The sequence below is a fragment of the Amblyomma mixtum genome, chromosome 3 (genome assembly GCF_055824585.1).
Source record: "Amblyomma mixtum isolate Tamu chromosome 3, ASM5582458v1, whole genome shotgun sequence".
NCBI lineage: Eukaryota > Metazoa > Arthropoda > Arachnida > Ixodida > Ixodidae > Amblyomma > Amblyomma mixtum.
In genome coordinates, this window is record NC_143014.1 from 309435480 (window position 1) to 309507568 (window position 72089).

The 72089-nt window shown below is 46.8% G+C and overlaps 1 protein-coding gene and 1 pseudogene across 2 annotated transcripts; one reads left to right on the forward strand and one right to left on the reverse strand.

Moving 5' to 3' along the window:
* Positions 1-25929: 25929 nt before the first annotated feature.
* LOC149355563 (uncharacterized) lies at positions 25930-28264 on the forward strand. Its single transcript, XM_089576136.1, has 4 exons — positions 25930-26694; positions 26785-27014; positions 27083-27331; positions 27906-28264. The coding sequence occupies exons 1-4, from the start codon at positions 26459-26461 to the stop codon at positions 28262-28264; spliced, it is 1074 nt and encodes a 357-aa protein (XP_089432262.1). The 5' UTR covers positions 25930-26458.
* A 572-nt stretch (positions 28265-28836) lies between these two features.
* Positions 28837-31493, reverse strand: LOC149355564 (uncharacterized; annotated as a pseudogene). The gene is made up of 3 exons (XR_016289725.1): positions 30869-31493; positions 29701-29910; positions 28837-29281 (listed from the first exon to the last, which is right to left on the reverse strand). The product of XR_016289725.1 is annotated as an uncharacterized LOC149355564 (transcript).
* Between the last annotated feature and the right edge of the window lie 40596 nt (positions 31494-72089).

The window sequence follows — 72089 nt, forward strand, 5'->3', positions numbered from 1 at the left end:
CAAGGGTACAACGTCAGGATATCCTACGTCATTAAACACTCTAAACGCTTAAGCATTTTATGCGTGGAAAATTCAAGTGATGCCATTCAATCAATGCGCAACGTAGGAAAGCCAAGTCAACGAACCTCAAAAAGTATTTTTCGCGATCGATATCTCGAACCATAGTCACGATTTCGAAATTTTCGAAAACTGGGCTCGCCTTTGATGCTGACGGCCTTCCTATCTGCGACATAACCTTTCACCCTAAGACCTAAATATATACATAACTAGTTATTGTAGTTAAAAAAATTTTTAATCACACTTATGTAAATAATACTCGCCTTGCCGTACTATCCACATGTACCGCACCTAGGTAGTTTTCACAGCTCTTGAAAACAAAAAACCTGTAACGAATAGTTTGAAACATCTGGTATACTCTTTGATGCCTAGTGAAAATTTGGGTGCAAAAGGGGTGACTTATCTGTATTACACGTCGTCAGAAAATACTTCGGACTTGTATCGCCACCTGGTATGCTTTAAGTACAGGGAGAGCTCAACATGAAAGCGTTTCTTCACTTCGACAGCCTTAAAATGCAGCCGCTGCTGACAGGAACTGAACCATCAACTCGTGTTCGCCAGGAGAACGCCTCTGCCGCCGTGCCATCGTATCAGATATGGACAGGAATAGGTGATCTATGTTTGGAAGTGAACCGCAGTACAAGTTTCTGCTGTCGTTGCATAGGCCTGGTATCCGGTTTTGGACATATGCTAATTCATGTGGTATCAACATCGCCTCAGTGAATTCTGCTCGTATCTCAGAAGTTGCCCGTATTACAGCTTGCATGCTGTCATTGTCGAAAGTGCAAAGCTGCGTGCATATGACTCTGGCACACCTTCTTCAGCATGCAGTAGCTTGCAGGATCACTTTTTTTTGCACCGCTACAAAAGTACTCAGCTTACGCGAACCGAAAGCAAGGCAGGAAATTTAGCTAAGGAGCCAAACGCGCGTGTCTACAACTAAGAATGACACAATTTCTACGCTCCATAACCGTGGAAACACGCGGTGACGTTCGCGGAGCGTTGCATTGGATGTAGTTGTTCCTCCGTTCGCAGCCATGGCTCCTCCTTCGCACGTGCACACCGGACCTGCCGCCGTCCCTTCCAGCGCTTTGCACAAAGCGTCCCTATTCGTTTGCACTCACGTAATGGGCACAGCAAGAGCTGTTACTCCTAAACGACGAGCAATAAAAAAAAACTGCAAATCTGGTTATCCTGACTTCCTCAGCTAATTTTGAAATTGTTGTAAGTCGGAAGTTAAGAGGCTATTTGATAATAATCTTGAAGACGGGCTCAAATAATGTTGAAAAGGTTCATTTAAAAGGTGTTGAATAGCCAATCCAATAAGTACAATTACGGTAAGGGCAAATCACATGCATCACGACCAACCACATAATGCCACTAAGCAGTACATCTCTCGAGCGCTGCACCCTTCTTTGGCACGAGAAGATTCAAGCGGCGCGAAAAGCGTACCACTTCTCATCAACACAGCAACTGCAGAAATGGTATTGTAGCTTCAATCATCATTTGAATACAAAGTCAAACAAGAAGCCAGACCACCCAAGTGTACCATTCAGAAAATTGTTTTATTCTCCGATCAGTAAAGAGGTAACCGTGAAATTATGCACTGAAGGAACTACAAGTTTCTGTGCCTTTTGTGCACTTGAAACAATATTCGATTTTTGTTGTTTGTTGCGCCAGTCAAAGTTAAAAAAATACATACACTCGCTACGAACATGAACCACACTGGGACCATTTGTTAAATACTATTACAAAAAAGACTGCAGCCATCTACAGACCACAGTAGTAATGACACTCTAATATCAGCTTTGACTGGGTTGACGGCAGAAGCTGTTTATGAAGAAAAAAAACATTGCTTGAGTAGCTCTCTCAGAAATATCATGTCAGTTGTCTGCACTGAAATGCCGTTGGGATAAGTTTGTGGGTGGTGTTGTCATCAAATTTGCCTTGGGCAACATGAGCGCTCAGCAATTCTTGGAGACGAAAGGAAAGAAGCCTTCAGCAAAGAAAAGAAATGTGTGTCATAAGACTTACGTAATCGCTACCTGACTCGGCTAAGCACAAAACATCGCTGAATTTCAATAGCAGGGCTATATCGACCCCGCTGAATACGTAAGCATCTACGAATCTATGCGTTGAGTGCACACCATCGTCTTCTTTCAACAACTAACTCTTACTTTTTGAGGATGTTTGGTATAAAAACTTGCGCACCCTTTAGCAACATGTAGGATTTTTTTTTGGAAAAGTGCCCCATTCCTGCCCATCGCAGCACATTTTCCAGCCATAGTTGGGCCAGAAAGTTACCGTTGCACATGGACTGCAGAGACTGCAAGATGTCCCTTAGCTTGAGCAAGGGATTAACAAAGCATATATACGTGCTAAAATATCAGTGCATAACCTTGAGCGAAACGGATTTAAAACAATCCGTACGCGCCTATTCGCAAGGTAGCAGGTACTTTCCATTTCAGGTATAAATATCCGACAGAGTGGCGGCCCCCAAAGCAGGCCATGTTGCATCGCTGTTTCTGTTGTGACAGTGGAGATGCATGCCACTTCGCATACGACGGCTTGATCACAGCCGGCACCACTGGAGTGCTACGCTCATCCCTAGTGCCTAGTGCTTTTGCAAGAGCAACAATTCAAGCGATCTTGAAATTATAAACAGGTGAAAAACCACAGCCTCCTAAAGACAGCATGTTAGAGTTCAAATCAGGAACTGTCTAGGAAGACACTTCCGAATAATTGCAGTTTCCCTTGCAGGGCCCGTGAAGCACCTCAAGTATTCAATGCAAGCAGGTACGCCTACTTGCTCTAGACAGCCTCTGGGCAACGCTAGCGATAGCTGCATTGATCTTTGTTGTTCAAACTTTCTTCTTTCTCTCAGGGTAGTTAGCTTGTGGAAGCTACGAAGGCAACGCCAATAACCTCACGCACCACCGTCATTACATCACGAGCAACTCATCGTTGCCACTGGGGCCAACCACATGCATTCTCATGCTCAGTTCGTAACCTCGTTTTATTTGGCATGAACATGAAAAAAAAGTGCCTGCCATGGGTTGGTTCGAGGAATTTTTGACTACAGATCTCCACAAAACGCGGTCACCTGCCCACTGAGCATGAACATTCACAGGCGTTTTGGTCAAGGCAAAGTTGTGAAATACCCGTTAATAATGTATTGAGCTGAGCCTACCGTTTATGAAAGACGTGGTCCCGTATACTTTCTAACGTGCATCGGTAGGGTCTCTACATTCTGTAAGCATCGACGGGAGTAAGCAGTAGTCACCGCAGTGCCTTGTGCATGTGTCAGATATCGAAGCACTTCTTTGAAGCTGCCAGCATGATTAAAAAGGAATGTCATAAAACAGCTGTGGCATTCTCTCACAGGCGGCTGTACCAGCTTCTGCAGCCTACCGCGCAGAGCGCTTGGTTATATGGCTCCGACGAACACACAGCATATAACTCAATCGCATTTCTGAACATTTGAATTTGTTATTAATACGATAGCATTTACGTTGTCGCCTTGCAAAAACCATCCCGTTTCGCCGTAGCAAAATTTCCTGTGCTGTCGAGAGGTCGTGACGTCATTAGTAGCGCCAAATCTGAAAATCTGAGGACTAAGAAGTTTAAGTAGTACGTTCCATTAGATTCTCATATGAGATATTAACCGAAACTCTCTTCCACCTTAATCCATCCACTAATCCATCTTAATTCATTTTCTGCGGTGGGACTACTTCCAAAATTTGTGGAGTCCTTTGGAATATCTGTAGTTGAGCCAACTTCCAAATGCTGTCGCATTTTTTTTCTTTAAGAATGTGGTTAAGAAGGACTCACGTTTTTTATGTGTAGCTGCCTAATCTCATTTATCGTGAAAAGGCGCCCTTCAAATTTCCCGCATATTTCGTAGCGCTAAGAAAGGAAGGAACTCGTGAAAAGAAAAGCAATGGACAGCCACTTCGGCTTGCAATTGCGCGGAGGACACAACCGCGGTGCTCGGCTGGACGTTTTTCATTTCACTGTCTTCATCACTGACAACAAAAAGAAAAAAAACGTCTTCTAGCGAACAAGATAACCTACACGCGCTGTCGTTGCATTAGAACAAATCGGCACGGTAACAATGGAATCTTCGCGCTCTATATTTGATCACAAATTTAACGTAATTGCCAACGCCCTGCCCTGAAAGAAAATTAAGTACTGTGAGTCAGCTGGGAGGGTTGTCAGATGTGGATTGCTGTAAAAGCAGGAGGTACCGTAAGACTTACACGTGTCAATATTATCCTGTTCTCTTTCGAAAGCCACGGGATCGACGGCTGCTGTTTTTCTGTATATAGCTTCACGGAAGAGGAGGAAAGCTAGCGCGAGTGATGTCAGCAACAGCGCTCCAAGAGCCTGCTCTCATCCGTTCGGCGGTAAGAGGGACAACTGCTTCTGTGCCGCAATGTTTTTCTTGCCCACGACTTAGCGTCAGGACAACCAGCCTAGCCTGATCGGCGCGCCTTTGTTGCATAAAGAGAGCAAGTAAAGGCCGGTAAAACCCATCTGGAAACATGCCGACTTCTCTGAATGAATTTCACACAAGGTGCGGCCACATGACAGCTGTGCAACATTAGGAAACGAAAATAATTGACAAAAACAGAGACCCCTATGTCACGAGCGTCGTTTTTTTCGCGCGTCTGTCTGCTGCACTCAGAGCTAAACGCGCTGTAACCTACCATGCCCGTTAACGCGAAGCAATAACGGCGTGTCTGCTTTTCATTTAACCTGAGGGAATGCAAAGCGCCGGGCCAGGTAAATGCTTGTACCCATTTAAACACCGGTCAGTGCCCGGTTGCTCTGGGTATCGAACACAGCACCAACCTTAACACGCGATGGATGCAAAGGAGATTTCATGTCTCGCAAAATGAGGCACGAAAAATATTAATGCGTACTGGACCGACTACCCCGTCGTACTCTACTGCGACTCCGCGCTGTATCAGCCACCAAACTACAGAAGACGTTGCAAATCATTTATTGCGTTCATGTGGAGTTGCTTCACTGCTGTTGCTCGTTGCTCGTGCTTGTTGCCGCGTCTTGGGGGTACTGCAGGCTCGGAAGCACGCGGGAAACCGTCAGGCGCATCTGGGCTTCGAACAGAGTACTTGAGAACGTAGTTCGGTGTCAGGGTTGTGACTAATGCAACACAGAGCGCTTCCATCTGCGGAACCACTACAGTCAGCGGGTTTTGGGTCACTCGGTACTCATGGCCAGATAGAGGTGGCAAGCAGGGCCACTTTCTGAGCCACAGTTCCGGCCACACATTCTCATTAACTAAAGCTGTGATCAACAACACCCGCGCTTGTCACAAGACGCCACTCTGTCACAGCATCTCTTCGCTCTAAGGTATTTGTTTGGGCTAGTCGGTACATTGTTAAAACTGGAGGCACAGCGCACGAAAGACAGGACTAAGGTAGGGACAAACACAGCTCGTTTACCTCGCTCGCTTACCATCGCTCGTTTATCGCTCGTTAGCAACGCTGGTAAGTTAAACAAGACTCGCGGTGATAACGCCTGGAAGCTAATTAACAAATAGAAAGAGAAGTCTCCTTTTGGATCTTGCCTGAAGGTCTGTTTCCTTTTCAATCGCATTATTTTTATGAAGACCTCCTTTCCTCAAGCGCAGTTTGTATGCCACGCTGGTGCTAGCGTACGCAGTGAGGAAATTGTTGTTGTTGCCTAAATGACATGGCACATACCCACGAAGTTACAAGAATGCATCGAATAGTGGCGGTGGAAATGATAATCATCAGCCTGACTATGCCCAGTGCAGGGCAAATGCCTCTCCAGTATCTCTCCATTATCTGTGTCCCGTTCTACCCCCGGCAACCAATCTCCCATCCGCATAGCCCTCCCCTACCCCCTACTTCCCAGGGGAGATCAGGGGACTGTCCCCGAGCCCGTTCCCCGGGCTGTAGGTCGCTACAGTAGCTCGTCCCTACTGATTTCTTTCCACCTTCGGGTGGAAAAACCGCGGTTGCTTTCGAGCCTCATCTCTTAAATTACAGTTTGGATTATAACCGCCAGACTGTTTTTCTTATTCATTTAAAATGCTTCAAACTACAATCTAACCTGCGCCAGCTGCGACACCTTATCCCAGCAAACTAGCTCATCTCATCCGCCCACCAAACTTTCTGCCGCCCCATGCTACGCTTGGCTTCTCTTGGTATCCAATCCGTTACCCTTACCGATCGCCAGTTGTCTTGCTTTTGCATTACATGCCCTGCCCAAGCCCATTTCTTCTTGATTTCGACTAGGACGTCATTAACCCCGTTTGTTCCCTGACCCACTCTGCCCCCTTCCTGTCCCTTAATGTTAAACCTATCATTTTCCTTTCCATAGCTCACTGCACTGTTCTCAATTTGAGTTGAACCCTTTTCGTTAGCCTCCACGTTTCTACCCCATAGACGAGTACCGGTAAGACACAGCTGTTATATACTCTTCTCCTGAGGGATATTGGTAAACTGCCATTCATTATCTGAGAAAGCCTGCCAAATGAGCTCAACCTCATTCTCATTTTTTTAGTTATTTCACTTTCGTGATCCGGATTTGCGCTCACTATCTGCCCCAAGTAGACGTATTGCCTTACCATTTCCTGTGCCTCGCACCAATCGCAAACAACAGTACCCTTCCTAGAATGTTAAACATTACTTTGGTTTTATGCACATTATTAGAGCCACTGTTCTGTTTTGCCTGTATAAGTAATTGATCATGCTTTGCAGTTTATTCCCTGAGTGACTTATAAAGGCAGAGTCATCAGCAAATCGCAGATTACTAAGGTATCCTTCATCAGCCCTTATCCCCAATTGTTTCCAATCCAGGCATGAGAACACCTCCTGTAAACAGGCGGTGAATACCATTAGCGACATCGTGTCTCCCTGCCTGACATCCTTCCTTATTGAAATTTTATTGCTGGCTTTATGGAGGGCCATGGTAGCTGTGCACATGCTGTAGATATATTCCGGTATTTTTACATGAGGCTCCTATACATCCTAATTTCGTAATGCCTACATAACTGCTGAGGTTCCGACTGAGACAAACGTTTTCTCGTAATTTATGGACGCTATATATAGGGGTTGGTTATATTCTGCGAATTTCTCTATTACCTGATTGATAGCGTGCATATGGTCTAATACCGAGTAGCCTTTGCGAAAGCCTGATCATCTCGTTGCTTGAAGTCTAAGGCTGCGCTGACTCTATTAGCGATTACCTTAGTCAATACTTTGCAGGCAACGGACAATAAGCTAATCAGCCTCTAAGTTTTCAAGTCCTTGACGTCCCTTTTCTAATGGATAAAGATGTTTCAAGTGATAATCAATGAGCTACGTTTACAAAACACTCCGGGGAGAATCGACCGAAATTGTAGGTAAAACGCCAGCTTTCCAATGCTACGCACTTATTAACGCAAATCAGTATTTTCAGTGAAATCTACTACGCTCCTTGTATTTTACGCTATTTCACTGTCAGATTGCCTACTAGTGCGAATATTGGGGCCAAACTTTCAGAACTTAGTAAATTTCCATACAGACGCATGCGTCCTCGAATTATGGCAGTCTTTATCAGGAACATCGGGTGCTGTCACTGGAGGCCATGCTTAATTACAGATTATGTATATTTGTAAACTGCATTGTCACTAGTACTTCTCTACTATTCAGTCTCTTTCTGTGGTCATCCCGTGACGCGATACCAGCACTAAATGACAATTTTAACCCGCATGCCTGTCAGTGTATACGGGGAAGACATGGTTCAATTTTGCGGAGCTACAGTTTAGAATTCATTGCCATTCAAAATGACATGGAGCCGAATTGTAAGTTTTTGGTCATTCGCAGCAAGGAAGCGCCGTGAACCCTGGTCACCTTTTTTTTTTACTCGCTTTGTTTACTTTGTATTAAGTTTTATTCGGTACTTTTCCTTATCAATTTTTTTATTACTGGGCTAGGAATTGTTTATTGACATATGTATGTTTTTTTCGACCAGTTTTTGTCAGTGGCTTTTCCTCTTTACGGCTGCTTGATTAAATATATTTTGAATTGAACCGTTCACTAGCCGCATGGATATTGGCCAAAATATTTTGCATGTCTTGCCTTGAACTTTCAAAAAAAAAGTTGCTTTTCACTTTATTTTAATGGATGGACGTTTTCATTAAATATAATGAGAGATGGACAGCGGAAAATAAATGTGGCAAGCCCAGTTGGAACCCTTTGCACATGAGCGATTCGACTAATGACATTTGGACGATCGTTTTTAAATCAAAAATTCAGAAGAGCTTGCGACATGATTGCAAGGCATACTTAAGCGCTGTAATTTGAAAGCTGTCTCGATAGACGTTGACCATATCGATGTACCTCAGGAAATTCTCGGACCATAGCTGACAAATCTGGTTACGTAAATGAGGTTAGCAGCGACAACGTTATAACGCTTCTAGGGTTTTTCCAGGTTTACATACAATCGGCGATTACAAATTTTACTGATCAGAATTACGTTCAAATATACTGAATATGTATTTGGTTTTCGATAGGTCTTGTAATGTGCAGCGTATTTTTATCGGCAGTCGACCAGCATGTTACAGGTTCATTCCTATTTTTTTTCTTTCACGTGCTGTTGTTTTAATAAGGGAATAACTACTCATTAGAATCCACCTTCCACTCCACTTTGGGGGTATTCCCTAAGCATTTGACCAGCATGCTGTCGTTTTCCGTGTCTGCGCTGCTAACGTGAATTTATACAAACTATCCCAATTCCTTACATTAAGCGGATGATGCCTGTGAACTAGGATAGAAAGAAGCAGCGATGCAGGCTCTCATCCCGCATGTGCATAGGAACAGCCGTTACAACTGGTCTGCATATCTCTGCGTGTCAGCTAATTCCTGCATGCTTGATATTACAGCGGAGAAGACGCGGACAAGGAGCACGAGCCAGCGTCTTGTTTATGCTCAACACACGTGACTTAGGTGTGTCCCGCATGAGAGAAATAGCGTTTACGTTGAAAGTTCGGCCATTTTTTTATAAAAGTTATGTCATTCTCACGCTTCATTCTTGGCTCAGGCAAAACCACGCCCTCGTATCAGCGGCATTAGCTATTCAAGATATATGGACGATGACAACGGCGTACAATCAGATTCCGAAACATGTTGTAGTTTGCAGGCCCTGAAATTCAGTGCATGCTTTAGCACCACGGCATAAAAATCATCATCATCAGCCTAAGTTCACCCATTGCAGGGCTAAGACCTCTCCCATATTCCTTCAATTACCCTGTCCTTTGCCAGCTGCGTGTAACCTATCCCCGCTAACTTCCTAATCTCATCCGCACACTTGACTCTCTGATGCCCCATAAATAAAAAAGGTGTTTAAAGCAACTATACACGAGTGTTCCAAGAGAAGAGTTCGTGGAGAACGATAAGATCAATCTTAATTTTCGTGGGTACAGGCACGTATCGGAAACAAAACAGATGAGAATGAATATACATAAAAGGACACATCGCTATACAGCAAATTTCAAGCGACCGTAGTGGCAGAACTTTCTGAGCTTGCTTGCGGAACAAAACGACGGCTGCAAGGTCTTGCTCGCCCACATCGTTACAGTTACACAGCGACTTCATCGTCGATGGCGTTCACTGGCGATTTCCTCCAAAGCTCTCGTCTATCATCACTGCCACTCTTCCACTGCGGAAGTTAGCAAACGCGAACATAATGTACCTCGCGTCTCACCCGATCACTTTCTTGCATGTACAAAACAATTTCTTTGGCAGAGGATGAGGTAAACATGGGTAACACAAAGAAAACCACTCGTACAGTAGTAGGAAGCATAATCTACCTTGGTCAATCCCAGAAGCCACTCTTTTCTTCCGCAATCTTACTGGTTCGAAGCAGGCGACCCTCCAGAGATCATGAAAATCGCCAGCACTGAGTTCTTCCTTCAACCGCGATGCCAAAGAAAGCGAAGACGGACAGCGTGGTTAGGTTCCAGAGGTGTTATGTGGGGCGTCCCTTCTCGACCTTCCATGGCCTTTTCTTTGAAGAGGCGACGGTGCGCTCTTGTAGCCAATCTTTACAAGACGCTTTTCCCGGTTGTGACTGGCTCTGCCAGCCTGGAAAACTACGTGTCTTGTATATGACGCCATTATATCGCTGCTTGTTCCCCGTTCTTGGCCAAAAGCTCCAATGTTGTCCAGGCGTATATTTACAACTCAACACTGTGCACGCCAGCTACTGAGGATACTTGTGACAGGTGTACTTGTCCCTCGGCTGTTTCTGGCGGCGGTGTCCTAATGGACGCTGCACTTATCAGTTCCGCTCATGGCCCGGGCGCAAAACATGGCACTATTTTTCCAGGTCGCACAGTGACGGTAGTAATAACGGAGCAGTCAAAGCTGGCAGCGGCCAAAACAAAGAAGCTTAGCCTTACGTTATCCTGAGGGCTCGGTACGTACGCCATAAAAAACGTGTCCAAGAATGGATCAACTTGTTGAAACCCGAGCGACACGTACAGAGCTCACTTGTTCAAGAAGTCAAATTATTGAACTCAACCCTTGTACCAAGCCGATACCTATGAAAAACTTAAGTTTGGGAACTGCGGCCGCCGCTGTTGTGGATATCCAGTGATATTGAAAATACCGAAGCAAAAATGGAAATTGCTCATTCAGTTTCGCTTGAGAAATAATGCTGCAGCGACGGCTGGAGTTAACTTGTCAAAAGTACGCTCTTTGGCCTTTCACTAGTGGAGAAATTATCTCAAATCGTGAAAATATTTCTGACACCATCAAAATTATTTTCATTGTGCGTTTTCCCCATCTGATGAAAACCAGCAACGTTACATTTCTTCTTAGCCCATCATAAGTCTTATATCGCCAGAAGCTGTTCTGTCTTTATTGCTAAACATAGAACTCCGCTCCTCACGAAGGTCTAACCCCATGTCAAAATGGTTTTACCTTCCATATGCAGAACTGGTATGTAATATTTCAGTCATTTTTTTGGCTCATATCTGAAGTTTGCCTGCCGATTGGAGCGTAGTTTGCATAGTTGCAGTGCACAGAGAAGGCGATTGTGTATTTATAGAGCGTTAGAACCTAATTTCTCTCAGCTGAACTCATTGCACCATAGCAGGCAACATAATAGCCTATTTGATCACCGATTTACTTTCAGAAAACATCCTACTTTCAGATTCTGAGCTCGCCTTACTAAAGGGATCACCTGAGAAAGGTCATTACGTTGCACAAACATTGGATCTTGGCTGCGCTTTACTTTAGTAATTTTAGTAAGACGTGCTATCGTTCCTACTGCAGGTTAAACTTCAATACTTTGGTGTACATGCATTCATCAACGCCGGATAGGATCTTGAATCTTATAGCACAATAAAGGACATGGGGCAAGCTCGAAGAACCACGATAAGCACAGAGCGAACACAGTTTGTCGATGGCGACACTTCAAGATCGCTTACTATAACATCTGCAGTGCCACAGGGAAATTTTCTGGGTCCTTTTGTGTTTTAAACATATATATCTCATGCGACAAACGTCATCGAATGCGGTCTTTACTTTGGACTGTCTGCAGATAATTGTCCATTGTATGCGTGTAATTTATTACACGTAATAAGTGCATTCTTGTTTAGCATCAGTAACTGAGTAGTGCGAATGGTAGTCGATGCAATTCACCGCGAAAAAAAAAATTACTTCTACGGGTCAGGAAAAAAATACCGGCCAGTGGTGTTGCCCTACTCTATAACTGATACTTCGGTCACTGAAGCGAATATTTACAAATATTTAAGGATTGCCATGTCAAAGCGGGCGGGCACTATTTTTGAATCAGCAACACGGAAACTTGCTTCCCTGAATCTTAAGGCCCGTTTCAGATGCTGCGAACACCGTCGGCCTGTGACAGGAGAGAGCGTCGGTCTAGCCGTAGACGGCTTGCGACTGCTTTCCATCCGGTTGGAACTCTCTGCGAACTGACCACTAGATGAGCGCTGTGACGTCGTGTGACGTGAGGTCACGTGGGGGTTACCGGTGGAAGCAGCGGAGGGGCAGGCTCGAGGAGTGCGCAAGAAACTCCGACCGAATTCGTTGGCGTGTGAAAGCCCTCATGCGAAAATCGCACAGAGACGTCAGCGACTGTGCCGAATTTTTAATTTTAGGTGGATCATGTTATATGATGCGTAACGATTGACCGACCCGCCGTCCAGTATTACGCGAGACTGCGAAATTCTCACGTTGCACCAAATAGGTAAAGTTGCAAAGTTGAAGCTTTTGTGTTCTTCTTACAGTAAATTTTAATGATCAGCGGAAAGCATTATGTGAACGCGTCCCGATGGGGTCAACCTGAAAGCTTGTTCCCGTATTCAGCTCGCCGAAACAGTTTTGAAAATTATTAATTTCGACAAATGAGAAACGAAAGAAGTGCCTTACCTAGTATCAAGTTCAAAAAATGGTTCGGCACTCAAGTTCAGTGATATGCTGCAATTCTTTTTTCGGGCGCAGAAACTTCCTTCGTGCTAAGGGCTGTTAAAATGTTAAAACTAAAATGTTAGCCTACAATGCAATAGTGAGATCGAAGTTAGAATATGCTTCCGAACTCTGGGACCCGCATACCATGAAAGACACCAAAGAACTTGAGCGAGTACAGAGAAAAGCAGTGAGATTTATATACGGGAAATATTCCAGGAAGGATTCGCCGTCCTCAATAATGTTACAAAATAGAATACAGACACTTGAAATACGCAGAAAAATTAATCGTCTTGTACTACTACATAACACTCTTTCTGGAAAAAATAACATGACGCAACCAGCTTCCGTATGTCGGCCTTCTACGAGAACACAACACAGTCATGAGTATTTCCTTGCACCGATCTTCGCGAAAACAAACGCTTACAAGTACAGTTTTTTCCCTCGAACGGTAAACGATTGGAATTCACTTCCCATTAGTGTATTTCAGTCAAACGATTTCATGGCTGCATTGCAAAATCATATTTGTGCAAATTAGCGATGTTGACGTTCTCATTTGTGCTTCTTTTTGTGCATTATGTTCATTTCATGTTGCATTGTATACGCTTTTCTGTGCTTTCTTGTTTGTGATATGCCCCTCCTGCTTGGGCCAAAGTATTGGCCTGCAGTATTACTAAATAAAGCTCCGCCAGATACACTCCTTGGGAGGCAGTGCTCTCATCTTAAAATGTTTATGCAATGCTTGTTTCTGTGCGCTTAGGGAAACATGCTGATTTTATTGGAGCTGTGGAACAGAAAACGATTTTTTTTCTAAATTTAGTTTTTTAGTCTCTTTTCTTTTGCATGGACTAAATTCTACATTAGTGCTGATACTCGTCACGTTGAAACTTCTTGGTGCAACCTGCTTTTCTATGATTATATGTAAATATAAAAAAATGTTACAAATCTCATTAAGGAGAATTGCCTTACCAGTCAGATGAAACAAAAATTTCATTGTTAATTGAGCACCTCAATCCGACTTTGTCGCCTAGTAGCGAGTACCTACGATATTTTCACATATCTCCCTTTTGTAGGTAGTCTCTTCGACCAAATGTTTTCACCCTGCTGGACTTGTGGAAACGTGCGAGTTGCAATAACGAGATGCAGGTAGAACCCTTGCGTGTACCTCACGAGGCGGCATTAGGGAGCAAGTGCATCGGGTCTTGTCGGCTTTAGACGGTAGGGAAGCCAATGCAAGGGGCACAAGAAATTGATTTCACTCGTGCGAATTTTCTGCCTACTAACCTTGCATCAAACAATGCGGCCTCAGATCCAAAGAAGAACTGACTCTAAATGTGGACGACGAAGGCACTGGCGACTCTCGCTCTGCCTACTAAGTACCTTGAGCAAGAAACGGCCTACGCGTGCTTGCGCAGGAGGACGGTGGGGCGCGGTAAAGTTGTCCAACTGGGACATTGTCTTTAAATGACGCACCAAATGATGTGTTGATCAATGACCTCCGCATTTCATCATGAAAGAAATAGTGTGCGGAAGCGGGGCAAAAGCAAACAGAGAGCTGAGCGTATATGAACGAACCAGATGTTCTGGCTACATGGTCGCGGATCTTCATAAAAGAAATACTGCGCGCAAAAATGAGTAAGATGCAGAGCCAGACAAACACAGCACCGATAAAAACAACGATGTTAAGCCTACGCCTAGTGAAACATTTTTACGCACAAGAATATAAGGCTCCTTCAGTTCTTAGAGGCCGTCTTCAACCCTTTTTTTTAAAGCACTTTACATAATCTAAATAAAGGAGACATTCAAGTTGTACCTACCGCTCTTTCCTGGTCATTATCGTGGCCCTACGATTCATTGTAGACCAGCTTCGCTACACAAGACCCCCGGTCGCAGCAACGTTATCAGCAACGACGTAATCACATCGGCCTGCTGCGACATCAGCGTCGGGGGCCTGGTACCTTGTGCCCGGACTGTGGAGGACGGCCACATTGTGTTCTCGGGAAGCTTGGCTGGCAGCCGGGCGGTGCGAGGGTTGAGGGGCCCTATGAAGTCATGCCACCTCTGTGGATAGCGATCGGTATGAATAGGGTGGTGACTGTTAGAAAATGTGGGAATATCGTGGGGCCCTAACTAGACTCGGAGAGAAAGCCGTATCTCGGTCTTGCTCGCATCAACAGAATATGTCCTGCAAGCACGTTCATGCCTTTTCAGCGCTTACTTCTTCCACTGGAAGCCTAGGTGAGGAGGTTTTCATGCCGAATATGAGTATCACGTTTAAACCTGTCATGATGCAGTCATCGCCAGTGAACGTGGCATTATTTTAAAGCTCTTGGACAGAAAAGAAAAATACTGTCCCACACTGCAGTTTATAAAAAGTGAGCGATATGCAGTTGGGACCAAAGAAAATCGCGGCAGCGCTTTGGTCTCTATCGGGGCCGGTGCGTTCGTAAAGCAGGGTAAGGTGCCGTGACTCTTACTCCTTCAGGCGTACGACCAGCCCGAGACCGCGCGTGGTACTCACGGCAATATTGCAAGCAGGTGGTGCCCTCATAAACAGTGCAGCAATGCATTCTGCCTCCCATTTGCGTGGCGAACTCAATTTTGCTGGAGGGACATTTGAATGTAGTCTTTCTGAACGCTTGATGGAGGGTGCACTCCGCAGGGAAATGCAGCTAGGCGTCAGCATGGATGTACTGCCGCTACTGTGAAATACAAAGCGCAATCACGCTAGCGATGACCTGCAGGATGATAATAACCTTACATAATACGTACAATCTTCGCCAAAAGTAACTAGGCAAGACGGTTTGTTTGTTAGTCGTATGGTGAAGCACTTACGACACCCCTTGCATTCTAAATTGTGTACACTCTAAGCACGGATACACCTATGTGGGTGTAAGAAAAGGAGCAAGTTGTCCTCTAGCACACTCCTTTTTAAGGACAGGGTATGCTACTCAAGTTGCGGAGCAGATTTCGATCACTAAATATACGGAATGATTTCTCTTGGCGATGGAGGTACGCCAGGGACAGGGCAGCATACCCTGTCCCTAAAAGGGAGGACAGCTTATTCCCTTTTTGCTCCTTTCGTGTTTAGAGTGTAAGGTAAGCAGAATCGTTGTCCTCACCTTTCGAGGCCATTCGGTCTTCTGGGGTGCCACGAGGACTCCACCATACGGCTGAGAAGCAAACCCCGTTCTCTGGTTACTTTTCGCAAAGACGGTGTGTCTAATTATGCGTGTATTAAAACACTTTCCGCACAAATGAAAGAACATAGCGCTGTTGTGTTCCAAAATGCGTTAGTGACTTGGATTCCTCTGTCATAACATTCTGCCGCTGCGGCGGTGCAGAAGCTATTTCTGTGTTACACCGCGCAGAGAGACCGCCACGTGTTTGGTTCGTGTTAAGAGCGGCCTGTTTTGGACCAAGGCGAATTCAAATGATTTTATGCCTAATTCATCATAATCAACAACCCAACTACATTTACTGTATGACTAAGGCCTCTCCCACGTACCTCCAGATAACACTGTCCTGCGTCAGGTGTGGCCACCCTGTCCGCGCAATCTTTCTTATCTTGTCCGCCCACATTCCTTTCTGTATCCACTTGCTGCTTCCGCTTTCCCATGGAATATCCCAACCCGAAGCGACGATCAGTTTTGTGCCTTGCCCGATCTCGTTTTCCCTTAATTAGATGGCTAATAATATGCGCCGAAACTTTCCCTGCACTGTTTACAGGCTCCAAAACCGCAATCTGGGTGCATGGTTATTCAAATCTTAAGTTATGAAGTTATCGTTCGCAGCTGTTTACACTAATTCGTTCATCAAATATGTGATTAACGACGTTTTTGTTTTCGTGTTATTCTTGCTGCAACTAAACAAGTATTCCCATTTACATGTTTAAAGTTCGTTTTCAATTCCGTAAGAACGTTTATGACTCCTTAGGCGCGAAACGGGCCGTGTGTAAAAAGGAGAGTTAAACTTTCGTAATGCCTATAATCATGCTTTATCTGTATAGAAAAATACGTACAAGAAAACGGGAAACGGTGGTTTATGCAAAGCGAAAGCGTTATCGTATCCTGTGTAGTTCATGAGTCGCAGTGGTTGTCGAATTGCAGAAAATTAGCGATAAAAGATTCGGCCATCTATGAAATATTAGCCGCAGCGCATTCTCATTTCGCTTGCACTGGTACATAAATGGACACCTCTATAAAGGCAAGCAACCCGGGTGCACTGAAATCTAAGCTATTATCTCGCTAACTTTACAAAGTCACTTCAAGGCTACGCCCTCATTCCTTTCCTCTCCCAATCAATCATTTGAATGCATGGCCTTCAACGCAGTGATGTACTGCAGTCAAATGTTGTCGACATATAAGGGCACTTCTTTGAACAGCACAGCATGTCGCGTTTGAGGAGTCAGTATCGCGAACACGACGTCCAGAACCACGCTCGAAAGCGGGATGATCAGTGTGTCATGATTGTGCATCGTATTTTCTCGTCTTCCTGCGGAGCACATTAAGTTCTCCCCAGACCCGTTATACTTCACATCGTCGGAGTATTTTTCTACAGCGCGCACATAGCTTCGCCGACAAGCACATGATGAGCTCAACGAAGGCCGCTGGAAATTTGCTTGAAAATAGAGAACTTGGAGGCACGCGGAAGTGGCGGTTCTCCGAATCATGTTATCCTCAAGCACACATGAGCGATGTTGTCCGCCGAATGCCAACCTGAGTACGACCCAACATTTTATGATCTATTTTTACAATCTTGAGGCAGTCAGCCATATAACCAAAGGAGCCAATAAAGGGCTCTTCAGAAGTGGCGACCTTCCAGTGCGTCTATACCATTACACTGCGCGTCTTCATAGCTGAACGTTAATGAAAAGTTGCAATTCTTGATGGCGATAAGATATCGCGCAGTAGAATGTGCGCAGTAGTCATACGTTTATAAGAAACCTTCGGATCTATATCAGTGGGCATCCTGAGCAGTTCGATGTCAAGCAATTTGAAGAAGGCAATGACTCCAGGAGAGCAGTGATCACAGGAGCTGTCACGTCGCACATGGACGGCGAAGCAGGCGAGATGTTTGTACGGATATTGCCATTGGCTTGAGGCGCTTTCACTGCATAGTGACGAACGTGTGCTTAAATCGTAGCCAACGGCAGCAAAGAAACGCTTGAAGGTACGCTTGCCTGCCATCATGAGCACTCTTGCACATGACGAGCACTTATTGTACTTAGGTTGGCTGCTCCAGAAGAACGAGTGAGAACAAGTACCAAGTGGAGGTAACCACTCGCTACTCATCTGTCGTCTGTTGACGTCCCAGCAACTTTAGGTACTTGCAGCTGCTCTTGCACACCATTGGCAAAGTCGATGCGGGTTTCTCAACAGTGAACAGTGGATAGAAAGCCCCTGAAAACTCGATCTAAACGCAGCCAAGAGGTAAAGAGCATGTAGGTGTAGACCTAACAGAGACCTGGGCTACGTCTTGATGAAGCTCGATGTCGCCTGGTCAGCCGGGAGACCGTCGCGGTAGATGCACGCAACCGAAACACTCCTGCCACGGGGCTCCATGGCGGTTGCCGCTCCCGAAAAGTGGGGCAGGCGACCATTGGCGAGGCTCTTCCGGCGCCCGCCGATGCGCTTCGTGAACGCCGCAATGTCTGCAGACTTGGAGAAGGCAAAACAGATGGCGAAGCAGGGCGTCAGCAAGGCCACGACACCGAAGACGGTCAGGCAGAGGCCCTTGATCGTGTCCACGTAGAAGACGAGCAGGATTCCGCCGGAGACACTGGCGGCGCCCACGACCAGGAAGCAGCAGATGGTTCCCCGGCCGTCCCCGGCTACGGAAGCGACGGTTACGCCGCCGGCCGGCATGGCGTCCGGGCGCTGCGTCCTGCGCGCACAAGAGAGCGCGTTATACTTCCTCCAGAAAGGTCACTTGGCAATGCACTGGCTCGCGCTAGGGTGCGGGTATCGCCTGCCAACGGTCATAGCGGAAAGAAGCGGTAACACGAGCACTAACTTCAAACAAAGCTCTATTCGTCGTACGAAGGACTGAAGGAGGGAGGAGGCGACCCGGCTTAATCGCTAGCTTTGATGCAAAACCTGATCCTGGTCGGTCAAACCTCCATAGCGCACATCAAAACCAGGTTATAAAAATTAACATGGTAAACATAACACCCCTCGTAGGCAACAATTTCGCACTGCACCCGGACATTGCAACAAAGCCGTAGGAATTGCGCTACGTTGCAGTGTCACACAAGGACATCACGGAGGAAGAGCAAGCGCAGCAAAAGCACCTTTCGCTGAGAAGCAAGTAACATGTAAACAAGCTACAGCCACAGGCGGTGGGGATTGGATCGCGTAAAAATATGCCAGTGGGAGCAAGCCGAAACTAATACTGGATCCCATATTACATTTGCATACTTTGATGCTGATCTGAACATGCTCTTGCACGCCTGAAGTTGGCCATCTGGTGCAGCCTGTCTCGGCTTTCATTTCATTGCGCTGATCCACACATACCATCAACGAGTTCAGGCAAAATGTGTAGTTTTCACGCCTAACCCATTTCATTCTACTACACTTTTGGATTCCATTGTCGTTAGCGCTATGGGAAAATTCTGAAGGCGATCTCATATTTCTAAGGCTCATTTCGACGGATTAGCATGTCTAATTTCGGGCAACAGTTATACAAAGTTGAGACCGATTTTACACTGATCGCTAAGATTTGTTACATGACAATGCAAAAGATAATCATCCGCAAACAATAGAACTCCATGAGGCTCTATACCTTATGTAATAATGTAAACATAAACCAGAAACACTGCAAGACGAAAATCAGATTATTCAAGAACATTATACGATGCATTCTACGTATATGAAGCCTCACCAGCAGCTTCAACAAAAAGCTACACAGTTTTCTTCCACACTTCCTGATCCTAATCCGGGAAGCGGGGAGTGGGAGAGGGATTCGTCGTGATCCGGGGACCAATTTTTCTTCAACAGCATAGTTTCTGAGAAAGATGTATAGTTTTCTTTTGAGCCCTATGACAGAGTTGATTTGGATGTCATTGAGTAATTGCTCCCTGAATGAAATATTATTCACTTTGGGCTTGGGGGTCTCCGCTCAGCACATTGGGTTTGAGGGTCTCCGCTCAGCACACTGGACTAATCTCCGTACATTTTTTCAAGGAGTTCTTCGTGACTTACTTTACCAAATGCTTTCGACAAATCTAATGCCATCACATCTATTTGTTTTATTTGTTTATTTTTATTACAGATACCTCAAGGGCCCTCGGGGGAGGGCTTTACATGAGGGGGTGATGACTGCAGCGAAAATATGAAGGGTTTCAAAAAGCTGCATGATCTTCGACAAATGACACAAAAATCGTGTTACTTTTGATAAAAAATGCAATTATTTGCGATAAATTTCACTGGGTATTCGGCTATTATATGTTCTGGTACTTTGCGCACTACAGTATAATAGATTTAAGGCAGCATTTTTTTTGTAACCATCTTATCTGATTTATAGGTAGGCGTAACACTAGTCAGCTGCCAACACACACTGAACAGAGCATCCAAGCGTCCAAGCAAAATAACTGTTCTGAGACCAGATAGCAATAACGCCTCAAAAACTCATTTGGTTTGAGTTCGGGACTCGAAGACTTCTTTGGGATTATATCTTCAAGAACAAAGACAACCTCCTTTGTTTTGGGATAAGAATCATTTTGTCGTTATTGCCATTATTGGAAGCGTTCTATAGCCGGCGATATATTTAGCTAGCGTGCGTGACGTCCGCTTTTTTACTGCTCCTGCACCTTATGATGGGCCAAACTTTCGAAAACATCAAATCTAAGCACAGACTCACCAAGCCCGTGCTTAATATTTAGCTTTCCGCAAGTTTGCTTCGTCGTAAAGCGGAGGAGCGCAGAAAAGGGGGCCGTCACGCACGCTAACTAAAGATTTGGCCGGCTGTACATTGTTCAGTTGAACTATTATTGTACTTAGAATAAAAATGTAACTGAAAAGGTTTTAAACGCATGAGCGATTGGCGCTTGAGCACTGCATGTATATTTACTTTTACAATAACACTATTTTAATTCAGATTTAGGGTTGTATAGATATCTCCAGAACTTGCAAAAAATTTTGCAGGTATGCTTGTAATGCCATTGAAAAGTACAAGTCTAATGTTTTCGATTCCCATAAACCTGCTGCTTCTTACTTGTTAATGATAGCAATATGCATTGTTTCTAGGAAATTCTTGCCGTGCGCTCCGCAATTTTTGCTTTGTACGAATGGCATTATGTGCTATCCGTGGATTGGGCTTTTCTACTGGCCTAAATTTAGGTACAAATAAAGTATACAGTCGCCAACCAGATATTTAAAGTCTCTATATTAACATTGTATTGATAAATTTCTCTGTTAAAAAGAAAATCCAGTATTACGCCACTTACCGCTGTTTGCGGGTAGAATGGTTAACTACATGGACAAGGCAATGTTTTGCCGATATTTTTAACATATAATCAGCGTGCAATTTTCCTACTGGCCCTAGAATTCGTGATTCACAATCCACACGTACCTCAATGCTTAAAATCCCGCTACAGATTATGCGCATTTTGTGTGGTATTCTATAAAGTAACTTCCGCCATACACTTCCCTGGTCATCGACATGAGGAAGATCGTCGTGTTGCAACGTTTTTCCAGGTGGCGGTCCCACTCTGACGGTGAGCGGGAACCATTTTTGGTGATATTTGTACGTCGACTGTACCTCGCTCGTTCGCTTCATAAATATGGTTCAGATATCTCCGAAAAGCTACTCTTCTCTGCTTTCAAAAGATGCATTTTGTTTAACGATAGCTGCAAATTTGTTTCAACTGTAAAAGAAAACGCAAAGATGAAAACTGGCAGTTGAGCTCAACTTGTCTCAGGAAATGCAAAATTGTGAAAAACCTCTTGTACCTAGAGAAATATCTTTCGAGATACTGTGAGATCGCATGCTAATGAACATATTTAAGCATTTAGAAGTACGTGTATAGATTAGTTTATTAGCCACGCATGTTTGAAAAGCATAGAAAACAGAACAATGTAATCTGCAATAACTTTTGGGATATGCATTGCACTGCGGCGCCTTTTTGTACAGTTTGAGATCGTCTAATCGCCCTTCCATTCTGAAAATTTCATCCGTCTGCCTTGTTTAGTTTAAAAGTTATTCCTGATCAAAGCGTTTTTTCGAAATAGTTAAAAACGGAATGCAATACTGTTCAGGTAACCAGCGCGTGGCAGTTTTGAGATTTTGCGTGAAGAAACTTAATACTTCGTTCTACGCGGCTAAGCATTGCCTTTACTCTACGGCTTTTGGGGAATGCGCAATGTCTAGTTGATTTTAGCTACCTTTTTTGTTCTCGTCATGAAGGACACAAGCTCTTGAAACGTTCCGCGGCTTCTTTTTTTCTGGCAAATATACTCTTAAAATGTCGGCCTCTCATTCTTTTAATCAACTTGTAACAATTGCCACGAACAAAGTCCACAGAATACAAACAATAATAGCAATAACGCAGCGACATGCGATAAATGTACATAAATGTAGTAAGTAGCGCCATCTGCACACATGCACGTGTACTAAATAATCACAGTTCAAAAAAATAACGAGTGTGGTGCTGCTAAACATTTACAATCAGGAGGTGTTCACGAGAGGGAACGATACCTCTACGATGTTTGCACGTTTCCCTCGATTTTGCCCTATGTAGTGTGTGTCGAACTTCCAAGCAGATTTCCGCCATATTGCTTTGCTGGATTGTTTTGTAGCGTAAAGCTAGTAAAGCCACACTACGCGGGTCACAGCCTAGTTTTGCGCCAGTGTGGGCCGCCTGTTATGCGCTTGTGCGAGAACCGCGTGACGTCACGAGAGGCGCAGGTCCGCAGGTGCGTCGCCTCCTCGCCACAGCCGGTGCGAGCTCCTCGCTGCCGGCGCCGCCGGCGTGCGCTCCTCTCCGACGCGTGACCTCGTGTTTACGACAGTTGCGCCGCGCGCTACTGCGCATGCGCGATGAGGGTGCGCGGAGAAATGACGGTCGCGCTCAACATGTAAGCTCTGGTAAGCTAAGGAGAGTCGAGCCGCTGCCAAACGGCGCAGAAGACTGGAAAATGTAAATTCTTCCGATCCCGAGGTTGTCGCCTGGCAGTTCGCCGTCGAGCAGCCAAGGCGAAACGTGCGGCCGAAACACCGGAGCACTTTACGCTACGTATATCCAGGCATAGCAGAGCTAAGCCACTGCCAATTTTTTTCACCTGACGCTACGAAACGCATTCTGGGCGTCGTATTATTTTTCGAGGACAGGCATTGCTAAAGCGACAGGAAAAGGAAGAGACAGGCTTTCGCTTCGTGCTGCCGGTTGCTCGTTGTTCCGGCTAGCGCTGTGGAGGGGAAGTTGGAGAGCGCTCGATTCCCCTGCACTCAATGCACCAGTTCGGCAAAGTTCTGCGGCAGCGGCGGTGCGGCGGGTGTGTTCCGGCACTTTGAGCGCAGTTTGGCACTGTCTGCTTCCAAAACGGATGGTCGAGTGCAGGCCTGGTCGTCGCTAGCCTTTGCGATGCCAATGAATTGCAGCCAGCTGTTTACAGCCTACATCAGCGGCAGCCAACCTCTCGTATCTCATGAAGAAATGTGCAAACAGCTTATCACAATAACATGTTGCCATGAACCAGCCTCGATCCGTTTCTTTGGAGAACTCGAGCAGCGTTCTAGCTTGTCGACGAGTGAAAGTTACTTGAGTCTCCGCCGTTTATCACAACCCGCAAACCATCATCTGCTTCCATGGCGGCTGCAGCTGCACTATTTCAGCACTAACCATGGAGCAGGTGCAGCTTTCCTGAACTAGACTCGCACTTCTTTCAAACGAATGCCGTGGTTCAGAGGGCGCCATGTTCCACCGCTGAAATGAATCCATGTGGTATATAAGTCGGGTACAACTCAAGAACGAAGCAGCACATGCCCATCAAAGGAGACCGCCCAGCCAAGCGCGTCGACCGAACGGTTTTCTGTTCGGTCTCCACAGGTGCGCCGCGGCAGCAGTGGAGACTGAAGCTGCCACGACCGTCTGTTGCCGAATATGACCTCACCTGTAACATTCAGCGCTTTTGCGAAAAAGACGCTCTCGCGCGGATCTGTGCAAGAGGTGAGCAGCCCAGCCCTCTCCCCCCCCTCCCCCTTTAGTGGCCAGTGCAGCTAGAGACAATAAATGGGGGGCACCACACCTACCAGTACATTCGCCTTTCTCCCTGTCTTTTCCCCTGCTCCAGCTCAGATGCTCCTAGAGACGATGGCGGATGCCGGGGCAGCAAAATCTTTTCCTTTCTTTTTGCGTTATTATTCTTTTAGCCTTATCCCGAACAAAGGACATCCACTCTCGGCTACACGGGGACAAAACGCCGTCTCCTTCCTTCTCTTTCGCTGGCTTGGCTGCATGCACAGCCACAAAAATCGACGTGACTGGCTGGAGGGCTCCCTCTGAGTTGCATGTGCCGCTTCGTTCTTTAGTTGTAACCGACTATAGTGCTGTGAGGTCCCCTCTTCCGGAACTGGCACAAAGGACCGCCCCCTCCCCTTGCTGCGCGCCCCTCCTGCAGGCGGGGTAGACTAGCGCCGCAGGAAAAGGAATTCTCGGAAAATGATTACAAGCACGTTATAAGCGGTGTTTACATGACGGGTTGAGTGGAGGATTTGAGCTGAAAACCGGTTACTGGGTTCACGTAAAGGAGTCGGATCCGGGAGTCGAGGGAGCGAGTCCAGTCAACTCCGCTGCAGGGGGTGGGTTGACTCACTCGACCCCAACAGCAGATAGCACGTAAACCGGTCTGAGTCGGGTTAGTGGAAGGAGAGGTGATAAATGCGAACCTGTTATTCGCTTGCGCCGTAGCGCCTGCGAGGCAGCCGTGCATGCCGCAATCTTCCCGGCTGCCACTGCCCTTTCCCGCTGCGCCGTTCGACGCTTGGTGCCGCTGCTGTTGAACCGGTCGCGACTCGCTAAAATCGAGTTCATGTAAACATGCAGCCAAGTTGGGCTGACCTTGCTCAACTCGATCTCCTGGCTCGACCCGCCGAAGTCGGGTTCATGTAAACGAGGCTACAGTTTCCTGACAATAGACGGTGTGAAAATAGCAGCTGTTCCTACAGTTTCCAGGTACGCGCGCGTGGACACGCACGCGTACATACACACATACGCGGGCGCACTTTTTCAATCTTTGATCCAACCACATCGACGCAAATCGACGCAAGGCAAGAAAGATATACATTTCAGCACGCAAAATTCTGGAGGGAATAAGCAACCTAATGATGCAAACTGATACAAGAAAGACGTACGTCTAAAATGAATAAGAGCACGCAGTTGAGGGTCCAAACGAGAGAGGGGAGGGGGTCGCCCTAAGTGCCTACAGAACTATCGCTTTGTAGCCGACCCCTTTTTTTTGGCAGCATTCCTGCATACCTCGCCCCCCCCCCCCCGTTCTTCTTCGTACAATGTCTATAAAAAAGTCTCGAGTCCGCCTCGTGAATGGTATGCATCTGTATACTGCATTTTTGTGAGCCTTGGCAAAATTCCGTCGAAGTTGATCGGAATTGGTTGCAAGGTGCCGCCGCATGTACGACGAATATTTGCTTCTGAGGTAAACACATTCCGACACCCTGCGGTGCTAACCCTCTCAATAGCAATTTCTCGTCTCTTGCGCAATGTCGATTCATCTCAAGGGTAAACAGAAATTGACAATTGCCCACTTCTCTCTGCCTTTTTCTTTACCAACCATAGTTTATAAGGTTGGACAGGCATACGCTGAGCGTTGACTAAATTGTATAGCTGTCTTTGTTATAGTTTTCTTATCATAGATGCAATATCATTTGATAAAAAATATATTTTTTTTCAGCGCTATAGTTAGCAGGTTACACTGTAGACCAGGAGTGTTCCGACTACTACTAATATTACTATGCATCAACAGTGACGAAGTGATTGAACGCGCAAAAGACGAGGGCAGAAGGAAGGACACAAGAAAGGCACCGATTTCAACTATAAGGTTCATTGAAAAAAAAAACGCTAGAAATATATACATGGGACATAAACATAATTAATTTTCTTTATTTCACACCTTCCTTATTTTTGGCGTCCGCTTCCTCTTTTCGCTTACTTACTAATTTGCTCTGTGCAATTATGTCGACAATTATCACTAACTCTCCGAAGTTTCCACTGTGTCGACGTTGTGCCTTTTGCGATGCGGGCTGGGCAGCATTATTTTTCTCTTTTTCTTTGCTCCCACTAATATGTGTCACGACATTGAAAACAGGAAAGTCTGTAGTCGGGTAAAACTCAGGAACGAAACGGCACATTCCCTCAAAGGAGGCCCTCCAGATAGTAGACAGTTTTAGTTTCACGTACGTAGAGGCTTCACGTACGTAGAGCGCTTACGGGTCACCAGTGCGCATGCGCAGAACGTGAAGCGTTTGCGTGGGTCTCACGGACGCACGTGAGATTCGGATCTTTGCGTTGCGGTCTTTGCGTTGCTTGCGTACGTAGCGTTGCCAAACATGGCGGCGCCCTGCCTGCCCGCTTCACAGCGATAACAGCTTCGCCGCTAACCTCTCGATGGGATATCGTGTTCAAAACTGTTGTATTCGCCTTCAATTTGGCCATTCTAACACTCGCATAAAGTTTCAAGCGACAAATAACTTTTGTTTTTCAGATAGAAAGGCGAATTTTAAGCTGTTAAGCCTGACGAAGTAGCGTTGGTCGTCGTCATAGCAATGGTCTCGCGAGATCACGCGAAGCTCAGAACCCTGCGGGATCTCGCGAGATCTGGAACTGAGAGAGCCCCAAACAAGCCAAACATAGCCAAGCCTAGCTGCATGGTCAAACCGCGGCGCCAAAACACAAATCGGCAGCCAAAACGTGGGCAGAGATGAGTGGGGCAGCTCCGCGCCTTCGTTTTTCTAAAAGCGATGACTTGGATCTGTTGCGCGATGTGAGAGAGTGCAACCCCTTCGAGGACGGCATGCGATATGCAGGGCGATGGAATGAGATCGCTCTGCGCCTGTCACAGGCGAGAAATAAAGTTTTCACCGCCCGCACTGTGCGGGACCGCACGGACCTGCTGCTTGCGCAGTATGGAGAAATGGACCGACGAAGCCTCCGCAGGTAAGTTACTTTGTCATTTCGCTTTAGTGCACAGGGCTATATAACGACAGGAAATGCCAGTACAAACGTTTCTTTTCATTCACATCTTAGGTCCGGAACCGAGGAGGAATACTCTGAACAGGACCAGCTCCTCGAGGAAATCCTCACAATCGCCAGAGAGAACGGCTACAAGATCAGAGTGCATAAAAAAGCGATAGTAAGCTCTGGGGGCCGAAGCGCATCCACGGGCACGAAACGTTCAGCGGCATCTGCGAGGAATTCAGCAGCGGAGGCGCACACAGCAGGAAGCGTCCTCAGCACTGCCGGCTTGCGCGCCGAATGTAAGTCTGTCATTTTTCCCTCGACGTTTTTGCGTTAAACGCGCCTGCTTTTATTGGTACCACTGCAGCTGCTGGCGGAACCACGGCGTCCCAGGTGTTTGCCGAAATCATAAGTGGAAATAACGATCAGGACTCCGTCCCGGAGGCACCTCAGCAGTCACTGCTCGGAGCGGACTACGTTCTAGCTGAGCTCGACGTGGACGACGGTTTGCCCGCGTCCAGCCCAACGCCTTCGCCGGGAAGCATTGCTCGTCAGGCAGTGGAGGACGATTTGAACACGTCGCGGTCAGCTAGGAGCGAGCCCATACGCAAAACCAGTAAGTCTCTTTCCCGGGTAGCCGGCAATTTTCTCAAAGGCAAACATGAGGGCAACTTGTGAATTGGTCTAGTTTAACATAACAGCGCATTATGAAGTAATAGTCATTAAGCACCTCAAATGCTATGTATTTTTGGTAATCGAAGATGGCATGTGTAGTCAACCATGACTTTCAACCTTGTGCACAGCTATCCACCACCAACGTAACTTAGGGCATCTAACTTATGTTTGTGTTCAGAGACCACATTTTCAATAAATTATGCTTAAGTATAGAATGTGCCTAATTTCATTCTACATTGCTCTTACCTTACTGAAAGCAGAAATGTATGTAACAAGCAGTTTATTATGCTTGTGCAGCATTAATGTTTGTGTCAACCAATGCACACACATTTAATGCTATGTGCTCTCATTTGTTTTTCACTGCATGTATGGGAAACTAAGCAACAGTACTTGTGTTTAACTAAGAAATGAATACAGCTGGCAGAAATTCACCTTAAGGAAATCCAATCTGTGCAGTGAATTTTGTGCCTCATAACTAAGCCTGTGGCTTTTTCTAACACTGCTGCACCTTACAGGGAAAAGGACTGAAGCTGCACAGCAAGAGCAGACAGATTATGAATTCATAGAAAAAAGAATGCGACATGATGAATTCATTAAAGAAAGGCACTTCCTGATAGAATCTAGGCGTATTGCACTAGAAGAAGACCGTCTCGCCTGGGAGAAGGAGAAAACCCTAAAAGAACTGGAACTCAAGGAAAACGAAATGAAGCTGAACGCCCAAGACAAGGCAGAAGAAAGGCGGCTACGTGCAGAAGAGCGTGCCGAGGAAAGGCGTGAGAGGGCAGAAGAGCGTCGCATGGCTGCAGCCCAACAGGCAACTTTTTTCGGCCTGATGGAAAATCTGCTGAACAAGATGGGCACACTGAAAATATGATGAAAAAGGATAGATAAAAAGGCTGAGGGTCATGTTTTTAACACGAATTAATGCTGTCTTCAAAGACTGATGCAGGTTAAGGTCCAAGCACAGCCTTTAGAGAGACTGTAACACTTCCAAGCCCTTCAAATTAGTTACAGGAACATGACTATTTGCATTACTGTAGTCTAAAGTATACACAGTGCAACTGTAAGTTTGGTTATTAATGTTAAGTAGTGGAGCAAAAGTATAATGTAGTAAGTTTTGCGTATTTCAATATTACAACACACTTTATAATCGGTAATTATATCACTTGTTGTACTAAGCTGGTTATTGCAAGCAAAATTACATTTTTCAGTGCTCTCTGATGAACAGAGTAATGGGAAATGAGAGTACAATAGCACCTACCATGGAAAATTAATGAACTGCAGAAAATCAACAAAGTTCAGGTGCATCAAAATAACATATAAAAAAAATGCGATTCAGACCACTACGTCATTATATTATACAACAGCAAACAGCCAGATACATTAACAAGAAGTTCGGTTTGACCCACATGTCATGGTAAAATAACTTGCACAAACAAGCACTAGTTGTCAAGTGCTACAAATGCAAAAATTTATTCCAAGGAAAATTATGCGCGTGGCACAGAATGTGGCCTGAGGTAAGCAATCAGGCTAGGGGGATCAACTCCGAAGTACTGCGACACCTGACTGCCATACATGCATGTATGGCAGTTTGTGAGGATAGTGGCAGCCTTGTACATTTGGGCAACTTGTTGGCGAAGAAGCTTTTGATTTTTTTTAAAGTCCAAAAATGCAAATTCAGCCACCACCTTTCCAAAGCCCCATTCAACACACTGGCGAACACGGCTCATGCTGAAGTTGAATGCCAGCTGTGTGGCTGTCAAGGAGGAGCCGCCATAGGGCTTCATTAGGAGTCTCTTCAACGGGTATGCAGGATCGCCATATATGACAAAGTCATGTTGTCCCACCAGCCTCTCCAATTTTGCATACAGGACACTGCTCTCGAGTATGCCTGCAATAAAAAAAGAGAATTAAGTTGAGTCACGTAATGACAAAGCTACGCCAGCTGTGTTAACATTAGTGCATCAGTAGTGTTGTGTACATTTAATGTAAGTCACTTTTCTGCAAGTGCTCAATGAATCTGTTTAAAAGTATGTTCAGTTGTTTACTTTAAAGGTACAGCGAAAGCACTTTCAGACACACAAAAGTAGAACAGAAGATGGAAAGCTCTGCCACCAGAGCTGCCTCTGTCTGTGCTTTCCTTTCTACACAATTATTACATGTGCGGTATATTCATAATGTGACGGAAATAAGCACTGCCCATGTCTCTCCATGACACACTAAATGTCATTTACGAGCCTGAATCATTACAGCTGTGATATTTATTATGACTCAATAGATTTTTCTTATAGCAGAGACAACACAACCAACCTGCGTCATGCCGCCTTCCCGGGTATGGACCATCCAGTTGGCATATACAATGCCATTTGGGCACATGACGGATTGATATTTTATGCAGTGCACCCGCTTGTGGCCAGAAAAGTAGTCCCGCTGGTTCCTTTTTGGCCTGCATATGGGCCGTGCGGTTCCATCAATGAACCCCCAGCAATTGGGCAGTGCTGCACCACGACTGTGGACGGCCTGCAACATGACACAAGACACACACTCAAACTCAGCTTTTGGTTGGCCGTAAAATAACAGCATCATTTTCTTTTAGGAAAGCTCCGTCAACACAAAACCTTGTATTATAGATGACACCCTAACACAATATACACATTAATAACAAGTAAAAGCTCATAATAATGCAAACAAGCAATGATAACATATAAAACAGTTGACACGGCTACATTTATGTGAAACTTGCTGAGGTAAAATGTTGAGATGAGAAAACAGTTTTGAAGTGTAGGTGAATTGTACATTACAGACAACTGCTGTGTACGCCTCATGTCTCAAGTTCAGAAATTTTTCTAAGAAATGCAACACCACGCAGTGTGTTACTGTTTAATGTATATTTTGCCCTGACACATGTCGACCGCAGTTTGCAAAACTTGGGTCTTGCATTTGGAAGTTTTCCATTCCCACATACCGCTGCCATCTGAGATGTCTCGCATTTAAGCAAAAAATAAAGACGGAATATCCTACAGTGTAAAAAAATGTTGGGCCTTGCGGCTTTGTGCAGCACTCTTGCAAAAATTCAGGGAGCACTTTGGGTCTCTAAAGTGCTGCAAGGCGAAAGCGTTCCCTGGCGCAGTGTTGTTTTATTTTTTATATTTTTCCGTTTTATATTTTATTGTTCTTGTTATTTTTTATTTTTTTTTTAATTTCTCACTTTATTGCTGCTTTTATTTTTTATTTTATTTTCTTATGTTTATTCCTTTTATTTTATTTACGAAACCCATGCATTCACTAGATGCGCCTTTATTCAAGCTCAAACCTTGTGCATTCGTGGCGAAGTGGTAGCGTCTCCGCTTCAAATGCCGAATGCCCTGGTTCGATTCCCAGCCTCGACGCAGTTCGTTTTTAAGTAGTGATGCGCGAAGCGCGGACAAATCTGCCGACACGCTTTAATCTTAAAAGTGATATAAGAAAGTTCACTTACACTTGCAAACTCTCCAAGGCCGGCAGGCGACAACCAGGCATGATTGTTGCAATCATTCAGTAAATGACTAAAACCATTTGCGATGTGAGAGATCACCTGCGAGGCCACGCTCGACATCACGGATGAGTGCCTGCCAAATATGGTCTCGAGGTCACACCACCTGTTGGGGTAGGCAAGGCGTCGAAGCGTGATGCACAAAGCCTCCCGACCAGGCACGGTCACGTTTTGCGCGCACTTCACAGTCTCCGGCACGAGGAGTGCACGAAAGAGTTCATCGAAGTCCACCTTCTGAAACCTGAACTGCTGTTTGAAAAGTGTGGGCTCTATATTTGAAATGTCGAGCAGTCCATGGCGCGACCGGTAGCGAACCAGCTCCGACTCTCTGCTGCGCCTCAAGTTGTATTCTAAGTCGTCGAGTGAGCCGTACAAAAGCTGCCGCTGCGCCCTTGTCATCAGGAGGTTGTCAATGTCCTTCCAAGACAGAGACGACAGAAGATAAGGATCAGATAAGACACTTCGTGGCATTGCGAACTGATTGCGAAGCTCCGAGCGGTCCACGAGCAGAATCTACGTGCTTTGCGCGAAAATGCAGCCGGACTTGCTTGGCTTGTCTTGGATGACTTTGGCTACATTAGTGTCTCTGTCTGTTAGTAGATGGCGCTAGGAATAACGCACGGCTACGCACGGCGTGCATCGCGTACGTGTAACTATAGGTCTCCTCGATTTGGCTGCACTTTCTGCACCAGTTCAGGCGGTCCTGCACTCGCGTCCTCGATTTGCCAGTGCAGCTAGCGCCACCTGCACTTGAGCACTCGATTTGACGTAGTGCTGCACGAGTTCTTCCGAGTTCTGCTTCACTTTTGCACTAGCCTCCCGGAGAGTTCTCTTCTCGTGCAAGTAGTGCAAGGTGCTTGGCGCGCTCCGTAGCAGACGGCTCCGTGGCCATGCTTGTTTTAGTGAGCAGCGTTGAGACCATGGTTGAGACGGCTGCATACCCGTGCTAGACGCGGCATCTGCACCGTGCCCTCACTAAACAGCTGAAATGACAGTGCGCGCACGTTCGTGTGTCTATGCGCGCGTGTGCGTGCGTGTCTGTGTACTACGTGCGTAAGCGACTGGCTGGCGCGGCGCAGTGCGTATGGGTTCTCATCTTTCTGCCCAGCCTCGCACGTTGCTTTACACCGTTTACACGTTGCTATTTTATGTGTAAATATTATTATTACTCGCAACACGATGGAGCATTTGCATAAGTGGCAGATGGTGAGATGTTTTTTTAACACGTGGATGATCGCAACGTATTTGTACTGACTCCTCCGCTTGCAGCAGCGATCGACTGGCCCACTGGCACTGAGGTCGCCGTCAGCCCACACCTTTGCCTGCCAGTTAGTCTCCGATAGTCGCTCCGCCGTCACCGGCCGCCGACAGTGAACGCGAGTTGTTGAGTTCAGATATAGTCCTAGTTATCAGGCAACTCTTACCTTCTGTAATTGCGGCAGCCACTTTTCGATAGAACGACAACAGCCCGTATCATGTGTATGAACTGTCAAACGTCGTCTCGAGCGCAAATCTGAGTAACCTCTCGAATTCAAAGGTTGTTGCCTCTTCAAAGTACCCGTTGAATCGGTGACGATCGACCGGCCTGCGCCACTTTGCACAATGCAACGGAAAGGACGGTGTCAAATTCTTCACCACTTTTGTAATTAACCAATTTTTGAGCCACTCCACGAGATGCGCCAATTCGATGAAATGCGCACTGTTCAATAGAGCTAGCACGATCCCGCGCGTATGTCAAACCACGCGACAAATACCAACACACGGCCGCAGCAGACGAACGTTTCTGCACTTTTGCACTCGATTTGGCCGCTGCACCGACAGCACTAGTGCCAGGCTACACTTGCGCCGCAAGAACTGGCACTGCACCGGCACGGCAGTTTTGTGAACTAGTGCAGAAAGTGCAGCCAAATCGAGGAGATAAGGGTTTCAAACGACCTGCACGTTGGCTACGTAGACTTCTAACGTTTGCGTACGTGAAGCTTCTACGTACGTGAAACTAAAACTGTCTAGTAACATCGACGGTACAGCTTTCTGCGGCTATTTAGCCAAGGCTAAACAAGAGAGAGAAGGAAACGGTCCTCTGTTCCCGTGCTGGCATCCTTATCCCGAACAAGGATCACCCCACCTCTGACGCCGTTTGTACAAAGACGGTACCCTCTTTGCTCCGGCTCTCCAACTTTTTCCCTTCACCCTTCCGGAACCATAGACCGAATAAAGGAAGCCCCACTCTCTTTGGCTTTGGCGAGGGACAGGCAGAGAAAGAAGCATGCGGAACCACCCCAGCCAACACCTCCCCCCACGCACGACGGGGACTAGCAGCCGGGCTTGCCATGGTTCGTTTGTAATCCTCTGAAGGCAGGCGCAACAACAAAAGAAAAGCCTTCACGCAGCACGGGTGCACGGGTCAAGAAAGGACCGGACACGTATCTCAACATCTCAACCAAAACCAGTCTCGGGTCGCTGGGGGCAAGACGGGTAGACACTTTCTCAGTGATGGATCAGTGTCGTAGCCTGGTGGCAGAATATGAACTACTCGCAAGATGGCGGCAGTGGAACCGCCACCTTATAGCCACGCCACTCATGGTCATTTTCGTAGGAAGGTTTAATGAATTATGAAAATTTCGCTGTTAAGCACGTCTTTGTGCAACCACATTTCTGGTACAGGTGTGTGCGAGGAGGGAAGGTATACAAAATCAGAAGATATTTATTTATTTATGTCATGTATTATTTCTTTGTTTTCAGACACTACCGCCACTCACAAGGTTATGACTGGAGGAGATAAAAGTGTAAAAACAAATCGTATCAATCAGCAGAATATGAGAAACTGTGAAAGCGCAAGAAAATCCGTAGTAAAGACATATCAGCTACAAATTGCTGAATACACAAATTCTTTCAAAGGCCGAGCGCAAGTAGGGGCATTGAGGGAGTTCCAAATGTCTACACTGCACACACAAAAAAACTGTATTTCAACAAGTCAGTCTTCGAATTGAAAGATTAAATGTTTAGTTTGTGATAGCATTTTAATCATGATAGCTACGATATTTTTAAATTGTTGCCAACTTACTCAAATTGCTGGAATTAATGTGTACAGCAAAGTTCAATACGACGGCCTGAGGAAAGTAGAGTGACCCCATATTAGACAGGTAGAAAGCGAAAAATCTCTCATATTAATGAAATGTAAAACCGATAGCATTTATATGAACTACTCTAGTTTGTTTACATCCCAAAGCTTATGGGGACTCCAAACGAAACAAACGTATTATAGGATTTGGCGGATAAGAGATTTTTGTGTAACTCGTTATGGAATGGAGGAACACGCAAAGTGTCACGCAAGTATCCAAGCTTTTAGAGAGCTCTCTAAGAAGTCAGATCGTTGGGTTCAGAACATGGCATGTCCTGCGTGAATGCAAGGCTCAAGTATCTGCATTCGAAAACTTTCTTTAGGTTACCGTCTTTGAACGAGCATGTGATCAAGCAGTCAGATGTGCGCCTGTAAAATTATATGAAACCAGTTTTGAAGAAATGACTGCTCATTTCTTATGTAGTACACCACTTACCGAAATTTGAGAAAGGCTTGTTAAGAAGGGTATATAATCCAGGGGTTAATTAATGGTACAATGAGGTACGCAATCTTCAGTGACTCGAATTTCGCCAGCAGAGAGGCGAGAGAAGGGAAGAAATTAAGCACGGTGACCGCATTCGTCTCGTTCTTTTCTCCGTACAAGAAGCATGCCCCGACGTCACAGCAGCCACCATCTTGCGGTGCAAGTAGCACGGCGAAAAGCTGCAGGCCCACCACCTGCTCCGGCTTGCATGACTGAAGGTGCGCGCTGTACGGCGCCCGTGACGTCACGAGAATACCTCGCATACCGTATGCTGGCGCACGCAATTTGCGCTGTTTCGACCATGCCGCTTCAGCTGTCCCTTCGAAACTTCTTGCACCACGCTACGCCTCACGGTACGCTAGAGCGTTATTCCGCCGATGTACCGCCTCATTTTTATGGTCCGCCGAAGCGCACGCGCAGTCGGTTCCCTATAAAACGAAAATGCTGGCCGTGATACAGACCAATGTGTTAAGGGGAATCTCCTAAGGTGGAGTAAAATTGTAACAAGGGAGTAATTAGTCATGCCACCCATCCATACGCAGTCATAGGTATACAAAGGCAAGCTATATCAGGAATTTGGCAATTAAAGAAAATGTCGTACCACTTCGGAAATCGAACCTTGAGACCATCGCTTGTCAGGAGCAGTCGCTCTGCCAACAACGCTAGCCAGTACAGCTAGCAGATGACAGGGCGAGGCTGAATAGATCCAGAACGCGAAGTGGGAAAGGAACGGTGTTTGTCCAGTATGTATAGGGTAATACCTCACCGTGGAGCACATTTGTAATCAAAGGAGTAAGTACTTAATAGCGTCCATCTGATGCGTCAGTTGGGTGCTAATGAGTAAATATACTCCCTTACAACTCTAATGCCGTAAAGAAAAGGCTTGAAATTAGATTGAGCACAGCATATATAGTGGGCCGCATGAAGGAAACTCGTGCGGGCAACACTGAGAGACAAAAGAGTGAGCAGCGTAGATTAATAGTGGAAATGAGGATGAAAAGGGCAGGTCGTGTAACGTGTCTGTCTGGGAGTATTTCGAGAGCATAGGTGGAATTAGGAGGTTTTCTGGTAAAGGTTAGGGTCTGACGGGGATGCTTGGCGCGAGAGGTGTTTGTTCTGCAGTGGACTAAAGTCCCTAGATAGGCCCCTATCCAGAGACTTCGCAGTGATCTCGCTGATGTTGACGATGTCTCTCCCATGAATAATGGGTTTATGTTTGTTTAGTGGTACTTTACGCAACTTTTTACGTAACCTTGTGATCAGAGCAGGCTGAACTTATTCAACTGAATAAACTAAATATATTCGAGGTGAATTGTACCTCACTTTCAGGTGTAATTGCTGTGGTTCGTCACATGACTCATGAGTGTATAGTATTTTGCCGCTTTAAGGCGGCTTTCTACTTGTCCCTTTGTGGATTCAAGAGTTAAAAAACTTGGTTATCACTTCTTTCTAAGCGCATTGCCGTTTATAAAATGACGCGACATGAGCGATTAGTTCGCTGCATTAAGCTCTCCGCTCCCGGCCTGTCTGCGAAAAACGGCACTTGACACGCGCGCCTTCGGGTAACGCGTGCTTTTGGGCGTGGTTGCGTGCGCTCCTCAGCTGCCCGTTATCGGATTGGCGCCTGTGCAGCTGGGACAAAATTCATTCCGCTGCGTGGACGAGGATGACATTGCCGAAAACATAAAAACTCATGCGGCTACCACTACTGGCGAGCTACAAATTCTAGCAGTAACAGGTCAATTGAAATAGGTCGCGAAGCCGGAGCCTGAATGCGGTCCAGAAGCAAGTGCTAGCGACATCAAATTAGTGGTGGAACTAAAGCGCCAAAATGAATTGAGTGGACAAACACGACTAGAAGAGGAAAATAATTAGGACATATTTTGTGTTTCAAAAGCATTTGAAAACAATTGCAGTGATTCCTTTTTAAAATGTTTTAGTTGTGTGCATTTTGTTAGAAAGTATAGCGCTTGCTTTGTAAAAATTTTTATGACAGCGTTCGCTCAGAGCAGCGGCAATGGCAGCGGGACGATGCCAAGGTTGACGGTGCTCTGATGTCATACCCTTGTCATATCCTTTGACCATTCTGCTTGCTTTTGTTTGAAACTCGATTCTGCTAGCCCTACTTTTTCCTCGTTGCTTGTTCCTCGAGTTCTTGGTGTGCATCGTTCGTGTACAGTTTCCGCTTTTCCCTTTTGCCAGCGCTTCTGTGTAGTTTCGTTCGGTTGGGTGCGGTTCTGTCGCTTTTGCCCCAAAAGGGCATCGTCTGTGGCCATGGGGCCCCCGTACGCAAAAAAGAGGTGTGCGGTTGCACGATGTGCGAGCGATAACCTGTCTGGCGGCGTCACATTTCATCGCTTCAGCTCTACACCTGCGACATTCAGCGCGACACCTGAGGTGAGGACGAGGAAAAAGGCACAACGAGAACTGACTACCTAAAAATAGCGTTGGTGGTCGGCACCCGTCGTGTCTTCTTCGTTCTCGTGTCGGGTGTCGCGCTGAAGCGTCGCGGCGTTCAGCAGTTTACTTTTCCCGCCAAGCAGCACGTGACGCTGACGTCACGAATATGACGTCACTAAAACACGTGACTTTAACGTCGCGTTTTTGTTTTAATTATGACGTCACTTTTTAGTTGTCCACGCATTTCGAAGACGGCGCTGGCTGCGCACCATGAGCCGCCATGTTTTGAACGTATGGGCTTCTGTGCAGCCTACGCTACCATAGTACATCTACCTTGGTTAGAGTTGACTATTTGATTTCAGTTACGCGGCTTGCGTGCAACTTGTCTTAGCTGTTTTCTTATTTCCGCTATTAGTCTCAATACTTTAGCTAAGAACACCCCTCATCAACTCCAAAAAAAGGTTTGTAATTTCTGCTAACAGTTTTTGGTGAACCACCCAGTATACGTAGCGTGCCATGTTCTGTGCTGGAATGGCACCGGCTAGCACGTGTCACTACGCTTCTTCTTTCAGGCCCAAACCTGCCTTTTCGCTTGGTTGAATGAAGTCTACGACTGCTCAATTTCAACTCACAACTTCCTCAGTAAACATCCTCTCAGGAAATTACATCAGGGTAATCGTTTTATAATATTTGACGTTCTTTGATATCACCCTGTTTATGAATTAATATTATGCTAGCATCCTTCCATACGTCTAGCTGGCTTGGCATTGCGAGGCATCATGTATAGGTTTCAGCACTACCTAGCGTAAAATCTCCGCTGCAGTTCGAAATATCGGCGGGGTAACTGCTGGGAGGCCGTTTTTTAATGCGAAAGCATTTCTAGGCTATGTCAACCGGGTCTTGTCCGCAAAACGTTGGTTGGTTTATGGGGTGTAACGTCCCAAAGCGACTAAGGCTATGAGAGACGCCGTAGTGGAGGGCTCCGGAAATTTCGACCACCTGGGGTTCTTTAACGTGCACTGGCATCGCACAGTACACGGGCCTCTAGAATTTCTCCTCCAAAGAAATTCAACCGCCGCGGCCGGGATCGAACCCGCGTCTTTCGGGTCAGCAGTCGAGCACCATAACAACTGAGCCACCGCGGCGGCTTGTCCGCAAAACGTGTCCGCAGCAGATGTGACGCTCTCAGAAGTAGCATCAGACGAGTGGTTGTAATCAAAAGAGGATAACGTGAGGATGCTGCGCAAAAAAAATAATTGTCTACAAGATGGTTATTAATTAATTAGAACTAAAATATCGAAAAACGTCGAAATAGCGCTAACGTCGATATAGTGAGTGGACGGGAAAACAGTCGTGGAGGGCAAAATAGTGGAAAAATAGGCAAAGGAGGAAAAATAAAGTTTGAAATGAATTGAAATGTATTTGATAAGTGATCATTAATCAAACAAAAAGTTTCACTGACATAAATTAATTATTTTTACTTACCAGCAAAAACAAATGGACGGTTGAATAGGCTGGACGGGGATATAGTAAGTGGACAGGAAAGCAACCATGGCGCAAAATTTGAAACACCAAAATGGTTGATTGAGATACAAGAAGGTATAATCAGAGTAAATAAATTAATATTTAATTAAAGTATGATATAGTTACCCTAATTCAGTGGCTAAATTAACTAACAAAAATAAAATGATAAACAGGGGCAAAGAGAGGCGACGAGTGCCGAGGAGGCGTCAATGCTTTCGCACTCTCCCAATGCGGGTCGCCGCAGTGATCTCTAATTTTTTTTTTCTGCAGTGCATTTAAGGCCTCAAAGCCGGTAAGCAGCTCGCCGCACAACCTGGTACATTAACTTGTAGGCTTATCAACACCTTATGACCTCTCCTAAAGTATAAAGCATAATTGTAATTACGTAGCAGGCTAGTGACCATTAAAACACGAAAAAATCGAAAGGCTTAAGCATTCATGTGAATTTCATCTGCAATGGAGCCCCGGCCCTACCTCGCCCAAAACGTAGCGCTAACGCCTTGAGCCAAACGACCGATAGGGCGGACCCTAACACTGTTATAATCCACAGTTGTGAGGCACCTCTTTCAGCAGTTGAATAGCTCCGCTTCTTACCCAAAAGTAGTGGTGATGTTTTGTCATCAGCACCTTTCATATGTGTCAAAATGCTTTGTACTTCTGCGACCCTCCGTAAAGTGTCGCTATTTGTTTTGAAGTAAGTTGTTATGTTTCAGATCAGATCAAATCAGCTTAATTTCAACGGTGACATACAACGACTGCGGAAAGTCTTCTGTACTTAAAGCGGTGATGAACGGATTGACAAAAGCCCAGGAGCTATTACACAACGCAGTTGTTGGTGCAGACTTCGGCAAGCAAAAATAATGCGTTCTACCTCGTCGCCTATACTAGGACGAAATGCTTTGCAGTAGCAGCGTACGTAGCAGAGTACGTGACGGGTCATATCGATGCTGCTAGCCGATCGCTTCGAATTGGTCTCAGCCAGGTCTTACTTGTGTTTAGCGCCGGGCTCGTCTGCGCATTTTTCTTTGGCGTTAACGACTCGTTTGGCTGCCTTCTCGCATACGCGTGCGATCGCATAAAATAGCGACTGCCGATTAGTCGAGCGCTTCGGTGTCAATTCGGTGTACATACTCTCCAAGAGGCAGAAGGGCGACTTCAGTGTTTTCTCGCGAGTGACCCCAGGCTTCCCTAATTGTTTACGAGGAAGTATTCACCATTTCGTACAATGGATACTACGGTGTGCGTCATTTTTCTTTCATTTTGCACAATTTCATGCAAAACTTGTGGCATTATTCGCTTTTAACTTCGCTCTTTATTTGCCATGTTTTGTTCCTTTTAACTCTTTGGGTTAGACCCTAAATACGGGAGGAACCCTTGTGTGGATTTCTGCAGTCGCGTGGGTTATTCACGTGATCATCAGTACCCAAGCCTGGCGCGTTTTCTGCAGCGTTGTCCCGGTCTGTCGCAGGCATGCACCTCCACATCCAACATACACTGCGCCTTCATCTTTGGGACAGTTGAGCTGGCAGGGATGCCAGTACACAGACTATGGCTGCGATTTCGTTCCCCTCTGAGGCGGATCACGATGTGAGGAAAGTAAAAAGTTAGGAAACAAGTACTGCTGCTGGGCTTTGATTCCGATAACGCGAACTTCATGCCTTTTTTTCCCCCCCAATTCCATCCTTCATTCTGCAGAGGGTTTCGGAAAAGCTGCCCATTCTCTTAATTCAGCCAGCGCTGGGACTCGGAAACGCGTGTGCCGGGGCAGCAGCAGCCGTTTTCTGCCTCCACAAGTGGTGCAGAGATGGCGGCGCTGTCCGATACGCAGTGACCCGCGGACGCACGGAGCACGTGTTCGGAATGCCCATTGGTGGAGCACCGCCGGTTGTCGCGGCAACGGCCTTGCAGCCACGCTCACGCCCGTCCCTCCTGTTCGTGATTCCAGGAGAGGTGCTTCCGACCGCGGCCGCAAGTACGGGTGCTGCATTTTATGCCGAAAGCTCAGCGCGACCTGCGGCACCGAGTGTGGAGATATCCTATGGCTTTCCCTTCACAAACGGTGCACGTAATTTTCTCTGTACAGCTTGTGCACAGACTGCGTGAACAGTGCGAACCTCAGGCACGGCCTCATCGAGTGATCACGCATTGCTTTGCAAGAACCTGCTCTTCTCTTGTATGAGGCAGAAACTTGGGGGCTGATGAGAAGGCTTCAAAATATAATCGAGGACAGCTAGTGCAGCGTGTTAAGGAAAGGAAGGCGATACATGTGACGTCAAGGGACAGGAAGACAGCAGGATAGGTGAGGAAAGAAGCGTGAGTTAAAGGGAAACTAACGAGAAATAAAAACTTATAAATACAGATTGAGTATTCCTCGGAAACACTGCCAAAGCTTTTTCTGGGCCGGAAGGTGGGCACGTTCCTGAGAAAATCGCGAAAGAAATTCCCAGTTCTTTCCACATATAAATCACCCTCGAAATGTCCTGACATCAGCGTCATTTATATGACGTCTTCATACTCCGGCTCTCCGACCAACCAGAGCGAGAATGCCAAGTCTGCGTCACCTGCCAACCATCGCGACGGCGTCGACGACGGCTGGTAGATCACCGGCTGGATCGCATTTCGTAACATGCCTCGACGCTCTCACCTTCGCTGTTTTTCCTTGTTCAGGCGTGATACACACGCAGTGAGGGTCTTGTCATCGATTAACCAGTGTCCCGTGCACATGTGGATGTCGCCAGGTTAGTGGTGTCGAAGCCAAAAACCGCACAGCAAGCGAGCGGAGTGATTTGGTGTAGAGCTATTTCCGCGCTAAGAGAAAGCAGCTACGCACTCTTCTGCAGTGTTTTCTTCCTCCTTTAGCGAGACTGGCCCACAGTGCGGTCTTTTAGATCGACGAATTGGTGTACCAAGCGTCTTTGGATGCGCTGTCGTTGCTGTTTTCAGTGAAGATATTTGTTGTAGGACTTGTTTTCGCACCGCGCGTATGGGCAATTCAGCATTCGTGCGCGTCTCTGGTTGTCGAACTCAAGAACAGGAGTGGAAAACGCGCCCTGGTGCGGAACCTGCATCTCTAGTGCGGATATAAGAATTGCCAGGGCCAGACAAGCATTAATCTTCAAATAAAAGAGTGTGTCAGAAAAAACAACTGCAGCTTGTCATCGTCCGTCCGTTTACACCAGCCCCCGTCACGCCCATTCTTCATAAGTAATATGCGAAACCAAACCTGACGAATAGAGAAGTTGTGAATACTTTCTTTATTCAAGACATTCCATTCCAAAAATTCCTTGGGAGACGCGACAAAAGGCAATAGACCTGCCTGACGGGGCCGCGCCCCCCTTGGGTACTCCGGACACACAACCGCAGGACATAATTCAAGAGAACAGTACAGCGCAGTAAAACACCATGGTAAATTGGGACACGTGAATACAGACTACTACAAACAATAGGTTGGTTAAAACTTACATAACATCTGGATCACCAGTCATCTGAGCGCACATATGTTTAAGACCTTCAGAGTTGAGGTAAAGATCACCACTGGAAACAGAACACACGTAAATCAGCCCAGCACTGGCAGTTTAGTTTTCATTTTCACTCTAATTTATAGATGACTCGTCCGAGTGTATTTTTTGCTATGCTTGTTGGTTCGAAAACAACCTGAAGCTATTTGGATGTACGACGAGATACAACAAGCGTACGCCTTGTTTGCCCATTCGTTGGAGAATATTTCGTTCCCTTGGAATTGCAAACGGAAATAAATCTCGCCGCTGCTTGCAGTGTGACTCACGTATATTCCTTTGTGTTTACTCCTTGGCATCCTGGTCAGTTTGACGGGAGCTCATTGTTAGTTTCTCTTTTTTGTGGTCACGCTGATCTCATTCTTTGAGCTGTGCATTTCAGTGACTAGACAACACAGAAAACGTTCTTCCTTAATATGAACTGGTGATGCCTTTACACGGATTGATGGTGAAATGCAGCTGTTTCGGAGTCGATGTAGCAAGGGTAATATTCTGTCCTGACCCGTCAGCTTCAGGCCTCTTCTTCAGTGAAATGGGTTCTTCCCGCGCTTCATCACGCTACTGGGTCCTTCTCGAGAAAAAAGAACACCTGTTTACTCTGCCGTAAATCACTGATGCGGAGTACTGTTTCCATGGGACGACGCAGAACGCACATCTAAAATCTGCGAGGGGCAGCATCTTGGGGTGTGATTGCTAGTTGGCATACCAATCTCACACCGCGGGTTTAAAAATTTCTACAAGTGCATTGCCAATAGGACGCTGTCAGTTTTCCAACGGTACCTGCTCATTGCCGTCGAAATAGCGCTGTACGAGACACCGATGGACCAATCTTTGCCGGCTCAAAACGAATCGTGGCAGGTGTATTTACAGGCATCCGCAAGTGGTGGCGCCACGTGTACTTCACTTTTAAGGCGAAAGCTTTTAATGGCTCATACTATCGTCCGTTAACAAAGCGTGTAACACGCGTTTAACTCAGCACCTAAAAAAGATGGAAGAAAACCAATGATTGCTTCAGATAGAGGAGGAAAAAATAAACCCAGAAGCCATGTTTGATGACTGTAGATTGATTTGTTAATTAATTATAGGCAAAAATGTTGAAATTGCATCGAAATAGCGCGGACGTCGATATAGCCACGGGAACGGTGTGGCGTCACATCCACCGGAAGTAGTCACGGAATAGTGGAAATGTCACAGTGAAATGTCACAAAATGGTCGGGAAAACGTCGGATTCGTGTCAAATTAGATGGGAAAATGTGTAATTACGCGTAATTAACACTTAGATACCCGAAAGATGTATAAGTTGGGTATCGATACAGCCACGGGAACGATGTGACGTAAATCCACCGGAAGTAGTCACGGCATGGTGTCCTCGGCTTTCGCCTCTCAACACTTTAATTGCCAAAGTGTCTTCGCAATTTCCACGTGGTTTTATAGAATTTTCTGACTTACCAGTGTTGTGCTTTGGTAACAATTACAATTTGCAATCACGCCACTCTAGTCTATCAATGTAGCTTCACTCAGTATTCCACTTTATAGAGTCCCTTCAATGATGTCCTAACCGAGGTCAAGAAGAAGAAATGGGCATGGGCAGGACACGTAATGAGAAGGAGAGGCAACCGATGGTCCAAGAGAAGGCAAACGCAGCCGGGAGCGGCAGAGAGAAAGGTGAGAGGATCAGATGGCGATGCTTTCGGGCATAAAGTCGTGCATTTAGCACAGGGCAAGGGCCATTTGGGAGACAGTGCGTGGCTCATTTGTCCTGTAGTGGACGTCGTCTGGCTGATGATAATGATGACTTTTTGCCGACGAGAAGTCACCATTAAAACAACTAGTTCGAGGAGCCCCGAAAGATAAATTAGGTGCGGCTGACCCCCTCATAATATTGCTCCGTTTTTTTGCGTACACTAGAAATCAACCTGCCATCTTGCGCCCAATGGTAAATTCTACATATCGCAGTTAATTTTCAACCACACAACCCGCTCTTAACGTTGTTCATATCCCTTCATAGGATACGCCCCAAAGCGCCAAAAAAAAAAGTGCTGAACATTCATTAATGTTTCTGTCGTCCAATCTGACCTTATTCGCTTCTAAACTTAGTGCAGAGCACTCGTGATGCCTCGAAATGTACTAAAACTTCGCTAAATTCTTTTTATTACCGAAAAACTTTCTCTGCATTTTAATTAGTATGGCGTCGTTATTTCCCTCAGGTCATCGTGTATCGCGTGATCTTTCTTGTCTCGACCATATCAGAATTGTTTCTGGCGAAGCTGATCGTGTCATATCTTACTACGCAATTTTCACTTAGCTTCATCTTCTGTTAAATAACTGCCTATTAGTTCGCCCAAAGCTGGAATATGCATGCGCATTTTGGGGCTCTAACTTTTTTTACTTCACTAAAGCACTTGAATCAATGAAAAGTTGGAGGTTTAGATTCTTTACTCGGAGAGCTCGTGCCGTTCCCTTGTCATTGCCACGAAATCTGAAACTATAACCACCCTGGCATCAAGAAATGACGTAAAGTTCACAGCCTAAGTTTTTTTAGGAACATTTATCGCTTTTATTGCGCAAATATGAAGCCAGCTCATCGCGTCTTCCATCGCACCATTCGAGCAACACCCGTTTAACTTGTCACGCACTTAAAGTCGAGGACATAACATAACGGGATGCGAGTGCGCGGAAGAAAAAAGATTTCTGTCTAGTCCTGCAAAGCAGTTCAAAAGAAAAAGGAGAAGGATAAGAGAAAATCCGTGTTCCATCTGCTGAAACGAATACCACCTGACTGGCTAAGCTGATGACAAATAAATATTTTTTTCGCCACTCCTCATCCTGTAATATTTTGTGCACGAGTGTACTTCCGCCCGCTTGCCTCCTTCCTTTGGGTGGCAATCGCCTGGCATCGCCTGCTTGTCGACGCTGCACTTCATGCGAGCACCGTCAAGTTCGAGAGCGATATTTTGAAACAAAAATTACATTTTAATACAGCAAAATATCCTGCTCTACCCTCCTATAGTTGCCTCATCCAAGAGGTGCATTTCAGAGGCCCAATAAACAAACAAATAATTTATTTACTCAACTAACGCAATTCCTTTGTGTGACGTGAGATGCGGAGCTATTTATTGAGCATGTTACTGAGGCATTCAAAGGAGAACAACAACTCGCCCGCGGGACGCTGTTCCTTCTCGGTCGTTGAGTTCCTCTGGGTGTAGTTTCCTAATGCGTGAGCATTAGATCGGACGTGTCGCGGAGGAAGTGGCGTAAAGAGTAAAAGGAGCTAATCCCTGAAGAGAATGAATCCACGAAAATTCCCAGGGCAGGTCACGTGACCTTTTAGAGTCGCCGACCCCTTCCCACCGGATTGCCACCAAACTGCCCACCGTGGCAGGCGGCAGTTAAATTAATGACTGGTTGAGAGAGGTTGCTCAGGAAGAGCAACCTGGGCCGCACCAGCCTCACCGAAGGCAGCACCTGCCATCGCAGGGCAGTGGCGCATCGCTTGCTGCACCACTGCACCAGGAGTGCTATGAGGACTCCTAGAGATCTCAGAACATAAAGTAGAGAACGACCGATGTCGCGGCGTTAAAAGGAGATGACGAGAACGAAGACCAAGGGACACCGAGGACGAAAAACAAAAGAAATAAAAAAGAAATAGCTGTGTGGTCGCTGAGCCTAGTTCGTAACGGCGACCGCTTACGCGCGTTTCCGTCGTGTCGCCCAAGTGAGCCATTGAGTTGGTTTTTTTTTACCTAAAAATATGAAATTAAGGCCCTTTATAAACTAATTCTGTAAGACCCACTCTACTTTAACGAGATCATGACATTGGCAGCAAATTTTTCAGAAAATATGATATTTCAGCATATTCAACAACTCCGCAGTAAGTCTAATAAGGTTTGCGTGATATTAAACAGGCCGGCAAAGAGTTGCTCTTTGACTCCTCGCTTAAAAAGCTTTACTTTTTCTTCTTCTTTCTGCGTCAGCACGCCGGAAGAGACGCTTCATCTCCTCAGTGTACATTGGAACGGTCTCGTTTGGATGTTGTATGCGAGACTGTAGCAGACTATCTCCTTTCGCACGACGTTCGTGAAGACCTTCAAAAAGCTGCTCCTTGAAGGTTTCCCAGTTCGTGAAAACGTGCCGTGAGTGTCAGCGTCGCAAAACGCCTCCGACTAGACCAGCCGGACTCCTGAACCCCATACCACCTCCAACTAAGCCCTTTCAGCAAATTGGGATGGACCTCCTCGGCCCCTTTCCGACTTCATCATCGGGTAACAAATGGATCATCGTGGCCACCGACTACATGACCCGATACGCCGAAGCAAAAGCGTTGCCGAATGGTACCGCAACAGAAGTCGATAAATTTTTTGTCGAACAAATTCTCCTGCGACACGGTGCCCCCGAAGTGCTCATCACAGACGGAGGAACGGCGTTTACAGCGGAGCTGACGCAAGCCATTCTCAACTACAGTCAGATAAGCCATCGGAGGACAACTGCCTATAATTCACAAACCAACGGACTCACAGAGCGTGTGAACAACACCATCGCAGACATGCTCTCCACGTACATCGACGCCGAACACAAGACGCGGGACTCCATTCTGCCCTACGTGATCTTCGCCTATAATACTGCCGTCCAGGAGACAACCAGGTTTACCCCATTCCAGCTGGTATACGGCAGGAAGCCCACGACAACACTCGACGCAATGCTCCCGCACGTTTCCGACGAAGACAACCTTGATGTCACCGCCTACCTTCATCGCGCTGAGGAAGCCCGAAAACTTGCGCGGCTTCGCATTCAAGACCAGCAGCACACCGACGCCCGACGCTACAATCTGCGCCGACGAGACACGCATTACAAGCCAGGTGATCGTGTTTGGATATGGACGCCAGTTCGCCGCCGTGGATTGAGTGAAAAGTTGCTGCGACGCTACTTTGGCCCGTACAGGGTTCTCCGTCGCATCGGTGACCTTGACTATGAAGTCATCCCCGACGGCACGACAGCATCTCAGCGACGCCGCACACGCCCGGAAGTCGTACATGTCGTACGCCTGAAGCCATATTATGAACGCTAAAGGACTCGAAGTTTTCATTCTCCGTGTTTATTTTCCTTTTAAAGCATCGAGACGATGCTTCTTTGGAAGGGGGATAATGCCACGTATCATTGTAGTGTCCCTTCGTTCGCGCTCAAGGCCGCAGGAAAGGGGTGTTATCATTTGTGTTCGTGACACGAGAAGCGACCGGTCTAATCTCGATTGATCACAGCCATGCCGAGCTGCATCTACGTGTTTCCAGATTACTCTAGATGATCTCGACCTGTTATCTCGAAGTTTCCTTGCCGGCTTTAAATTGAACGATGCCGCGAGCAGCGGGCATTCGTAGATCGACGATTGACGAGCACGCTTGTTGCTTACGCCGCCACCGAGTGATTCAGTTCTTTTGCGGGCGCAAGTCAGCCCAAATAAAGAGCTTCAGTAAAGTTCACAGGTTCTCTCCTTTCCTTGCACCAGGGGTGCCCCGCCGGAGACGGTTTGTTCACTTGAAGACTGAAGCGTGATCTCTGCACCAGGGGTGCCCCGTCAGAGACGGTCTTGTGATGAGTTACGACGCAGGGGTAAGGCGAACACTTGAAGTCTATGTACAGCTATTTACATTGCATATACAAGTTTAGGCACTAGAGACAAATTAAAGAGCAAGAAGATGCAAAACAACAAAAAGGTGGAACTGGCTAATACTAGGGGAGGCCCCTACTCGGCGTAGCCGAAGATGCATAGCATCTCACCTTAGCTCAGAACCCCGCTTCCGGCCCCGGGACCCGGTTTGAAAGACCTAAAGGCCCGGCCCACATTTGGTAGCACCCAATTATGTTACACTGCTCACATGATTGGTTTACCGAGAGCATGGCCAGCACTCCAGCTTCCGTAGGCCAAAACGCCCTTTCCATTGAAAACTAAAAGTAAAAACAAACACAAATACACATTCGTGCCAGCACGTGCGCGAATCGGTACCGCGGGGCGGGGGGGGGGGGGGACACCCGTACTGCCCGGCGCGTTCGCGAGCGGCTGCGTTCCAAGAAAGGAGACGCTTCGCTTTGAACGCCCCCAGCCGCGTTCCGATGACCCCGCGTACACTACCGATCCCTTACACGCCATTCCCAAGATTCTACAAAGGGCCCAAATGGCACTTTTAGAATTATAACAAAGAAGGGATCGGCACGGGTCACAAAACCACCCTGTGGGTGACATACCGCAGCTACACCAGCACTGGCATCAACAAAACCAAAAGTAAAATGCACACGTGCACCAACACAACATAAGCAAATGGCACAAATACACACGGCGGCATGCTTGCTGTGCGCCGTAAAACGGAGTCCAAGTTTATAGGCTGTACCCAGTTCACCAGCATGCACACCGTGGTCCTGCTCGCGAATGATTACACATACACACAGACACTCGCGACTGGAGTGTTCACTAACACTCGTACGATGTCCTTAAGTGGCCACGTGAGCCTCCTTAGTCGCACCGAGTGTCCCTGTGTGCGTTCGAGCCACTACGCGTCTCAATCAACACGATTAACGCCTAACTGCCACTCGGCTCATTAGGCTGGTGCCACAGCACGGCGAGAGCTCGACAGCCGGTGCCCTCCAGGATCAAAAACGTCGTGCTACTCGATGGGTCCAAATCCCTGACCACGCAACGCCCTTGAGGGCACGCTCTCTCTGGCGTTCCAGTACGGGCCGCGTCCTGCGTAAGGGGCAATACCCCTTCCCAGTCTAACCGTACCAGTGAGGCCGGTTTTGATACACTTTTTCTGGCGTACTGCAGCACGGAACGTACTGCTCCAAGCGCTGACTTTCAACGTGAAGGCCACGCACCTGCCTCCAGCTACTCTGCCTCGCTTGGAGCCATTTGTCCCGTTCCTGCACGGGCAAACCTTGACGTTGCCGTTCCCTGCTTGACAGGCATTTGCCGGCTTCGTGGCATCGTCTAACTCTGAGGCTCCATGAGCTCCCTCGCAGTCACTTGACCCGAGCTTGCCTTGCGGCAAGTGGCCACTCATTTCCGGGTCCTCAAATAATCTTGCTGGACACACACCGGGTGCGTTCAACAACTGCGCGGCGCTCTGCCCGGTCGGCCCAGCAGGCCCACCTCCGGTCTCTGCCTCGGATGAAGGGCTCTTGCTACCAGTAACGCTACGGGGGACTTCATTCCCTATGGCCGACATAGTGTGCCGTTCCAGCAACGTTACACTTTCTCCTGTCACAAGCTCGCCGATCTTACATCTGTTGTCACTGGCCGCTTCATGCTGAACGAACAGCCCTTTTCCGCGGCTTCCTTGAGACCTCGTTTCTGGAATTGTCAGAGTGACTTCCAACAATCCTGAACTCGCGTCCGCGTCCCTGGTGTCATTTGGGGTAGAGCTAACCTGTGCAGCTGGATCGTCGGAGTGCGCGTTCACCACCTCTAATACCGCGACGCTGCGTTCCGTCACGATACTTTCTTCAACTGCGATTCCAGCTTCGCAGAAATCTGGCTCACTTTTTACTTCTGCCTGGCTGTTTTCTTGACCTGTGCTTGACAGGCTGGAAGGCCTTTGCCTTCCAGCATTGGCGTCCTCTCCACTTGGGACTCGGAGCAGTTCTCCCTGGCTAGTTGACTAGCTCTCCTAGACTCTTTGAGCTTAGCCAGCTCGAGCTCAAGCTGCTGGCGCCTTGCTTCTAACAACTGCAAATCTGGAGGTTTTTCCTCGCATTGCGGCGCCTTTCCTCCATTCACTTTTGCAAGTTCAGCCTGATAGTAAGCTAAGCGCGCCTTCGCCAGTTCCACTCGGTGCCTCACATCGAGTGAGGGCCGGCATGGATAACTCTCCATACCGCCGTCTGTACCCCTCAACTGTCCTACCGGCTCGAAACATGTACAGGGACGCTAACAAATGCGACGAAGGAAACTCACAGTTTCGATGCGTCGATCCGCATTGCTAGCTCAATGGCGTCGGAGTCCACCGCCACTTTCACCGGACGCTGCGATGAGCTGTCGCACGCCGCTGGTCCTGTGCACGTTGTCGTCACTTGCTGTGACCCGCCGGTGACCGTCAAGTTCTTGACGCGCTGCTTTTCTTGACCGGATGCAGTCCCGCGTCGCTGGACTACTGCCGTGGTCCTTGCGTCCTTGCCGCCGTCTCTCTGCAGGTCCTTTCTCGAACGCTGCTGTTGCCTGATCGTCGCCTTTCTCCCTGCGTTCAATCTTCTTCCTGCGCCGTCTTCCGATGGCCACAGGATCCTGTCGACTGCGCCAGTAAAGTTCACAGGTTCTCTCCTTTCCTTGCACCAGGGGTGCCCCGCCGGAGACGGTTTGTTCACTTGAAGACTGAAGCGTGATCTCTGCACCAGGGGTGCCCCGTCAGAGACGGTCTTGTGATGAGTTACGACGCAGGGGTAAGGCGAACACTTGAAGTCTATGTACAGCTATTTACATTGCATATACAAGTTTAGGCACTAGAGACAAATTAAAGAGCAAAAAGAAGCAAAACAACAAAAAGGTGGAACTGGCTAATACTAGGGGAGGCCCCTACTCTGCGTAGCCGAAGATGCATAGCATCTCACCTTAGCTCAGAACCCCGCTTCCAGCCCCGGGACCCGGTTTTAAAGACCTAAAGGCCCGGCCCACATTTGGTAGCACCCAATCATGTTACACTGCTCACATGATTGGTTTACCGAGAGCATGGCCAGCCCTCCAGCTTCCGTAAGGCAAAACGCCCTTTCCATTGCAAACTAAAAGTAAAAACAAACACACAATACACATTCGTGCCAGCACGTGCGCGAATCGGTACCGCGGGGCGGGGGGGACACCCGTACTGCCCGGCGCGTTCGCGAGCGGCCGCGTTCCAAGAAAGGAGACGCTTCGCTTTGAACGCCCCCAGCCGCGTTCCGATGACCCCGCGTGCACTACCGATCCCTTACAGCTTCGTTTGCAAGTATTTCTGGTGTCTTCCTGACCGCTGGACTGCCGTCACTACAACGTGACAATATGATATTTCAGCATATTCAACAACTCCGCAGTAAGTCTAATAAGGTTTGCGTGATATTAAACAGGAGCAGACATTATTTTTCACGAGCAGCAAATATGATAATTTAAAATCACTTTTTTTCGTCCGCATTTGAGGAAGAAATGCGTCGTATTTTGCTAAATTTCCAAGAAGAAATGCTTTATTTCTTATTGCTAATACTCCATGTTGTGCGCACACATCTAATCATTTCCATGAAAGCAAAATGCTTGGAATACAACCAATTTACTCCTTCCCTCTACCGCGTACATATCGGCCGTCTGTGCTAACATGAAGCCAGAAACCTTGAACTTAAGTGGGATGCCGGACTAAAAGGGGAAAATTTGAACCACTTGTCCCACTGGAATGAAATTTCCAATGGTCATCTGTATTTAAAGGTGCAGTAAAGAAGAATCTGAACTGCTCTCTTTACCGCGGGAACTCGATCTACACGTTCCGAGCATTCTTAGAAACTTCAAATTATTGCCCTATGCGGCCGACTTCCCTAATTTAAGCCGGATTAAACGTCCCGCTACCGCTTTTTTTTTTCAACTCCCCGCTTAAGGTAGGAGTCAACTAACGCGTGGAGAGCCTCTCTGGCAGTGTCGTGGTGGCTTCGCTTTCGCTTTTATTTGGTTTCTTTAGGTTTCCGTGACTAAACAGATCCAGTCAGAGGCTACATAGCTGCAAATGAGGCCCACGGAAATAAAAATACGCGTGGACTCTTTGCTTTCGCCGATCGCTACGTATCACTCCGGCGATGGCAGAGCGGCAAGCCGCCTCGGGACTGGCTGAAAGGTTGGTTGACTCCTCCTACCTTCAGCGGTGAGTTCAAAACAAGGCGGCAGCCGGGACGTTTAATCCGGCTTAAAATAGGGAAGTCGGCCGCACAGGACAATAATTTGAAAATTCTAAGAATGCTCGGACAGTGTGGATCGAGTTTCCGCGGTAAAAAGACGAGTTCAGACTCCGCCCCCTAATCACAAAGAGACCACTCTAACCTAAAACGGGGCTTTTCGGTGACCTAGAAAAGGCCAATGAAGAAACATGGGGGCCGGCATCACCAGCTGATTTCACAAGCGAAATGTGTTCGTCGACGCCAATTTTTTGGCCCAGACCCTGGAGCCTACCATATACTGCTATTTACTTCTTAACGGCAGTACCTAGTCACCCTCGTCCTTTTTTTAAGGCGAAAGCCTTTAATGACTCACACTGTCGTGACCAAGACGTGTTAGCAAATTTGTCCGCGTTTCAGATTGGTCGAAATGGTCGTGACGTCACGGCGCGCGAATTTTGACGGGTGTCCACCGAAATATGTGAGACAGTTACTGCGCAATTTTCTTTCCTCAAATACAATTTTCGACTAGTGTCTACTGAGATATGTGAGACAGTTACTGCGTAATTTCCTTTCCTCAAATACAATTTTCATTTTCTTCATTACGGCCCCTCTTTCTTCTTTCACTCCACTTCCTCCCTTCCTGTACGGTTCGGTTCAGGCGTCCACCGAGGTGACAGAGAATTACTGAGCCATTTCCTTTCCTCAAAAAGCCTTGTGCTCTAAGGGCAAGGCATCGCGCCGAACGGGTGGTGGCGTTCCGTGGACTGCCTGGCTGTGCTACAACACGCTGTTGCGTTCCACTAGTAAAGGCAAAGATTAAGCGCCATTAATTGGTAGTTAATTAATGCACCAACAGAATGTGAAGTGAACAATCGCCTAGCAGAATGCAGCACTCAGGCTTTCGCCTTTCACAACTTTAGCCGCTAAAGTTCCTCGCATTTTTTTTTTCAATGATGACGCCACCAGTTCCAATCGAACGGCGGGAAATTTTTTAAATCCAATTTTCTGACCATCAAATGCATTTTCTGCCGCCGGACAAACGTCGCCATACCCAGAAAGAGCCATTTAATCATTTTTTTTTTTGCCGAGGACAATGATTGGATGGGGTTGTCCTCGGTGTCGCTTTAAGGCTATATTCATTTCTACAAAGATGCGTTATTCTCGCATAGTTCTAAACAAAAACCGTTATGAATGCTGGATAGGGGAAGTCCGCTTGTTCTACATATTTTTTTTTCCATTAGTAAAAAAAAAGGGTATGAACTAAAACGGCTTCTGTGGTTCATTACAAAATAATAATCTTAAAAAAAAAACCAAGCGGCGTGCAAGGCAACCGGCGGACTCGCACACTTTTAACGTAAAAACCAGGAACAAATGAACCTGAAGAACACATCATGAGCTAGTTGGTTGTCCATGACAATGAAAACAGCGCAAAGTTCACGTGGGACGCAGAAAAGGAAGACGAGCGCCTGTGTCTCCTCTTCCCTTTCTGCGTCCTTCGTGAAGCTTGCGCCGTTTTTGAACGTGGGGGTCAGGAACAAATGCATACTTTATGTGGCAATCAAAGTACATAGCGAAGCAAGGATACCTCCTGCGAAAGAAAGTGTACAACCTTCGAATTTTTTTCACAGCAATACCTGTAACATCTCTAAATGCAACGTGCAAAATGCTTCTGTCGGCTACGCAGCTTCCTTGTTCGTGCAGCAGTGCAACGCATGGCGTGGCACTTGATGGTTCCTGTTCTCTAATATGTGTTAGGATGCAGTTCCTGCTTGGTTCAGTCAGAATTAATTGAAATCTGCATTCTCTTCAGCGACAAATAGCCGAATCGAGCAGCATACACAGCAGTGGTTCTGATCCATCTCGCTTCCTCTGGGTAAGCGACCACTCTGAAGACGAAGTGGTGGTGAACGTCTTCTGTGGTAGATGCGCCGCAAGAATCATTGCGGTATATACTGGCTAGGGATGGAGGTTTAACATCCCAAAGCGACTCAGGCTATGAGGGACGCCGTAGTGGAGGGCTCTGGATAATTACGACCACCTGGCGTTCTTTAACGTGCACTGGCATCGCGCAGAACACGGGACTCTAGCATTTCGCCTCTTTCGAAATCCGACCATGCACCGTGTCAGGGATCGAGCCCGCGTCTTTCGGCTCAGCAGCCGAGCACCATAACCCCTGGGTCACCGCGGCAGCTTGCAGTATATTCCGCTTTTGACTTGTCGCACAGACGATGGGATTCTTCAGTTATTTCTGACCAAATCAAGTAAGTAACATGTTATTAGAGAAAAGAGACTATTAAATTCCACGTCATTCGTTAAATTATAGCACTGATAAGCAACTGGAGTAGCCGAGAGAAACATGTTGCATGCTGAATTTAGCGATGCGACACGTGTTATTATTTAAAATAAAACTGAAAGAGCGTACCTATCTAAGAAAATTTGTTCTGAAAATGCCACGCGTTTTTTTTTTTCATTTCGATATGTAATAGATGAGTATAGAAACGCTCCTTGTATACAACTGCAGAAAATATGAGGCAGTTCATGGTAATGAAATACTGCTGCCAAGATTTGTTATATTTGATTATTATCCGCGTTCTTTGTTTATCCCCCTCAAGCACGTAGCCTCATCTCTTTGCCACGCCAGACGCCAAAGCACTCTGAAACGATCGTGATGACGCACGGCAGTTGCCACGATGTTCGAGATTGTTGTCGCTCTTCTTTAAAGGTCACTGCCATCATTAAATTGAACACGCCACCTAGAGTACCGACCAGTCCAATCGCGTCGACAGCCGAGTGCACGTGCTGCAATTCCTGCCGCCGACCTCCGTTTCATTTGAGGTCAAAATAAACACTTTGTTTTTCGCATTTTTCAGTGTATACCTCAGCGTCCACGTCTCTGCGTGAGCGCCATCGCCGTTGGGTGGTAATATTAAATTTGCCCCGTTTGAAACTAGTTTATTCATGTGGTATACATGAATTCATTTTGAAAGTTTTATTTTTTTAGGAGAAAAATCCCAGAAATTGGAACAACGAGCTCGCATCTGAATTATCCCGGCCGCGGAAGTCGAATTTCGATGGAGGCGAGATTCTAGAGGCCCGTGTTCTGTGCGATGTCAGTGCACGTTAAGGAACCCCAGGTGGTCGATATTTCTGGAGCCCTCCACTACGGCGTCCCTCATAGCCTGAGTCGCTTTGGGACGTTAAACTCCCACAAACCAAATCAAACCAAAGCAATCACATTTGAGTTTTCCACGCAACTTCGAGAACAAATACGCAGAGCGTTTTGTGCATTCTTCCTGCAGCGTCGCTTACGAAATTGCTTTCACGCGTGGCAATTCGTACGCGTATACATAACGGACTGGACATTGCGCTCACCACCGACTCGGGGGCACGCATAAGATCAAAGTGTAACGGTCCTTGACACCGCACTAATCATCGTTGACGCCGCAGGGGCGGCCTAGTGGTTTGGGTACCATTCCATATGCCAACGGGCAGCGACCGATTTACCAATTAGCCCATGCTTTACTCTGGTCCGGCGCTCGGCTTTTCTGTGGCTAAAAGCTTGAGGAAACGTGCCTTTGAGCCCACCTTGAGGGGACTTTGGGCAAGTTTTCTTTGCACCGTCAAAATAAAACCGTCAATGTGAATACTGACGGTCCACGTCTTTCAGTGCGCTGCGCAGCTTGCGCTTGTGAACCATGGTTCCGGTATGTGAGGAATTTAGGCAGGAACGAAGATGACAAAGCTTGCGAGTACATGGAGGCCTGTTACAATAAAGAAAGCGATCGACTATGTCAACGATACATGCATTTCCCTCTAAATGGTGCTGAAATGAAGTTCTTTTCGCGTTTTTTTTCGATAATCGTCATCTTTCAGATATATGAATGCCTTGTACGGGGGCATATGTGAAAAGTGTTTTAGCGGCTGTGTTCATCGTCTTGCTATCGTCATTTTCTTCTTAGTGCTATAGCTATGACCAAGAGTATAACATACAAACTAATCCAATCGTCATTCTTGTTGAACCAGCAGTAGGGTTTTTACGATGTTAAAGATGTAGTCATCTTTCCCTCAAAATTAAGGGAGCGCATGTGTGTGCACATGTGTACGCGTACCACCAACTCATCCACCTCTAACCTCCAGAAGCTCACCCAGCATCGGAACGAAAAGGCAAGGGTGAAATCCGATTTCAAGACGCAATGGAAATGCGAGTCGCCCTTGTGGAGAGCGTTTGAGCAGTGTGCATCAGGCAATGAAAACTAAAATTCTACAACGCATAGTTTTCAGGGGCAGTGCTTGTGCCTACTTGGCTTATAGGTTTATGCGGCTCTACTTCCGCGCAAGCCTTGCCTATAGAGGTTATGCACCGACGTCTCAGTGACGGCCATTTTGTAGTGCATACCTTCTACTTAGGGCAGGTAGTGACCGCAGATCGGGATCACGAGAGTGAAGTAACTATAAGAATAAGGATTCGGCAGGTTCTCTCATATCATGAATGACAGTTCACCAATATCCCTACGGATGAAAGTATACAACAGCTGTATCTTACCGGTACTCACCTATGGGGCAGAAACGTGGATGCTAACGAAAAGGGTTCGGCTTAAGTTAAGGACAACGCAGCGAGCTATGGAAATAAAAAATGATAAGGGTAACGTTAAGAGATCTGAAGCGGGCGGAGTGGGTGAGAGAACAAACGCAGGATAATGACATCCTAGTCGAAATTCAAGAGGAAGAAGTGGGCTTGGGCAGGGCTTGTAATGCGAAGGCGAGAAGCTGGTCCTTCAGGGTAACGTAGTGGATTCCAAGAGAAGGCAAGCGTAGCAGGGGGTGGCAGAAAGTTAGGTGGGCGGATAAGATTAAAAAATTTGCGGGAACACAGTGGCCGCAACTGGCGAAGGACAGGGTTAATTGGAGAGACATGGGAGAGGCCTTTCCCTTCAGTGGGCGTAGTCAGGCTGATGATGATGATGTAGCACGGCGAAAGGCTGCAAGCTTATCTAATCGGCGTATCGCCAGCTGCTCCGGTTTTCACTGCTGAAGCTGTGCGTTGTGCCACAAAATGGCGCCAGGAATGCTCAGGTTCTCCTGCTTCGTTGCACCAGGGGTACCCTGCCAGAGACGGTTTGTTCAACTGGAAGACTGAAGCTTTTCTTCGCACCAGGGGTGCTCTGTCAGAGACGGTCTTGCGATGAGTTACGATGCACGGATAAAGGGAATACTTGAAGTTTATGAACAGAAATTTACATTAAATACAAGTTTCGGCACTACAGACAAATTAAGCGGCAAAAAGACAAAAAACAAAAAGAGTGGAACTGGCTAACACTAGGGGCGGCCCCTACTCGGCATAGCCGAAGATGCATAGCACCTGACCTTAGCCCAGAACCCTTTATCCGGCTCCGGGGCCCGGTTTTAAGAACCTTAAGGCCCGGCCCACATTTGGTAGCATCCAATCATGTTGCACTCTTAACATGATTGGTTCATCAAGGGCATGGCCAGCAGTCCAGCTTCCTTAAGGTGAAACGCCCTCTCCATCGCAAAATAAAAGTAAAAACAAGCACAAACACACAGTCGTGTCAGCACGTGCCATCGGTTTCCCCGATGACCCTCGACCTTGGCGTCGCCTCGAAATAGGGGATTATCGGGCTTAAACGGGCAGTTACCGCTGTAACTGCCACTGCAAGCTCGGACCCGCGCTCCTAGGCGACTTAGCTTTCCTAAGGCTGTTAGCTATCCGGCGCCTCACCGACACCCGGTCAGTCGCGTCACCCAACTCAGGCCTTCGCTGTTCCCGGCTTGCCGCGCTGTCGCCGGCTGTTCATCATTTTTATTGCCCCCCCCCCCCCCCCCCCTTGTGAACAGCGCCGGACACCGTTCCGTCCGGCAACGCTTAATCTTCAGAAGATCTACAGACCTTCCGAACAATTTTTCCCTTGCTTCTTCTTCTGTCAAACTAACACTCTATAAATCTTTTGTGCGTACTAAGGTAGAATATGCTTCTTCAATTTGGGACCCGCAAACTAAATCATTGATAACAGCTCTTGAAGCTGTACAAAATCGAGCAGCCCGTTTTATTTTTTCGGACTATAATCGTTCACATAGCGTGACACTGATGAAAAATGCATTGTCATTACCACCCCTTGAGACGCGCAGAAAAGTGTCACGACTGAGCCTTTTCTTTAAAATTTTTCACACGAACGAATACCTAAAGAGAGCACTGTTCATTCCACCTACGTACATTTCATCACGCGTTGATCATCCGCACAAGGTCGGCATCCCACTTTGCCGCACTACTGCTTGCTTGGCATCTTTCATTCCCAGGACGTCATCGGAGTGGAACCACCTACCTGCAGCCTTACTTACTGCTAACAACATTGAAGAATTTAAAAAACGGTTGCGGGATCATTTTGTAGTAGATTAGATAAAATGGTCATTTTATTTATTTTCACGTTGCTATCCTGTATACAGCGATTTCGCCAATTTTACACGTGCATTTTCGTTATTTTTGCCGCTTACTGTTGCTAACTGTGTTGTCATTACTTTGTATTATAGCTTGTGTTATGAGTATTTCTAAATGACCTTATGCCTTAAAGGGTCAGCCTATTGAATTTTATCGACCATATTTTCTTTGCGGCAACCGATAGCTCTTTACTCAAATTACCGTTTAGCAAACTGTGGCGCCAAGGAGTGCGGTAGAACATTTTAAAATAGAATTTATTAATGTGGGAACACATCTGTACGAGATGGTAATCTCATCTGGCAACCATCTGGATTTCCGCCGCGCGGCGACAAACATGGCGACTCCCGTCGAAGCCGGACCTCTCGCTTCGGACTGAATTCTCGTTGTTGCTGCCTTTTTCAGTGCGTTCACTGGCCATAAATGGGGCGCCTGTCTTTCGCTTCGTCTCATCTCGCCTATAAGAAAACATATAAGAGATAAATTTGCTTTATTTTAATAATTAGAGTGACGATTCTGCCGGTCCTAGGCTTAAGTGGACAGTCGGTTTGTTTACAGCAATGGTTCCCGTCCTGACGACCAGATGGCGCCACTATAGGCTGAGTTTATTTTTGCTTCTCTGCTAGCATACGCTGAACTAAAAGTGCGAATGTGCCTGCGTTTTGCGTACGTGTAACTATAAATATTCATGTGATTTACAGAAAAAGCGAGCGGTACGCCTTCTATAGTTTACTAGAACAAAACGTGCGTTTCTCTGACATTGGGGCATACAAATGGTACGTAGTATATTCACTTATGCTTCTACAAAATAAGACTACCACTTTCTTGAACAAAATGAACGTTTGGGGTCGCCACCATGCTTTTTTACGCGACTTTTAACGCCGAAATAAAATATAAATTCCTGCCTAAACCGGGCGCAGACCCCTCGTTATTGATGTTATAGGGTGCCAACTGCCAGAATATGCCATTATTTATACACTCATCTCGGTGAGTAGACTGACCCTTTAACACTACTTTGTATAGTTTTGTTTCTAAAACCTAAAGTTTTTTCGCGCTTCATACTTTTTTGCAATATTGTTTATTTTGTATTCTCTTCACTTCGAAATCTTGTGTAATGATGCTGCTAAATACACGCGTTAGTTATTGTTTTAAATAACCCGTTGTGTATATATTCTGTACGAATTTGTAACCGCTCACTGCCTTCTCTAATGCCCTCCAAGGGCCATGAAGGAACCTGAAATAAATAAATAAATAAATAAATAAATAAATAAATAAATAAATAAATAAATACATAAATAAATAAATAAATAAATAAATAAATAAATAAAGACATTTGTCGGAAATTTGCGTTGGATCTGGTGTCCGTCAAGACGAGGGGCCGATCGGAGTGCGTCGGCTGTCGCCGACGCACTCCGACGATGGACGTCCGAGCCGACGCCGACGATGGACGTCCGAGCGGCCTGGCGCCTTCGGGCACGCGCATCGTTCCAAGAAAGGTGACACTAAGGTCGAGCGCACCCAGCCGCCCCCTCCCGCCGTGGGGGGGGACTGCTCGAGCGTTGTACACAAGGTTCACGTACACTGTACAACCACTACATATAACGCAGATTAGTCGCATCACATCGTATAATCGCTGTGCATTTTGTAAACAGAATTTTAGTCTTCCACTAACTCAGCTTGTCAAAAAATCATTGAGTACTAGACCTTCAATTTGCCTTTAACAGCTCGCCAGCCGAGTTATACTAGAACGCACACAGATAATAAATTGGCATTGCGAACTGTTACGTGCTAGGTGCTCAGTTCCTGAAGTACGTGTTGTCATTAGAGAGTTCAGGAGACAGGAGGTTTTCAGCAACTTTAGAAGGCTTTTGAGTCGAAATATTACGTACAATGAATAACCAGCAGCTAAACACTGAAAGATATGACGTCAGGTTGCGAGAAAAACTTTGTTCCCACGCAATTTAAGCATGCAGAGTTTTAGACGACGTTTAAATAGCTGTTGAGATTGCGATGGCATAAATGTCTAAATTCCACTCAGCCGGCTACTCCTTCGTCATGGCTGCCAGGTGCATACACTGATCCTGTGCAGCCGCCGATACTCGATCTGCAGCCACATACTTCCGTGGTCGCCTCTTCCCTTGCGGGGATGGGCCACTACGGCAGACGCGCGCGGCGTTCATATGGCTCCATGCCAGCCTGATACGCGGAGCTGTCTACTCACGTCTCCATACAACCAAAGGCAGCTTCCAACTGACTCCGAGCTCCCCACCGCGCTCGGTAATGTCACGTGACCAGCACACCTGCCAGCGTATCTGCCAACTCGACACTGTCACGTGATCTTATGACGTCACACACCTTCCATGTTACAGAACCACACACAGTGTGGTTTCGTCACAGTCAGAATCTCAAACAGCCAAAAATCGTTTTTAAAATGAACGCAATTACAAATCATTACAATAAAGAACATACTAAAATTGGATAATTACAGTACACAGAAATGAGCAAAAGGCTTGCACACAGGAGTTTCGTGCAGGAAACTTGGGTCAGTGCCTGTGGAAGCCGATCTAGCAAGTTTTAAAGCCTTTTGTACGGCCTATCTTAGAATATAGTTGCATTATCTGGAACCTCTATCAAAACGCGCCCAAATAAGCAATTCGAAGCAATGCCGAGTAACGCACGACTTGTTTATGTATTTATGTATTTACTTATTAATTAATTAATTAATTTCTACCACGCAGAGCCCCCGTAGCGCATTGAATGAGGGGGCCGTTGCAAAAAGATGTTCGTGCAAAGTATTCCAGCGATGAAACAATATATAATCGCTTCGCTCAACGGAATAAATGCGCCAACATTTTTGCTCTGCCAGCGCGTTGCTTCCAAGAAGCCTTCCTTTCCTAATCACAACTGAGTTGCTTTCAACAAATATTACTACTTGAAACCAGTGTGTCAGCGCCAGCCTGGAACGAACCATGACAAGTGCAACAGTCCATCTATATCCTGCCGCAAGACAATTGCATGCTTTTTCTCGTCAGGCATGGGAGTACGAAATGGACGGCCCCGTGAGTTTAGGTTCAGCTCCATGTACGCGGAATCTTGCGAGAAGGCCCAGGCGACGGCGGCAAGCGACGAGCGGCGCCGAAGCGTTTTGCCCGTCTCGGGTTCCTTATCGCTAGGTTCGGTATGCCCAGAAAATTTCGCTCGCCGCCAAGAAGTCACCCCGCTAATAGGCAATCAGATCACCGCTGGCCGTTTCCACTTTGGCACATAGCTCCGCCCCCGGGATCTCTCTTCTCAACAAGCGTCTCAGCGTGGTCACCGCTGTTGCCGCTCCACCACTGCCGTAAAGAAAATATTTATCTTGCTGTAGCTATGATGCAGACTCTCAAAATTTAACTAAAGAGAACAATATGCTTGTCGTTAGTGGAGGACTGACAACATTTGGAGCGGGCTATGGGCGGCGCACTACAGGTGAGATGTTGAGCGCTCGATCCTGTGCCCCTGCGCCGGCTACTCTTCAGCGGTCGGCGAAGACGCAGAACGACTGTTCACTTGCATAGTTTTCTCAGAAGCAAATCTAGGTGACAGGTTACGGTTGTGTTTAATAAGTTGGATGCGCAGGCACCGAACGAGAGCACACATCGGCTGGCCCACGTCGCCTGCCGCCTTCGCTTGGTTGAGGTTTGTCCGCTAAGCGACGAAGCCAACGACGGCGGTCCTCGCCGGGCCACCTCGTGGAGCCCACTCTTTTGTGACGTGTGAATCTGGGCATCTATGAACAGTCCTTTTTCGATATTAGCGAACTCCATCTAAAAGGAAACTGAGCAAAACGCGACAGTTTTTTTACCCGCACAAACCGTATACCTCTATCCAAGCTGTTATGTGAAATGATTTACATGTTAGAGAACTCTACACACCGATTTAATGAATAATTGTGAAAATAATCTAGTCAATACCAGCATGTATGCTTGGATTTCACTTTTTTCGATGTCAAACTCTGCATGTGACCCAGTTCAGTTCAGAAAACTTTGTGTACAGTTGTTTTCAACCTCTGTTTCTGTGAGATCAGCGGCATCTGCTATGTTTCAACACAAGCACGTAAAGGCAAATATAATTCTTCTGTCTCAAGCGCTTCGTGTCAGCCTTCTTTTTTATTGTTCACACTTCGACAACGCAAAAGGAAACTAGCTAGAGTGCGTGGTGTCTAGAATAATTTTTACTTCACTGTAGCATTCTAAATTCATGAGTAGTAGCGGAATGGTAGACGCGTACAGGTCGCAAAAGCGACCGGACAACGGCGGCTAGTATTGTCGTCTCCTGCCTGCCTCTGTTATTTCGCTAGTAATAATGGATTCAGAAAGCCACTGACAGCTAGCCCAAATAAATGCGTTAATGTTCACTGTTGCGATGACGCATCCTTGCTTCATCGGCGAAGGGACTAATGATCCCATCGTTATCGTCGTCTTTGGAGTTCATGTCTTCTGATGATCTTTTATTATCCTTCGCAGGCACTCACAAAGAAGCGCCAGGGAAGGAATAAATGAAGCCGCGCTCGAAACAGTCCGACCTATGAAGCTGAAGCTGACAAAGAAGGCTCCTACGAGTGGATATAGCGCACTTTTATTTGACATAGGGTTTGCGCACAGGTTTTCTAGACATTACTGAACACTTTTCGTTAATTTTTGTAAAAGTAAGATCTATGGATGAGCTGTACATTACAGAAAAATTTTGACTTAGTTTTGGTTTCTCGATTTGGACATCACAAAAAAAAGTTCGCCATATGTTTGACTGCCTTTCTACTTCTCACCATTTTTTTCTAGCCAGGTATGCTTGATGGTTATTCCCTTTTCTTCAGTTCAACTCAAATTTATTTAGCATGTCTTTCCATAAGGCACGAATTTAATAGTAAGAACAGGAAGTTTCTGCAGGAGCAGCTGACAAGGGTTCTTAACCCGTTTCCTGGCTAGCAACTACAGTATGAACACAGCTGTAATTACAGGTATTATACCACACAGAATATGCAGTACGGACAGGGTTATACAATAGAAAGCGCCATGGACTGAAAAGCAGTGTCTGTATAGGTAAAGCGGCATTAACAGAAAGCGCCATGGACTAAAAAGCAGTGTCTATATAGGTAAAGCGGAATTAACAGATAAGAATTGAAGACCTTAAAGAGACAAGAGGCCGAGAGCAGACACTGATGACTTGGAATTTCAGGAACATCTGAAGACCAATGCACCGTCCCTGCCCGAAGCAACCAGGCCATCCATGAGCCCCCCCCCCCCCCCCCCTCCCCAGCCGCATAGCGGAGCCACTATGGGACAGAAAAAATGTCAAGAAAGGTGAGGGCAAGGGTTCGCCCAACCCCAAGCAGACTCCGAGTACAAGGAGCGCCAAGTGGCCCACCAAAAGGCCAAGAAAGAAGCCACGCCGCCTGGCCACCCCGACAAAGACGACACATATATGTATATAATGCAAGAAACCTGAAATTTTCGCTGTTTTTGACCTTCATGCTTTTTTAATATATTTTGTGAAGCCGCCGTTTCGTGCTAGTGTCCCTTTTGTAAAATCCTAAGAAGCACAATTAAATGAAATAAACCAACGGAACAGCTCGCAAGCAGATCATGTAATCGGCCCAATATTGCAAATGGATGGTTGCACTCTGGTCCCCTGTAGTACTGGCCTTTGCCAATACGCTTCCAATATTGGACCGATTACATGTGCTGCTCGGGAGGCTTGTACAAGAGCTTGTGCTAGAGCTTGTAGAGGTTGTACTGAAGGCTTGTATCAGAAATAGGCCATCTGTCGCGGGCGGCAAACAGACAGGAAAACAAAAGCTTTCACTTCAGGCTGTTTACAGAGAGGATTTGTGCCCCCGAGCAGTAAACAACTCGGCGGCGGCCATAAACGCTCTCTCAGCGCACGTCGGGATCAGAATTATTATCGCTCTCGGCCGCATTTATTTTAAGACCACAGAAAAACTCCCATAGAATGTCCCTATTTTCCAGAATGGTCCCCAGAGCTTCGCGTGCTTTGCCGCGTGATCCCGATATTTCCAGTCACGCCTAGAGACTCTACGGCTCTTGACTTGCTTCATGATTCATGTGGCAGCAAAGATAAAAGCTACGCACCAGCGGTGAGAGACAAAGCCTTCTGTTTCCTGGTGCCTGCGTGAGTGCACACTGTGCAATGCTTTGCATCAGACGGGTTGTAAATGCGCTTCCTTTTCGGAGCTATAGCGCAAATAGGACAAGGGACTCTGCTCGTCTACTCGTTCTTGGTCCCTTGTCCTGTTTGCGCTATTGCTCCGAAGTATGAACCAAAAGTCCGAATTTCAACGTTGTAAATGCGCTTCCTCTGTGCGCGCTGAACACTTCGGGAGAGGATTTTCTTCGGCCTAACTCGAAGTAGTCAGTCGCGACGATAGCCCACTCGTTTTCAGATGTCGAGGCTGCACACAGACTGAATGCCTCCATTCCAATCTGCTAGAAACACTTGGTTCTTCTGGGGCCAATTTTCATAAGTTGTCCATCTTCTGTTGTCCATTTCGCGTACCTTTGCTTCTCTGTCATTTGCCCCTCAGATATACCCGCGGCTTTCAAGGGTCAGTGGAAAACTACCAGGAGGACCACAGCCGTGACCCGTGACCTAGTCGTTTGGGCATCCGCCTCACATGCGGGAGGCGCAGGGTTCGATCCCCAGTGCCACCGGGTACCCACTGGTGATACAATAGGTACAAGGTTTCCCTTGCCCAGTGCTCAGCTTTTTTGGGGTGAAATGCCTGGGAAATATGTCTTTGACCCAGCCGTTCTTGGAAGAAAAAATCTCGTAGCATGGCGCTCTTCGGCCTCAGATCTTCTCATGCCATAAAAAAAAGAAAGGAAGGGAAGTGACCAGACCATTTTGTGACTGGCGACCGCACCTCACTATTGGGTGCGATACGCAGCCAACGGCGGTCAGGTTCCGTCACCGGCTGTTGATAGAGAGCTGCGATGCACCTCACCGTTGGCTGCATATTGCACCCAATTTCAGCTAATGGTAATGTCCGGTCGCTTGTCATAGACGCTTGAAAGCCGCGGTATATCTGAGTGACCACTGGCAAAGGACCGAATGAACGCGAAATGGACAACGGATAATGAGCAGAATATAGAATACGGCCCCTGCCTTGGCTGCTGATGTCTTCCGTCGTTGACAGCCTCGTCAGGTTTTCGCGCGGAGCGCAACGTAGGCAAGTAGCCGTGGCAAATCTTTATCGCATTCATCTTGTCTTGTATTTTGCATTGTATATTTTTTTGCATTTTTTGTGTTTTCAGTCCAATGATGGCGTAGAGGTAGAGCGTCCGCCTCGCGTGCAAGAAGACCATGGTTCCAATCTCAGTGCAGTGCTATTCTTCATTGAATAAAAAAATTACGAGGAACTTTAGCGGCTAAAGTGGCGAAAGGCGAAAGCCTGAGTGCTGCATTCTGCTACGCGATTGTTCAGTTCACATTCTGGTGGTGCATTAATTAACTGCCAATAATGACGCTTAATCTTTGCCTTGAGGAGTGGAACGCGACAGCGTGTTGTAGCGCTTCCAGGGAGTCCATGGAACGCCACCACCCGTTCGGCGCGATGCCGCCCTTTGAACGGAACGCTTTTTGAGGAAAGGAAATGGAGCTGTAATTCTGTCATCTCGGTGGACACCTGAACCGCACCGCACAAGAAGGGAGGAAGTGGAGTGGAAGAAGAAAGAGGGACCGCAATGAAGAAAATGAAAATTGTATTTGAGGAAAGAAAATTATGCAGTAACTGTCTCACATATCTCGGTGGACACCAGTCGAAAATTGTATTTGAGGAAAGGAAATTGTGCAGTACTGTCTCACATATTTCGGTGCACACCCGTCAAAATTTTCGCGCAGTGACGTCACGACCATTTCGACCAATCTGAAACGCGGACAAATTTGCTAACACGTCTTGGTCACGACAGTATGAGCCATTGAAGGCTTTAACCTTAAAATGTATCTGTCACTCATATCTCAGTGGACACCTAAACCTCGCCGTAACGGGAAGGGAGGAAGATGGGAGTGAACGAAGACACCGTATTCACTAGACGCGCCTTTGTTCACACCAAAACATTGAGCTGGCATGGCGGAGTGGTCTCGCACTCCGGAGACCGGGGTTCGATTCCCGAGCTCGACCAATTTCCTACTCGGTTTTATTGATTTATCTGGTCTGACTAGAAAGGTTAATTAGGCTAATTTGTTTAGTAAGCAACTAACTAAACTCAGTACCACTTACTTGGAGCATCGCTATACGATTCCTTTTAATTGGTTGCATGGTTACTGGCCAAAGTACAATTGGCCCCGTTTGAAATTCGCGCTCTGTGACGTCACGACCGTTTCGACCAATTGAAAAGCGTGACATTTCTGTCGACAACTGCTGCTTACAACGATGAGGCATTAAAGGCTTCCGCCTTAAAAATTCTGCGTGCCGATGGAATTCCACAAACAGGCATTGGGTTCGACCTGATCTTGGTGACCAGATCCGACAACGCACTCTATCACCAGAACTGGATTTCGCTACCATGGTGTAGTACTCAGCCATAACGTCCTATATGGCCATAACGTCCTATATGAATAAACCGTTTAACCATCAGTCCCCAGCGGCTGCTAACCAACTGACCAAGGCGGCGGTGAGACCTGCGAAGCAGAGGAGGGTGCTAAGAATCTCTTACTCCGGGCAGGCTGCCATCGGAAACTGAACCTAGTAATGTTTAACACTACAACCTCATCCAGTGAAGCTAGTCCAGCAGTGCTGGTCAAGTAACTAGCGGGCATTGATGAAAAGGATGTCATAGAGCTGAAGTAGGTTCTCTCAGATCTCTTTCTTAGGTTCTCTTAGATCATTAATGACACTTTATCAATATCCCTCGAGAGAAATGTATACAACAGCTGTATCTTTCCGGTTACTCACCTATGGGGCAGAAACGTGGAGGATAACCGTTGGTCGTTAAAGGGCTGAATTCCATGAAAAGACAAGCATAGCAAGGGGCGGCAGAAAGTTAGATGGGCGCAAGAGAATACGTTTGCGCGGATAGTGGGCGTAGTCAGGCTAAATATTAATGACGATGAATTTTGCCTTGCATTTAACGGAGAAGCGAGAAAATCATTGGTTCCCAGTTTTCGGTTCGTAGTGTGAAGCCTGTGAAATTTCCAATAGAAGGCTTGTAGGGGCGGCAGGAAGGTGAACGGCCTTGATAGGCTCGAGATGTTCCTCTTTTCTTTTGTTTCATAGCGAAAGCTACACTGGCCACGAACTTGCGATTTCGCTGTGGCGGTGCTCCAAGGAGTCACAGAGGCCAACCTTGAGCCGTTTCCTAGCAACCGCCGCAGCTGGCGGACGCCGCGTGCTCGCCGCGCCATCTGGCATGGCGTCACACCGCGCGCCTCGCCGCGGAGCCGCCGCCGCTGTTTGTTATGACGTCACACCGCTTGCCTCGTCGTTGTGCTCGCCTCCGCTCGCTTCGCCAGCTGTGTCGCATTTTAATGGTTGTTTATTGCAGCAGTAGAGCGGCATGCTGGGCTAGTCGGTGCAGATGCGTTGTCGAAAAAAGGTGTACTGCGCTAACAGACCCGGGACAGGAAGAGGACGCGAAGCAGCAAAGTGGCGAGGAGCGACAAGTACCGCAGCACTGGCCGCATTTGTTTTTCCTGTCCCGGACTACTTGCTGGCAGGTCTCGGCTTCCGCTCGGACAGGAAAAGCGTCATGGTCACATGACCTACTTGCCATAGGCTGCTTTCGAACACGGCGCCAGAGCCGGGCTCCCCATCGGTTACCGTACAAGGACGCTGTCATCTGCTAGCAGACGATGCAAGCCACGGCCACTACGACGCCGAAGCAACGCCGAAGCAACGCCGTGCGCTCGATCATGATACTGAGTCGATTTAAAGACTGTACTGTCAGCTTAGCGTAGGTGCATTACAGAACTCAGCTTCGGAGGTATGCTCGCCGCTACTGCTTGCGGCGAAGTTCGCACAAAGTAGCCCAACTCGTTGCGGAAAGGCGGATAGACGAAAGCCTCCGCAAAAATGTTGACAACAAGCTCTATAGCTGCTCCAGTATACGAGTGGTTCACCTGCGACGCTTTCAGGTAAGCGTACAGACAGCATGTGGCAAAACAAGCGAACAAGAACCTCTTGACGACACGAGCAAACAATACGCGCTCGCAGCTCCGAACGCGCGTCCGTGTGCGGTGGATTTCAAGAAAATAAACGAAGATGCAAGAACAAAAAGTCTTGCGATGGCTCAGAGAGGAGCTACGGAGCTCATGTGAAGGTTTAACGCATGATATCGACCTCCAGGAACACGAAAAGCACTCAAAATGCACACGGAGTCTAACTTAATATGGCTGCCAGCGCGGCGCGCAGCTATCGTCTGCTGCCTTCTCAGCAGCCCCAAGCAGCCCGCGGACTGCCATAGGCTAAAAACGAACGCGTTGCTATGGCGATGCAAGCAGGTGGGCGGAGCTTTCGGGCTGCCCGAGAAAAACAAATACCGGACTCGAGTCCGCAAGTAGTCCCGGACAGTCCGGGACTGAAAAACAAATGCGCCCACTGTTTGGGCAGCGATTGTCACGTGGTACGTGCGTCACGGAGTGTCGCGATTTGATTTACGTCGCGTTGAGCTGCCCGCCGACGCGCGGTTTTCGAATAGCTCAAGAAATGGCCCAAATTAGTTGAGCCACAGCGGCGAGAGTAGTCGCGTTGTCGAAATTCTAGAAACTGATATGGCTGTTACTAACAGCGGGCTACAAATTTCTGCTTGCAATCAGGAGCCTATCAGTAACAGTTAAAAAGTTGACTGTGAGAATTAAGTTAATCACCGTACTAGTTATCATGATTCGATTGTTTTTTTTACGTCCGCGAACACTGGTATTACTATGCCCCAAAAAGCTTCTCTTTTCCTCAAAAACTCTATTTTAAAATAAATGCTGGACCTCCCTGTATGACCTGGTGCATTGACTGCAGTTACTGACTTTGTTAAAGGTTTCTAGTAGTTGTTTTTCTTAACTTGTTTGTTAAAATGTCGTGTTAAAACTGTGTTACATTGTGCGACGCTCGTATGCCCATGACCTACGTTTTATGCCACCCTTGTGTAATGCCTGATGATGGAAGCGATTACATTTCTCTCATCAGTGAACGCCGCCAAAAATATGAACGAAAAAACAAATTCCCCTATGTTTTCCTTAGTTTCGATGACCCATGGCTTTTTTCGTGCGTATATCCGCTCATTACTCCTGAGCAGCGTAGCGAGGGTCTCGGTTGAGGCGCCCTTGATGCCATGATAGCACGTAGGAGTCCTCGCGCAGGTGTTGTTATTCCTGTTTGACCACGTTCACGTTACACTTGCGGAGACCATTCCACGTCAACCGCTATGGTCGGGTGTGGCGCTAGTGAACGCGCTCAAGGTTATGTTACACGTAGTTAGCAAAAGTCCGAAAATAAAAAGCGAGACAAGTGACATCGTAGGCCAAAAATTTCAGAGCGCACTTCGACGATCTAAAGTGCGGGATGCGAAAGCCTTTCTGCGCCACTTTGGCTGGTTCTGTTGCTGATTGAATGCTGTTTACGAGTGGCGTCACTAAGGTGCCAAGCGCATGCGCGGTAAGGAGCGACGCGAGCGCCACCAACCATGCGATGATCCAATCACCAATTAATGATTTATCATTAATTAACAGTAATCACCAATTACATAATAATTGCTAATCACCAATATGCCTGATTAATAATACTTAATTAAATAGTCATTACTAATTAGTAACTACTAAATAATCACTAATTATATCTTGAAGATTATTTACTAGTTACGAATGAATTACTAATTACTAACTGATTACTACTTACGAGTACTAATTAAAGGCATATTACTAATTAATAGTTACGACATACTATGCAACTGCGAATTCAATGATTTCTGGCTATACGGCGTATTACACCACTGATGACGGCATCGGGATGATTGACAGCTATAGTGTGACGGACGGACGGACGGAATGATGAGCCATTAAAGGTTTCCGCCTTGAAAGTTAAAGCGCTTAACTTGAAGCGCGGAATGCAGAGACTCGTATCCCACCTACGGCATGGATTTGTCTTTTCTTTCATGTAAAATTATGCGCTATCTGAAATGATTACACGAGCAATTTCCTGATCTAATCTACACCATCGAATAAAAAGAAATAAATTCCCCGGTTCCTTCTGTTTCAATGAGACTCGTTTTTTTTTTCTGCGTCCGTTTCAAAGAAAACACTCAGGGCTCATAGGGGATATACAAATGTTTTACTGAGAGCACATTTAAAGAAGACTGACAGGTGAACGAAGCAAACAGATGATAAAGAAAGGCGGAGCCTTCGGTACGCTGACAGGCTTGTGCTTAAAACAAAATCTAATAGATTTAATAAATAATCTAATAGATCTAATCTAATACATCTAATAAATCAGTCAGATGTAGGTTGCGGGTACTTTTCTCTGCCATTTCATTTCTTCTTCGGTGCACCAAGCTTGAGAATAGTCAGTGGAAGGACGGTGCCCGCACGATGAATCCCTTCGTGCGAGAGTTCACCGAAACAAGTTTCTCCGCCTTTCTGCAGGACGAAGATGTAATTTTGGCAACTGTACGTCTTTGTTCCTGAGGAACGCAAAATTTAAAAATATAGATATTTCTTTTTAAAGGTTTTCATCGAGCAGCCTGCACACTGTAAAGCCGCACTGACTATTTCCGTATCCTGTACGCACAGTTGAAGCAATTCCGTAGTGACGACTTTTCTTCGCAGGCTTTTTGCTTTTTTCTGGTGAGGCTTTCCAGGGGTTGCGGCCGCCACATACTGACATACTAAATGGAGTATGGTGCGCATGGCGTGAGTCAGTTTATTTTTTTTCTTGTAGCATTATGCCGCGAAGCTTCGCTCCATGCAGGCCATTGCTTTTGCCCCAGTTCTCTCGTCTTTTTTTTCTTTTTCAATCACCCGCGCCGTCCTTCGTCTCTCAAAGCTGCGTCAGCGAAAAGAAAAAGACAAACCCTCACTGGCCGGTCACCTTGCACGTGTTGAGAACGGCGCACTTTCGGGACATCAAGGTAAAAAAAAAAAATAGTAATAAGGGAAGTAATTGCATTTCGGCGCATGATTTGGCGATGATTGGACGCGTTGTCGCGCAGGGGAGGCGAAGAAAGTGAGCCGTCTACGAAGGGCGGCTGCGCGGACACCTTGGTTCGTCCGGCGAGGGTCGGCGAGCGCTACGCATCGATCCGCGCTCGTGCCATGGCTGCATTTGGAGAGCTATGGATCGCTGGGGTGCCGAGAGCACGGTCAGTTCGCCCACGCAGTATACCGCGCGCACGTCTTGGGCTGAAATAGATCCCGAGTAATAACGAGATAAGACGAACTTTAGGCGCCTTGCACATGTCTCCCGTACTCCAGTCACCCAACACACTTTTCTAGAGCTTGGCAAGTATAACAAGATAAAATGCAATTAAGACACTCCGAACGGTGTATTATTATTATAGTCAGGTGACGTGGAAAGTTCGCTGCGAATTAATTTACGGACCTGTTCACTCAATTGTTGAAGATGCACTGAACGTAGCGAAGGCAGATGGATGAAGCCGCCTTTTGGATGAAGCCGCCATGGTGGCTCAGTGGTTATGGTGCTCGGCTGCTGACCCGAAAGACGCAGGTTCGATCCCGGCCGCGGCGGCTGAATTTCATTGGAGGAAAATTCAAGAGGCCCGTGTACTGCACAATGTCAGTGCACGTTAAAGAACCCCAGGTGGTCC

Excerpts from the sequence above, each read along its gene's own strand:
- LOC149355563 (XM_089576136.1), top strand. The coding sequence starts at position 26,459 with ATGAGTGGGGCAGCTCCGCGCCTTCGTTTTTCTAAAAGCGATGACTTG. Across the intron at positions 26,695-26,784 it reads GACCGACGAAGCCTCCGCAG|GTCCGGAACCGAGGAGGAAT; the intron begins GTAAGTTACTTT and ends TTCACATCTTAG. Across the intron at positions 27,332-27,905 it reads CGAGCCCATACGCAAAACCA|GGAAAAGGACTGAAGCTGCA; the intron begins GTAAGTCTCTTT and ends TGCACCTTACAG.